The sequence below is a fragment of the Amblyomma maculatum genome, chromosome 3 (assembly GCF_055883805.1).
Source record: "Amblyomma maculatum isolate TAMU_Amacu chromosome 3, ASM5588380v1, whole genome shotgun sequence".
NCBI lineage: Eukaryota > Metazoa > Arthropoda > Arachnida > Ixodida > Ixodidae > Amblyomma > Amblyomma maculatum.
The window spans coordinates 56,521,528-56,593,616 of record NC_139346.1 but is presented as its reverse complement, the minus strand read 5'-3'; the positions used below and the strand labels follow the sequence as shown (position 1 = coordinate 56,593,616).

At 47.9% G+C, this 72,089-nt stretch overlaps 1 protein-coding gene across 1 annotated transcript; it reads left to right on the top strand.

Annotated features, from left to right (window-relative positions):
- The first annotated feature begins 23,564 nt into the window (after positions 1–23,564).
- LOC146194803 (beta-alanine transporter-like) lies at positions 23,565–48,954 on the top strand. The gene is made up of 5 exons (XM_084596642.1): positions 23,565–23,924; positions 31,039–31,368; positions 32,371–32,571; positions 35,132–35,521; positions 48,757–48,954. Exons 1-5 carry the CDS (start codon positions 23,565–23,567, stop codon positions 48,952–48,954), a joined length of 1,479 nt encoding a protein of 492 aa, XP_084452768.1.
- Positions 48,955–72,089: the final 23,135 nt, after the last annotated feature.

Sequence of the window (72,089 nt, the reverse complement as noted above, 5' to 3'; positions counted from 1 at the left end):
ATAGTTTTCATTATAAGTTTTCACCATTGTTAGTTTTCGGCATAGTGAGGTTCCTGATGTGCAAACCGCGATAATTTGTTGGTGCTAGTGGCACACACCACGCAGCGACAGCACAGCCTAACTGGTGAGGATCGAACAGGCTGGCAGGAAGTAATAAGAGCTCATTAGAAGTGGAATTATATGCAACCCGCACGCAAGAGCAATTTTTTTCAATTTTTCACAAACGTTGTCTCGTCAGTAAGGTTCCGAAAAGGCAAAACTATAGCGCGGCTGCGTGCTGAGCACAGACATAGTTAACGTGAACTCAAACTAAATCCCGTAATAACGAGTTGATTTTAACTCTACGACAATGCCAAGAAACCTCCTCCAACTCAACTGTGCGACGAAAATGTTTTTGGCAATATTCTCCAGCCCCCGAATGCTAGTTAAATGTGGCTACCGGGCAGGCGCGGCTGCGAAGATATCGCGGCCCCACAGACCCCAAGAGGCGCCCGCACGGCGGCGCGCCAAACGGCAAAAAATGGCCGTGCCCCTTACCGGCTAAAAAATCTGGTCTATAGACCTTTCATCGCTATTTTCGAACTGACTTCTCGCTAGGGGAGGTTTAGGGTGCCTCGACAGCAGCGCCGCTGTTCAGCGTCGTCACAGCCTTTGCACAGCCCCGCGCCGCCCGTTCACTGCGACCTGGCCTTAACTGGCCATACGCCGAGAACGTTTAAAACATGAACGAAAGCGCTGCCATTTAGGCGCGTCGTTAAAAATTCCAGCCGTACACAACTGACCGCGACGGCGACTCTATGCAGCGGATGTACCAAGATGGCGCCGCCGCCCGTTGTGCCACCATCCTGAACGGAGGGGATTCAATTTTCGCACGTCGAACTCGGATGATCTACGTGACAACAAAGGTGGTGTTGAACATACCTCACGGCTATGTATTGCCATCAATGTCCCCCTTGCCCTCTCAGTAGTTTTTTTTTTTTTACTTTTTTATCCGCCTCTCTGGCGACTGTGGGCTTCATTCTCGAAATTCGCCTTTTCGACCCTATTACGACGTACCCGTGACGTTTAAATCGGGGCGGCGCGAGAACAGGTATACACAAAACAGATTATAAATTCGAAAACAAGTAAAAAACTTACAATATATAACGCCGTCGTCTGCTGCTTGGTGCCGATTACAAAAATGCCATTGATTCGACGCAGAGCAGCTGTAGGAGTGGTGCGTACTGTCCCCACGCCGCATACGTATAGCACGGCAGCCGACTGGAGAGATGGTGAGATACGTACGTACCGTCTTTGCCAAAAGTAACCATGCAGGGTGTGTGTTCCGCTTCTGAGTCGGATAGTAGATAATTCGTACCACTTCTGAAGCTGTGCGAAGTAAAGTGCGAAGTAAAGGCGAGCTCCTTTACTCACTTCTTAATAAGTTGTGATGCTCTGGGAATACATGATTGGCTTTGGAATTCACGCGAGAAGCAAAATATGCTGCCTGGTTACTTTTGGCAAAGACGGTACATACATTCGTTGCGACTGTACTGTAGTTGCGGCAGTTGCGATCACAGTGCATCATTATACACATGCTGTCGGACGTCAAGCAGCAGCTATGGACTGGGCGCATGGCGGTACTCGACGCGAAAGTGCCCACAAATAGCCGGTCGTCAGGTGTTAACGACGCCGTACTTGAGACGCGTCTATGTGGTCGCACATAAGTTTACATCGGCGAGGAACAGGAACTTGTGCAAAATAATCATAAAGATCGACAGCCGCTTTGCACATTCGCTATTAGCTAGTGCCTTTAAAGAATTTGTTGACGAATACTAAGAAACTGAAGGAAGCTTCCAGACAATTTTCGGGCTGGTGTTGCCACTAGCAAGGATACATACCTGTTCGACGAGAACGCTGGCCTTCTCAAGCTACCACTGGCGTTGGAAACTGCCTGTGGCAGCCCACCGTTTCCATCATATTAGCAATTTGGCTAAAATTTGAAATTTACGTATCGACTTCAGTGGCGTAGCGTGCAGGTATCGGCTCAGTGGAGCGGCGTACTGTGAGCCCAAGATAATCGATCGAGCTTTGAAAATACTGTGAGCCTTCCACGGATATTCTTTCATTTGTACCTACCATAATCTTCTTCTTTCTTTTGTACATACCATCGTCATCGTCCCGCGGAGCCGGCTCCAGCACGCGCCTGGGTTCACCATCAGATTAAAATGATGACACGCCGTACCTCGCCTTGCCGCCACGGCTTTGGCGTCTCCACCTGGCCTTCTTTCACAAGTGGTGGAGGTGAAATTTGATCCCCTTGCTGCCTTGTGCCCTGCCTCTCGCTGGAGCTATGTTCCGGTCGCCGTTTGGCAACAACCACCATCGTTATGTCAACCGAGAGCTGTCACGACCCGGCCGGACCCTCTACCTCGGCTACACCGCCGCCTCCCACTGTGCCCACTGTGCCCACACGACAACGCAACCCGCCGCTGTTCGCCGGTCGTCGCGACGAGGACGTGGATTACTGACTTGACACTTATGAGCGCTGCAGTGCCTACAACCGGTGGGATGACGCTTCAAAATTCCTCGACGTTTCCTTCTACCTTATTGAGGTCGCCAGAAATTGGTTTATCAACCGCGAGCCCCACACCACTAACTGGCCCACCTTCAAACAGCAGTTCCGCCAATACTTCGCCGACCCGGCAGTTCGAATTGAGATCGCGAGGAACAAGCTCACTTCACGTCTGCAAGGTCCCGATGAGTCATATGCGTCTTACATAGAGGCCATACTTGCACTTTGCTGTCGTATTAGTCCCACCATGCCTGAACCTGAATGCGTGCACCATGTCATGAACGGAATCAATTCTGTGGCTTATAACACCTTACTTGCCCAGAATCCATCAAGTGTTGATTCCATTTTACGACCTGTCAACGCCTCGAACAGCTGCAGTCCTCCCGATTGCAGCCCGGCTTCTCTACTGGCCCGCCCTCTACTGACTTCGATCTACGAGCCCTAATTCGAGCGATAATTCGCGAGGAGCTCCAAGCCTTGAGCCCTTTCTGCCGGCACGGGTGTGATCACTCTTCTTCTAATGACGCCAGCCTCCGCACAATCATTAAAGAAGAATTGGCAACTATCGCCCACCCTGTCGCACCTGACCCTCCTGCACCTCGTACAGCGCCGACTTATGTTCACTTTGCTGCATCCCCTCCTCATTTCGTCCCCCCCCCCCACGACAAGCACCGCCTTACAACCACATCAACGCCGTGACGACGGCTCAGCCTACGCCACCCTATCACGCACCTTGGCGCCCCTCTCGCCCAGTGTGCTACTACAGTGGAATCAGAGGACATATATCCCGTTTCTGTCGTCGACGCATTAGGAACGAGCGGCGTGGTTACGACGCCTTCAAAAGTGACGTACCCTCATATGAGCGACGATCTATTCCCAGTCCACCTCGTCGATCCTCTCCACCGCCGGTAGCCTCGTCTGAACTAGGTGGCGCCCATGTATCCCGACGCCGGTCCCTTTCCCTATACCGCCGTTCTGTTTCTCCACTTCGACCAGCAACAACTGTTCCTGTCCGTCACTCCGAAAACTAAGCGATGCAGTTTCCGGAGGTGGAACTGCACTCTGCGAACTTACCAAAAGTCCTCCTCATCTCCCGTACAATATGATTTCCGTTTTAACTGAAGGATTACCGGTCGAAGCTTTTATTGACACAGGGGCTGCAATTTCTGTTATTCGCGCTGATTTGTGCCACCGTTTGCGGAAAGTAACGACACCATATGATGGACCTGAACTTCGTGGAGCAAATGGCGTCCCTCTACATCCTTTAGCAAAGTGTACAGTTCGAATTGTTATAGACGGCGTTCGCCACCATGTGCAGTTTACAGTGCTTTCACCGTGTGCGCATCAGATGATTTTTGGATGGGATTTTTTGTCGACTGCTTCAGCGTTACTTTCTTGTGGCGACCGTGTCATTCATATGACAGACGGGGATTTTTCATCTGACATGTCTGAAAGACGTCATTCCCTCATTACCGCAGTTGATACTGTATTGCCTCCACAGTGGGAAAAACTTGTTACCGTTGTTTCGGAACACATCACTGACGGGGATGTACTCATCGCACCATCTCATCGTCATCTTGCACGTAGAATCGCCTTCCCATCAAGTCTTGTACGATTCCGCAGCGGCTCAGCGATAGTAGCAGCCACGAACACATCCCGTGAATCCCTCATGCTGACTAAAGGAACTTCCCTGTCATGCATAGTGGATGCTCACCCTAAGTCCATGATGGTGCTCACCGCCCCGCTACCTCAGCAACGTGATTCATCGCACGTCTCTCTTCTCATGCTGTCGAAGACCCCATACCGCACCAACGCGAAGAATTGCTGGAATTGCTTCCAGCCCATCCAGCCGTTTTTGATGTCACTTCCCCACCACTGTGACGGACTAGTGTTGCACACCACCACATCATTACTGAAGGTAACTCGATCATACGCCGACGACCTTATCGGGTTTCTGTCTCGGAACGAAAAGTAATCGAAGAAAATGTGAATGACATGCTCCGTCGCGATATTATTCGTCCATCAACAAGCCCGTGGTCCTCCCCAGTAGTATTAGTTAAAAAAAAGGACCGATCGGTACGATTTTGTGTTGATTATTGCGCACTGAACAAAATTACCCGTAAAAATGTCTACCCGATGCCGCGAATAGATGACGCCTTTGACTCTCTCCAAGGCGCCGAATATTTCTCGACCTTGGATCTCCACTCAGGTTATTGGCAAATACCAATGCATGAGGGCGACAAAGAAAATACCGCTTTCGCGACTCCCGATGGACTTTACGAGTTTAATGGTATGCCCTTCGGCCTGTGTAACGCACCAGCGACCTTTGAAAGAATTATTGATACGGTACTTCATGGCTTAAAATGGAGAACCTGTTTATGTTACTTGGACGACATTGTTATCTTTTCGGCAACTTTTAACGACCATCTCACGCGCCTGAATGAAGTCCTGACATGTCTTTCTTCAGCGGCCCTTCAGCTCAACACCAAGATGTGCCGCTTTGCACAGAAGGAAAATAAAATATTGGGACATCTGGCTAGCCATGACAGCATTCGTCCAGACCCAGATAAAATCAGCGCGGTCTTGAATTTCCCTCGTCCGCAATGGACTGCAGATTTGCGCAGTTTCCTTGGCCTGGCGTCATATTTCCGGCGTTTCATAAGGCATTTTGCAACTATTGCTGCGCCACTTCATGAACTACTTAAAGCGCGCAACTCTTTCGTGTGGACTGAACAGTGCAACACTGCTTTTACCGACCTAAAGCACGCCCTCACATCAGATCCCGTTCTTGGCCACTTCAGCGACAGCGTTCCTACCATCCTGCACACTGATGCCAGTGGTCACTGTCTTGGCGCTGTCCTTGTGCAGCGCGATGCAAATTCGCGTGAGAAAGTCATTGCCTTCGCCAGTCGGACCTTGACTCCAGCTGAGAAAAACTACACCATTACCGAGCAGGAATGTCTTGCATTCGTCTGTGCTGTTCAAAAGTTTCGCCCCTACCTCTATGGTCGGCACTTCACAGTTGTGCCCGATCACCATGCTGTTTGCTGGTTGTTTTCACTGAAAATTTTGACAGGCCGACTTGGCCGCTGGATTCTACGCCTGCAAAGATACAGTTTCGACGTCGTTTATAAATCGGGTCGCCAACACCAAGACGCCGACGCTCTTTCTCGCTGCCCAATTACGGAATCAGCCTGCTTTTTTTCTTCGCAACGCATTTCCACGTCTGACCACAGCCGACCATCTCTTCCCCAGACGCATATCACAACAGTTTCTTTTGACGATTCTGAGCAAAAACACGCACTCCGCTCGCAGCAATTAGCTGATGCCTACTGCCGGCCCATCATCGACCGCCTTATCTGCGCTTCGAACCCGCCCAATGCTAGGCTTCGCCGACACCTTCGCAATTTCAAACTCGAAGATGGCATACTACGCCGCTACGTGTATTACCCTGATGGAACTCGTTGGCTCCCAGTCGTGCCGCGTGCGCTTCGCCCACGTATACTGGCGGCTTTCCATGATGACGCTACTGCAGGTCACCTTAGTTTTGACAAAACATATGACCGCGTGAAAAGACGATTCTTTTGGCCTGACCTATCTTCTACTGTAGCTAAATACGCAGCTTCCTGCCATTTGTGCCAACGTCGCAAGCAGCCGACTTCTTCGCCCGCTGACCTCCTACAGCCTCTTCCATGTCCCGCCACGCCAGTCGACGTAGTCGGCATCGACTTATATGGTCCCCTACCTCTCTCCGATGGGGGTAACCATTGGATTATAACAGCTGTCGACCACCTTACACGCTATGCTGAGACAGCCCCTGTGCCGACTGGTTCCACCGAAGAGGTAGTTAATTTTCTTTTGCGATCAATTGTCCTGCGTCATGGCGCTCCTCAGGTACTTCTAACGGATCTTCTTTCATTTGTACATACCATAATCTTCTTCTTTTTTTTTTGTACATACCATCGTCATCGTCCCGCGGCGCCGGCTCCAGGACGAGCCTGGGTTCACCATTAGATTAAAACGCTGACACGGCGTACCTTGCCTTGCCGTCACGACTTTGGTGCCTCGACCTGGCCTTCTTCCACAATACGCGTATTGGATAGCTCAGGGATTGAACCATATCTGGCAATCTTACACTGCACACTCATTTCATTTCACCTTTAGCGTAATACTTCCACCGATTTGTGATCACTGCGGATTTGTTACGCACGTACTGCAGGTCAGAGAGCTGAGCGCCAATATTCATCATTGAATCATCACGGCGGGGACGTATCCAAGCAGCGTCACGAGAAACGCGACTGCGAATTTCGTCACAGGGTACTAAACCTAAAGCAGAATAAGGATATATAATTTTCTGGTAGCAAGAAAAAATGTAATAAAAGAAACGCAGGAAGATGCCCACTGACAGCAAAAGGTTAACTTTAACAATTATGGCATTTAAAGTGTATTGACTGGACATACCTGATTCGCAGGGTGTATGCACATTTCACGGCAGTGTATATCATTTTATTGTGGCATGTACATCAACTAATTTTCCTTAATTTCTGGGTATGTTTCATTCCTTAATGTATTTTGTAATGGTAGAAACGCTGCTCGTCTGATCGCACACACACCACGCCGAATGTCACAATTTAAACAAAATTGTCTCGCAAGGCTAGTTCCTTTGGCATTGTTTACCAGTTATGCACTTCCAATAGCATCTGGCAGTTTCATTCAATGCAACAAGCTTCCTCAGTTGAGACAAAGGTGGAGACTTCAGCTAGAGAAATATGCCTTCACATATACTATTTGAAGTTAGTAAAGTGAAGGAGCAGACATGGAGAGTGGATATGAAAGATGACGCTTTATTACAATGAACTGGGTGCAGCTTGGAAGTGATTTTGTTTTGAAGAAATTGTGATAGTAATGTAGCCTTCATGCACGCATTAACCAGTGCACATGCCACAAAATGTCCGAGCCTGCCTTTGTGTGCAGCAAGGGAGCCGAATGGGAAAGCAAGTGTGACCTTAGGGACACCACAAGTAAGAACTAACAGCCACCAAAAAAAAAAGCAGAACCACGCACAAGGACAAGATTAAACAAAAAAGAAGCAAAATTACAAGACTGATGTGGCCCGCAGCACATTATATTTAGGAGAGGTAGCAACGCATACGTTGGTGTACTGGGAATTCTGGCAAAGTTTCATTATTGCCAGTTGATAGTATTGGATGTTTTGTATTGGCTTTGCCATCCCCTGTGTGCTGCGCCAGCTATGTTTCATGTACAACGTGCAAGTATGTAACATTCACTCTCTCGGCGCCCGACTCAACGGCACCCCTAAATGCCTCTCACCTTAATACGGGCATAATTACGGGAATAAAGCTTGGAACATACCTTTTCGATATTGGGATCGCTTATCTTCAGTTAGAAACGGGAACTTTGCTTGTGTGTTGCATATCGGAACAATAAATGTGATGGCTTGTTTGGATCAGCGTATGACTTCAATTAGTGCGTTTTGTGTGCATGGGTTTTCCAACAGGCTGCAGTATTGCATCTGTCCTTTATGTTGATAAAACATGCAAACGTTTAGGAGATATGCTACTCACATAACATTCCTTGTAGCATCCAACTGCCCATCGTTGACTAACATGCGATGTACCTGTGCTTTTAATACTTTTCGTGTCTTTTTTATAAATTCCCATCACATGAAGCCTTGATGATGAGGAAAAATGCAAAGTACAATATACAAAAAACAAACAAAATTTCTTTACAGCCTACATGCATGCACACAAAAATCTCTACAACACCCATCCTAAAATGAGAGGCTACCACACTTTCTAGTAATTATAGTATTGTGGTACTTGTACAGCTCATTGTACCGTTGAGGTGTACATTTGTACACCATAAATGCTCAAACCACTAGGCCGCAACTGTGGTCAAGGGATGCTACACATTTTGCAGTGCCACCGTTAAGAAAGATTATGGAGCTCAAAATTAAATAAAGGGTGGTCGGGATCTAGAACAGAGAAAGTATTCCATGATTCTGTTATGGGCAGAGCAGTGGAATGTATAGAGTATCTAAGAAACACCTTACCTGTGAGTAAATGCCTACCACCAGCTGCAATACTCTCGTTATGTAGTCCACCAAAATCAGAAATGTTTGCCTCGGAAGACAACAAGCCTTAGAAATTATTTCAGAAATAACTCAATGTGAAAGCAATCAGCCAAAACAGCACAGCACTTGAAACCTCCATGCTCTGAAACAATTGCGGGGTCACAGTTCCGTCTTTGAGGCTGCGACACAATACCTTTTACGGCTCCTGTATGCATATCCTCGTTTGTGTTAATCGACTTTGCTGCTGCTGTAAAGGTGTGTTTATTCAGTCAACCCATATGAATCCCGCTTCTCAGGATGCACTTGCAGCAGTGCGTTAGGCTTAGCGAGTTACGCCGACAGCGACTAACTTCTTCGTCCACGGGTGAGTCAGCACGCGATGCACGCAAGTGGCTTTATCAAAGAAGATTAGCACGCTACAGTTTCGCCCGGGCAGAAAAGGAGCCATCCTGGCCTCTTATGGAACCGAAGGGACAGACAGATCGTAGTAAGGTTTGATGCGGTTCACATGAACTGTTTTGCGTCCACGGTGAAGCACGTCCGCAGAGGGCGTAACGTGCCCAACTACATAGTTTACAGAAGATGTTTGTTGAAGGATCCGGTAGGGACCGTGATACCAAGCAAGGAGCTTCTCTGAAAGGCCGGAGGTTATGGCGGGGATCCAGAGCCACACCAGGGAGTTAGAGGAATATGAAGCAGCCTCGCCGGCGTCACGGTGGCGTTCTTGTTGCCACCGCTTTTGCATTGTGAGAGAACTGGCGAGCTGACTACATTCTGCCTACCGGGCGATGTCCAGGTGTGGCACTTATTCAGAAACATCACGACGGTAAGGAAGAAGCGTGTCCATTATGTAGGTTTGCTCAAGCTAATAAAGAAGAAAGAAGGGAGAGAATCCAGTGGTTGTCTGTATCGCAGTGTTATACGCGTAGGTTACGAAGGGAAGAACGTGGTTCCAGTTGGAATGAGCATCGTTGACGTACATGGCCAGCATGTCACTCAGAGTACGGTTGAAGCGTTCTGAGGCCATTCGTCTGAGGGTACTAAGAAGTAGCAGTGCGGCGAATCTGCTACATTCTTTCAGCAGGGTCTGAGTAGCGTTGGATAAGAAAACACGTCCGCGGTCGCTGAGCAGTTCTTTGGAAGTACCGTACCGGAAGTACCACAGTAACTGCAGCCACTTTACAAGCCAAGCGTATCAACCAAGAAGAAGAAAAAGAAGGCACCGCATGCCCGAATACAAAGCAGAACATTGTGATAATCAAGTCGGGCGAACGCGGACAGATACCTTCATATGGAACATATTCATATCAACGATACAACGTACGATGTCAACACTTACGCAGCGACCCCAACAACACGATCAAGGGGGTGATCAGGAGCATTTCCCTCGCGGACGAACCCAATGAAATCGACGAGAACATAGTCAACCAAAACAACCCGTTGCTACTGGCGGCCAAAAGAATCCACAAAACAACTACAGTTGTCATCGCCTTCGTCGTGTCCCAAGGTACCCAATGTGGAGAGGTACGACGCAACCCTTGTCAGGTGCGCGTTATACAAGAAACAGATAGATGTTTGTTACCAGTGCGGAGGCCTCGGACATCGAATTGATGTATGCCCAAACCCGGGCAACAGGATATGCAGGTTCTGCGATATTCGCAATCACGATAACGAACATCAGTGTTCTCCAAAGTGTATTCTGTGTGGCGGACCACACCTCACCGCCGACAGAACGTGCAGAGCCAGCTACAAGCCCCCTACGTTGTTAGGAGGAGATGGGAATGAAGAGCTGCGGCAGAGCAATAAATCCTCGACACGAACGACTTCCCAGTCTTCAAGTGTCGATTCCGCTCCAAATCGAGATCCAGGACGAGGAGCAGATCCCATAGCAGCACACCGGGTAGTTCCAGTCCCGGATTTATGTCCAGGTCCATTTCCAAACGGCGGCCGTCCAGCACCGTCTACAAGGTGAGCTGGGCAGATGCAGCTAAAGGCGCCTTGCGAGAGATATTGCTAAAACGCCCAGAATCTAAGAAAGCAAATGAGAACGTGGAGTTACGCTGAAACGAAAACGTGGTCATGCTGGAATTATTCCAAAAGATTAACGCGTGAGATACAGCAACTCAAAAGCGAACGCATGCAATATAATGTCGAACAGGCCGTGATATACACCGCTCACGACAACCCAACAATGATGCCCACTGCCAGCCTCGTAAGAGAGTCGGCAACTTCGACACCTAAAAATCGAGCATTGCTACCCCAGGAGGCAAGTAGAATGGGCCAGGTCAGATCATAAATCAATTTTATGGTCACTAGCGTGCAGAGTACCATCGAAAACGTGCACACAACGATGCTTGGTTTTGCGAGCAGGATCACGAGTCTCGAAGGTAGAATGAGCAGCATTGTGATGACCATACACCAGCAGTACTCGCAGCAGTTTCCATAGACAGATATGCCCATGCACAGATAGGCACCTCCCCCCTCAACCAGCATGGCAGTCTCTAAACAACAATTCATCATATGGCAATGAACCTGTAGAGGACTGCTCGGTAAAAAGCCAGTCCTACAACAGCACATTATCAACGCCACATGTAAACATCAACGTTACACAAGCCGGCATCCATCCCTGGCTACAAGGAACTTTTCTTCATGGTTGAAGGCGGGGTTTATCCACTCTAGTGGGCAAGAAGGTGACGACTATCCACCATGAACTGAAAGTAGTCGAAATTAAACACCTATTCGTCGAGCTTTACAAACACGTTTAAGAAATAAAGTATATTTGTCCTCAATATGTCTAATAATCCCACTCACCAGAAGCAGCGCCTTTTTTCTCTTTTCAAGGAAACGCTGCGACTTGTCGGGAACAATGCCCTCGTGATTGCAAGCAATTTCAACGCCGCAAACAGCATCTGAGGTTAAAGCTACAGCACAGCCAATAGCAGACAGCTGTGGCAAAACTCTCTTAATGCGGACCTCACACTATCACCGATCGCACTGATCCGACGTAGACGGGAAATTCGGTTGCCCAAGATGCCACGCCCGATCTCACTTTCAATAAGAACGCCAAGGACGCCACTTGAAGACACACTGCGGTAGATTTCGGCAGCGATCATGATATTCTAAAGATCATCCTCCCGACTTCTGATAAGCTCACACCAGACAACCCGGAATTCAAGTGGGCAGACTGGGAAGAATTTTGGTTAACCAGAAAGCCGAGGCAAGACGCCGCGCTCATCTCTGATATTGATGAACGGACACGCGGACTCAAAGCCGGCATCAAAAACACCATGAAGACCATCACGACCGACATCCAGACAGAGAAGATGGAAAGCTGCCTCTCTCATCGAATCGAAGCCAAGGCGTCCATCTTCGCCAGATGGAAAGTTTAGCGGCTAAACAGAAAACTACGAAGAATGGTTGCCGATAGTTTAGAACTACTACTTGTTGGGAGAGTTGGTGCGTACTATTGTAGGAACAAGTTGCGCACAGAAAGACAAACACAGGAACAATAAAGACAAGGTAGGCAGAACCTTTAGCCTACCTTCTGCTTATTTTTCCTGTGTGTCGGGAATATCGAGGTGACAGTAAAATCCTCTCCAAACAGCAGTGGGACGAGATATGCAACTCAGTCGACGTACAGTTACACAACGGAAAAACGTGGAAACTGCTGAAGCATCTATTTGATATCACAACCATAAAGTCGCACCAAAGGTACAGCCTCGCCAGACTGCTGTACACCGAGGTTGAAAAACTGCGCGAAGAAAGGGTGCCGAATATACTGTGCCAGGGTTATCTCTCTGTGGACCCCTTTCAAACAAGCCTCTTAGGCGGGTAGGCCCAATGTTTCACTAGATAAAGTTTTCAGCGGCGGAAAAATTCGTGTGGCCCTGCACAACCTTCACAATAGGTCGGCTCCCGGTCCGGATGGAGTCGCAAATAAGACTCTGGGAAACTTGGACGACGACTCCGTGGACACACGCGCGGAATATATTGTTACGGGGATGTACGTAACGTGACTGGCGCTGCGATGGGCGGAACTCGGCGCAAAGACTTCAGGAGCAGTGCAGCATGCACTCTGTCAGCATCGTCGTCTTTCAGAACACTTCGTTATCCAGACGTTCCTCGGTCGTCATCGTTGTCTGTGTGCACACCACTTTTTTTTTTATTTAGTCGATATTTATTGCCTCAGGGCGTCAGTAGGTTATGAGATGAAGGATGAATAAATGATTAAATGAATGGAAAAAGGTTGGCTGATTTTATGAAGTCCAGAAGTGAGCGATGATGAGGTCTCTGCGTCCAAGTGACGTGAGCACACCACTTCAGTCACGCGTTTCCCAATAGTACTATCCCCTTAGGCAAAGGACAACGTCCCGGTGCGTATTAGGTGTTGGATGTGGAGGGGGAATAATACGGCTTGAGGCAGGCCAATGTACGATTTCGGAAGTAGATGTTGTGGACAGTAACTTTGGGCGTAGCGGTCTAATTTCATAGGTAACCTCGGTCACTGGGCGTAGTACACGATAAGGACCTGTGTAGGGCTGCAGAAGTTTTTCACACAACACCACACGACGGCACAGAAGCCAGGGCAACACCAGAAATCCGGGAGGATAGTGAGCATCACAATGGTGAGCGTCGTAGTGGCGTTTTTGAGCTTCTTGAGAGATGGAGAGCTTGCGACGAGCAATCTGGCGAGCAGCATTGGCTCGAGCGACGGTATCGCCGGCATAAGTTGTGACGGGGCCAGCTGCGGGAAGCAAAGTGTCGAAGGGCAGTAAGGGGTCTCTTCCAATTAGAAGATAGAATGGAGAGAACCCAGCAGTGTCATGGCGCGAAGAGTTATATGCAAAGGTGACAAATGGCAGACTAATGTCCCAGTCACAGTGAATGTCGGATACCTACATGGCGAGGATGTCGGTGAATGTGCGGAAAAGACGTTCCGAAAGGCCGTTTGTCTGAGGGTGATACGCCGTGGTGAGCTTGTGCCGAACGGAGCAAGAACGAAGTATTTCGACAACCACTCGGGAAAGGAGACAGCGTCCGCGGCCGGTATGTAGCTGACGGGGAGCACCATGGTGAAGTATGACGTCGTACAAAAGGAAGTCGGCAAGGTCAGTGACGCAGCTAGTTGGAATGGCGCGAGTGATCACGTACCGCGTGGCATAACATGTGGCCACAGCGATCCATTTGTTTCCTGACGACAGCGCTTCTTCCGGCGTTGACACAGGTCGCAAGCGGCTACAAAGCGTTGAACGGAGCTCTGGAGTCCGGGCCAGAAGAAACGCCGGCGCACGCGGTCGTATATGTGTGAGAGGCCAAGATGGCCAGCTGTAGGTGCATTAGCATTTGTTCGAAAACGGCAGAGCGTAGGTGTTGGCATGTGACCAGCAAGTGCTCTGTGCCATCAGGTCGCATGTTGCGGTGTTACAGCGTGTTGCCTTGAAGGAAGCACAGGGCGAGGGAAGAGTCACGGCTGTCTGTGCGGAGACGGTTGATGAGAGAACAAAGGACTGGGCCCAAGCGTTGTTCGTCGGTGATGTGGGAAAAGTCATATATAGAGAAGGCACAGGGGTCCGACTCATGGTCTGTAGGGGAAGGGGGATTGGCGAGATGACGAGACAGACAGTCTGCATCCTGGTCGGGCTGGCTGTATTTGTGTACAACGGAAAAGGTATACTCCTGCCAGCGCAGTGTCCAGCGGCCGAGGCGGCCAGCAGGATCTTTGAGGGAAGAGAGCCAACATAAGGCGTGGTGGTCGGTAATAACAGCGAAGGGTCGGCTAAACAAGTAGGGTCGAAATTTCCCAATGGGCCAAACGAGAGCCAGTTCAGTTCAGGCGTTCAGTCGTGTCCGACTCTTCGTGACCCTATGGACCATGTCACGCCACGCTTTCCGGTCTCTCACTATCTTCTTAACATCACATAGCTTCATCTGCAATGCCTCAAGAATGCCATCTAACCATCGCGTTCGCTGCCTACCCCTTCTCCGGCGACCCTCAACCTTTCCCAACATCAAATCTTTCTCCAGCGACTCCTCTCTTCTCATCAGATGACCAAAGTAGCTGAGCTTTAACTTTAGAATTTGACCCTCCAATGAGCAGTCAGGGTTTATGGTCGACAATATCGACTGATTTGATCTTCTGGCAGTCCAAGGAACTCTTAAGAGTCTTCGCCAGCACCACAATTCAAACGCGTCAATTCTTCGGCGGTCAGCCTTTTTCACAGTCCAACTCTCGCATCCATACATCACAACTGGAAAGACCATAGCACGGGTTATACGGATCTTGGTTGGCAGACTAATGTCTCTGCTCTTTACTAGGCGGTCAAGGCTAACCATTGCTCTCTTTCCCAGAAGCAGGCGTCTCCTAATTTCATGGCTGCAGTCTCCTTCCGAGGTAATCTTGGCGCCTAAGAACAGAAAATCTGTCACAGCTTCCACTTCTTGTCCATTAATGCTCCAGGACTTGATAGGGCAAGACGCCATGATCTTCGTCTTTTTAATGTTCAGTTTAAGCCCAAACTTCTCACTCTCTTCTTGTACGCGCATCAGAAGTCTCTTGAGATTCACTTCACTTTCTGCCATTAAAGTGGTATCATCCGCATATCTAAGGTTGTTGATGCGTTTTCCAGCGATCTTCACTCCAGGTGAAGACTCGTCCAGACCGGCCTTCCTCATGATGCACTCTGCATATAGGTTAAATAGGCAGGGCGACAGTATGCAGCCTTGCCTCACCCCTTTCTCAATCGGAAACCAATCAGTAAGACCATGCCCAGTTCTGACTGTGGCCTCTTGCCCTTCATAAAGGTTCCTGAGGAGACAGATGAGATGATTTGGAATTCCCATCTCTTGGAGAGCTTGCCACAATCTGCTGTGATCTACGCAGTCAAACGCTTTCGCATAATCAATAAAGCAGAAGTAAATGAGTTTCTGGAACTCTCTTGCTTTTTCCATGATCGAGCGAAGGTTGGCAATTTGGTCTCTAGTTCCTCTGCCCTTGCGAAACCCAGCTTGCACGTCCGGAAGCTCCCGATCCACATACTGCTGCAGCCTACCTTGCAGGATTTTTAACATCACCTTGCTAGCATGCGAAATAAGCGCGATCGTGCGGTAGTTGGAACAATCTTTGGCACTGCCTTTCTTTGGAATGGGGATGTAAACTGACCTCCTCCAATCCTGTGGCCACTGCAGGGTTGTCCAAATCTTTTGACATAATGTATGCAGTGTGTTAACAGCGTCGTGGTTGAGGTTTTGAAGCAACTCAGCTGGAATACCATCAATTCCGCTAGCTTTGTTCTTAGCAAGGCTGGCTAAGGCCCATTCAACTTCACTCTTCAGGATGCCCGGCTCGATTTCAGTAATCACAACCGTCCTATGTTGGGTTTGCACATCCGGGTCCTTCTTGTACAGTTCTTCTGTGTATTCCTGCCACCTCTTCTTTATCTCTGAGGCTTCAGTGAGGTCCTTGCCTCGTTTGTCCTTTATCACGCCCAGCTTAGCACAGAAGCTTCCTTTGATATCTTTGATTGTCTTATACAGAGCTCTTGTGTTCCTTAACTGGCTGTTGTCCTCAACTGCTTGACACTGTATGTTCAAGAAGGCATTCTTATCTCTCCTTGCTATTTTCTGAAAATCCGCATTGAGAACCTTGTATCTTTCTCTTTCCCCCATACCTTTTGCCATCCTCCTTTCGTCAGCTATTTGCAAAGCCTCTTCAGATAACCAGTTTGCTTTTTTGCATTTCTTTTGCTTTGGAGAGCCAGCAACCCTCATTCCGTAATAGAATAGTTCTGTTCCGTTGAAGACAGGAGGCGACTGGCGTAGGCAATCACGCAGTGTTGACCGTGTTGTCGCTGTGCAAGAATGGCACCAATCCCGTGGCCACTGGCGTCGGTGGGAATTTCCGTCGGGACAGACGAGTTGAAATGGGCCAGCACAGAAGAATTGGTGAGAACAGCGATGAGGGTGGAGAATGCGTTAGCTTGCTCTGGTCACCAAGAGAAAGGAACTCATTTCTTCAACAAATTAGTGCGAGGGCGAGCAACGGCCGCGAAGTTTGAGACTAACCAGCAATAATAAGAGCACAGTTTCATAAAACTGTGGACATCCCGGTGTGAACGGGGAGATGGAAAAGCACTGCAGCGCAAGCGTTGTTGGGATCAGGTAGCATCCCGGTGGCATTCAACAAATGACCAAGTAGTTTAAGTCTGCGGCGACCAAACTGCACATATTTGAGTTCAGTTGAAGTCCAGCACGGCGGAAGAGCGCCAAGATGAAACAAAGGCGACGGAGGTGGCTTACGAACGAGGGTGAGAAGACAATCACGTCATCCAAGTAACACAGATAAGTCGTCCATTTGAAGCCGAAGAGTAAGGCTTCCATCATCCGTTCAAACATGGCAGGGGCGTTACAAAGTTCAAAAGGCATAAGCTTAAATTAGTAAACTTCATCGGGCGTGGAAAAAGCTGTTTCCCCTCGGTCTTCTTCATCAACAGAGATCTGCCAGTAGCCGCTACGAAGGTCGATGGAGGAAAATTAGCGGGCTCCATGTAAACAATACAAGGCATGGTCTATTTGCGGAAGTGGGTAAACACCCTTTTTTGTAATCTTGTTCAGATGTCGATAGCCGACGCAAAAGCGCCAACTATTGTCTCGTCTTTCTAGCGAGCGCGACAAGAGATGCCCAAGAGCTGTTCGAAGTTTCGATGGTATCGTTGGCCAACATCTTTTCGACCTCCTGCTGGATGACTTGGCGCTCAGAAAGAGACACACGAAAAGATCTCCGACGTACAGGCCTTGCATCGTCGGTGTCCATGCGGTGAGTGATATCTGATGTTTGGCCCAGAGTACATGCGGTCAAGCAAAAATTGTCGGTGAAGGACAACGAAAGGTTGTGCGGTTCTGAGCGTGTTCGGGCTGAGGTCAGGGGCAATCATCGCGGAAATAAGGTTGGTAATTGTCGTGAGGAATACAGGTGTTTAAAGAACACTTGAAGGTCGGCCATGAGTGAGTGCACAAATGGTGCAGTCTGGGAGAGGGAACAAATTAGCAAGGGATATTCCTTCGGGGAGAATTTGTGGCGACAGACTGCAGTTCAGGATTGGAATGTAGGTGCTGTTCTCAGCAACGTGTACAATGAGGTGAGGAAGAACGACGTAACGGTCGAGAAAGACCTCGGTGATAGGGCAAGAAACTTAGTCACCATCTAACACAGGCGGGAAAGGTGACAGAAGTAGGTAAACAGCAGAGTCAGTGGGCTGATGAGCGAACTCGGTGGAGCGAAGGCAGGGTGTAGATTGAGGATGTTCTGAGCAGACATGTAGGTCCAAACGTAGAACACCGCTGGAGCAGTCGATAAGGGCAGAGTGGGCCGTTGAAAAACCAAAACGGAGAATCACATTGTGAGGGCACTGGTTGAGGACGGTGAACAAAACAGGGATATGATGATCGGTAAGGGTGACTCGGGCAATGCGCGGGGCAGTGACGGCAGCAGTACTGCCATCGAAAACATGAACGATGGGCCAAGCGGCAGATTGTGTTGAACCGGCGACCTCCACCAAGATGTTTCGGGGATGTATTTAATGTAACTGGCACTGCGATGGGCGGAACTCGGCGCAAAGTCTTCAGGAGCCGAGCAGCATCCACGCTGTCAGCGTCGTCGCCTTTCAGTACACTTCTTCATCCACCTTCATCCACACGTTCGTCAGTCGTCGTTGTCTGTGAGCCCACCAACAATATCAACGAGCGAAGGAGGGAGGCTCCGTACCCAAGCAGTGGAAGACCGCGAAGACGGTACTCATCCCTAAACCCGGCTAGGCTACCAGCTTCGAGAATCTGAGGCCAATCTTGCTTACTTCATGAGTAGGCGAAGTAATGAAACATGCATTCCTCAATCGAGTAAACACCCATCTCGAACACTCGAACTGACAGGTTCCTACCCACACACCGTTACCGTGTTTTAGCCTCATCTCTCGACGCAGGACGCTATGCTCCAGCTGAAATATCAGATCCTGGGCGATAATACCCGTTCTACCAAAGCCATCCTCGAACTCGACCCCGAAAGCGCATTGGACAGGCTCGCCCATTTGGCGATCTTGGCTCAGTCTCACACAAGAACCTCGGCGAAAGATCCTATAATTACGTAAAAGGCTTTTTCACTGGCGGAAGGTGCTCCTCGTAGCAGGATACATCATGTTTGAGGAGAAAACGCTTACTCTTTATTATTAGGTAACACTGTTTCGCAGGTGCTGTGGCTGAGGAGGCTCACAGCAGGCGTTTAATATCACACAGTTCCGGCAAACCACCAAAATGGAGGCACTTTTCGGTCACTTGAAGCCGTTCGTCACGCCACCGATCGCGCACAAAAGGAGTCAGAGCCGCTCCTGCTAGAATCCGGCGCACAGACACCTACTCCTTCCCACTGAGATTACGGGTAAGAGGCTACGAAAACGGAGGAATAAGGACACGTATTCGCTGGCACAAAGATTCTTTCTCGGAAACATGGGACAGGAACAGATCTGGAGGAACAGAAGAAGGCGGCTGGATGTCTCATGTGTCCAGGTATGTCGTTGTCATCATCATCAGCCTGACTATATATACCTACTGCAGGGCGAAGGCCTCTCCCATATTGCTCCAATAACCTGTGCTAGCTGCATTTAATTTACCCCTGCGAATCTGCACACCAAACCTTCTGCTGCCTCCTGCTATGATTTCCTTCCCTTGGAGTCAAGTTTCTTACCCTAAGCGACCATCGCTTATCCTCTCTTCGCACTACATGTCCTGCCCATGTCGAGTTTTCTTTTTGATTTCCACTAGAATTTCAATAATTTGAGTTATTTTTCTGGCCCACTCTGCACGCTTCATATCTCTTAACATTACCGCTACCATTTTTCGTTCCATAGCCCTCTGCGTTGTCCTCCACTTAAGTAGAACCCTCTTCGTTACCCTCCATGTTTCAGCCCCATAGGTGAGTACAGGTAAGTGCTGTTCTATACTTTCCTCTTGAGCGATACCGGTAAGCTGCTTGTCATAATCTGGGATTGCTTGCCAACCGTGCTCCATCCCAATCTTATTCTTCTTGTTATTTCCTTTTATGGTCTGGATCTGAGGTTACTACCTGTTTTAAGCAGATATATTCGCCTACTACTTCCAGTGCTTCGCTACCTATTGTAAACTGCTGTTCCTTCCCGAGGCTGTTGAACATTAGCTTAGCCTTCCGCATATTTATTTTCAAGACTACCTTTCTACTTTTCCTGTTTTGGTCACCAATCATTCTTTGCAGTTCATCCCCTGAGTTACTTAACAATCAATGTCATCAGCGAAACGCAGATTACTGAGGTATTCTAAATCTATTCGTATCCTTAACTGATCCCCTTCCAAGCCTCTGAATACTTCCTCTAAGCAAGCTATGAATAGTACTGAGGAGATCGTGTCTCCTTGCCTAACACCTTTTTTGTAGAAATTTTATCACTCTCTTTGAGCGGAACTATGGTTGCTGTGCAGCCACTATATGTATCTTCCAGTACTTTCCCGTAAGCCTCCTCTACACCCTGATTTCGCAATGCCTGCACGACAGCCGAGGTTTCTACTGAGTAAAATACTTTTTCGTAGTCAATGAATACCATGAATAAAGGCTACTTTTATTCCGAGGACTTTTCTGTCACCTGGTTGATGGTATGGATATGATCAATACTAGAGTACCCTTTCCGAAAACCTTCTTGGTCTTTTGCTTGATTGCAGTCTAAGGTTGTCCTGATTCTATTAGCGATTACCTTAGTAAATACCTTATACGTAACAGACAGTAAACTGATAGGTATTTAGCGTTCAAGGTCCTTAGCGTCCCCTTTCTTATGAATTAAGATAATGTTTGCTTTCTTACACGGTTCCGGTACCGTCGATGACACCAGGCATTGCGTATACAGGGTGGCCAGTTTTCTCAGCATAATATCCCCCCGTCCTTCAACAAATCTACAATTACCTGATCCTCTCCAGCTGCGTTACCCCCTTTTCATAGTTTCTAACGCTTTCTTTACCTTGTCCTTCGTCACTGGCGGAACGTCTGACGCTGCACCTGTCGTTGTATCCACATGAAAAATGTGTTTATAGTCAGCAAGGCCGTAAATCCAATTAATACGCACAGCAAAGAAGTATTTTGGTAGAGCTGGTGAATGGATTGTATAATTTGGAATACGCCCCGAACAGCCTAAAGCTGCTTAAGGGCAGCTTGGGAGTCAGTGTAAATAAGAACAATATCAAATGCAGGTACGAGTGGAAGGGAAACAATTGCATTGTTTATATCCTGAAGCTCCAAGTCAAGCAGGGTGCATGTATCTATGATAATTTTTGTAACAATATTTATTGCCTAAGGGCATCAGTGGGCATGGGAGGAAGAATGAAGAAAAACTGAAATTATTCCCAAAAGGTAGCCTGATTTCATGAAGTCTGTGAGTGAGCGATGATGTGGTCCCAGCATCCAGGCGATATATGAGGCAGAATTGCTTGGTGAAAGGCTGGCTGTCGTAAGGTGCCGGATTCATGTCCATTTAAATGCTGGGCAGTACTACAGAAAGAGGTTGTTGTTGTGCCATCCGATAATTTCATATGCCCACGAGAGGGATTGGCGAAACATGAAACCAGTAGAAACGTTATGCTGTTAGATATGAGATTAAAAAAAACTAATACCTGTAAATATGCAATACGCCCGAAAATTGCCTGCTGATCAGAAAACAAAAAAGAATAATTTCAGCTCAATAAAAACCTGAAGAGAAGAAACAGCGGAATCGGCACACCGAGCAGGGAATCCTACACCAGAGGCATTAACAAATCATGTGCCGCTGAGCGAAATGTCCAGCTGCTGAAGCCCAGCTGTGTAGCGCCAAGCGGAAGTAAACTTGGTACAGTCAAGCATATAGATAAATTTTGCAAAGAATTTCAAGGAAGAGTTTTTGGATGGAGGCAGAACGGCGGCAGGTCAGGAAAAAAGGCTTGAATATATCAGGTTTATTGCAGTATAAGCACATGGCTGAAGGAGAACAGACCGATCTATGAAGATAAAAGTTTAGGGCAGGAATTTTAATCCTAAAATTTGTCAGACGCACCTCGCACTGACGGGAAAGGCATTCTATTTATACTTCAAATGGCTGAAGTCGTCAAAAGATAAAAAGGCCAAATTTGAGGATTTCATTAAAAATAATGTTTCAATCGCGCCACCACCAATAAAAAAAGTGTGGAATTATAGACAAGATATGGCCATTCAAAGACGCGGACACAAGTCCGCGTATTCGTTCATTACAATTACGCAGTGGCCGGGAACCCACACAAGTCTAATTTCACACAAGTCATCACACGTAGTGACGGACTCCCAACCAGCCTGCAGGGACTACCTGGCCGGAAAACCTCACAGAAGAGCGTGTGCAATATTACGTTCCATCTCCGAGACGCACACAATTACATGGACACCTGGACACGAAGGCCTAGAAGGAAATGAGGTAGCGAATGATCTAGCCCGAGCTCTCGCAAACCGGGCGGATCCCCATCCCTAACCCACCCCTCTCCTAGGACCCTACGGCGACAGGCTGGAACACCTACGGTTAGAAAGAATTTTCTCACCCCCACACAAACAACTTCCTTCCTCGGACGCTATAGACTGGAGAAAAATACAAACAAACACATTCCCTAATCTTCACATTTTAAATAAGATAAGCCCAACAAAATACACGTTAGTGTCATTGGTGCGGTGCAAGCCCCACACTCTGTCACATCTCTTGGGAATGCCAGGACAAACCTGACTTAGCGTTACTAGTGCCATGCCCGACACACGAGCAGTGGGAGGCGGCCCTGACCAGCGACAACCTGGACCAGCAAGCCTGAATTATCCAGCTAGTCCGCAAGTCAGCTGCTGCCAGCGGAGCCCTGGACTAGGGGCACCGACCACCCAGCTCCTGCGAATTCTTGCTGATATTATGCTAAAAAAAGTTTTCTCTCTCTCTCTAATTTCACGAATATGAGACAGCGCGAGGTCCTAAAACTGGCGACGCAAAGAAGATGCAGTCGAAGAAGTAAGGCAGTACAAACTGAAAGAGCATCCGTCACTACAATAGCGTTGCAGTAGTCTAAATATACTCACCGGATGGCTAAAACATCAGCTAAATGTTTCACAATAAATATGGGAGTGTAATCAGTATGGCGGAGTGAAAACGTTCAATCAAGTTGAGAAGAAAAAAATCCGAACCCCCGCTTTTTCCTCGCGCTTTGGAGCATCAGTGGCAATTACAACACATGAATGAAAATGTTGCAAGTTGTCATTCAAAATTAAAATCAAGGTAGACACTGGCAAAGAGTTGGCATGATTGAGATAAATTTCATCATGGACCAAATTAATCTGAGATAGACCAGAACTAGCTTGTGAAAAAGAGCCCACATCTACTGACAACGGCGTTAATAACGATTGCACATATACAACTTGCGGCGTTTTATAGCGAAACCAATGAATGCGAACAAATAAGTTAGGGGAAGTAAAGAAATTTGATTGTGAACACGATCGGAAAGAAACATAAGAATCATATAATTTATAGAGTGGACTGTACCATAAGTTGCTGGAAACGGGAATCCAAAGGAAGTACCCGAGCCTCACAGTACAAGACATTTAATGCCAATGATTTCCTTGTGATTTCTTCGACTTCATCTCTACGCAAAAAAAAAAAAAAAAAAAAACACTTTCTTCCGCACAACTCTATTCGATCACTGCCTTCTTTAAATTAGTAAGTTCAAGTAAAGAACTAAAATTTTAGAGCGATCCTCAGGTCACACTGTTCGACGCGCAGTCTTTTTTTTTTTTTCACTATTCTGCGCTCTGCACATCAAGCCTCCTGCTCTGAGCGCGTGGTGGCAGAAAGAAGAAGCCCCGAGGCAGCCGCCTACACGATGAACTGGGACAGCGGTCATTACGTGGTGATACCAGAAGGATTATCCGAATCCGGTCCCCACCTGAGCAACGCCCACCCGCCCGATGAAACCAGGGCGGTCGTGGACAGGGTCGTCTACGACATCCTGGGCCACGGAGCATTCCAGCGCCGCATTATGGGCTGCAGCCTGCTCGCCATGATGGTGCTGCTGTGCCACTCGCTCGCCTACCGCGCCATCGCCAGTCCCGTCGACCACTGGTGCGCCCGGCCTCCAAAGCTGCGGCGGGCCATCACTGTCAAGACGTGGAAGAGCGTGGCTATACCCGTCGAACCAGACGGCAGCTTCAGCCGCTGCGCCGTTTACGACCCGCCATTGCCGGTGAGGCAGAGCAGTTTACTCTGAGATAGCACATCTAATATTTAGGCTTAGCGTGCTCGATGCAAACCAATGTCTGCCTCGAAAACTCTAGGAGGTGCTCAGGACATCTCAGGAGGTGTTCCTAAGGCGAAAAAATTTAGGGCTAGTTCTACTGTAGTATTATTTGACATACGCCTTTGCCATAGAAAAAGCAGGAAAGCTGTACAAGGAGAATTAAGAGGAGTTTCTCACTTGCCCGGCGTGGCACAATTCTTTAGCGCGTTCGGCTGGAGCATGGACGGTTAGGAGTTCGAATCCCAGCGCAGGCTAAATTAGGTAAGAGATTACTGGGTTTGTATCTGAATTGGTCAAATGACGTTTTTCTCGATTGGCTTCTAGATTAGGTTGTAGGTTAGTGGTTTGGAATATGGACTGTATGGTTATCGACTCGATTCTGGTCTGGCTTATGTGGAATGTGTTATTGTCTTAGAACCTGTCTTGTCGGATGCATGCCACTAATGAGCTACTAAATGTTTTTGCCTTAACATATGTCTGTGGCAATCTCACGGAATTCAAAATGAATCCGGTACGGTGGTTTTCACGCGATAGAGCAAGGGCTACGTGGCGTAGGACAGCCGGCGTCGTCGCTGTCGGCGCATTCGACCCTGAGCGAATAATCCTGATTTGCCGGAACAATCATGACGTTAGAGACACGTGACATAGTGCAGGAATGCCAGACACATCAAAACGCTCATGTGACGTCGCGCATGGAAGGTTACTAAACATTGCATGTGTATCTAATTACCGCAGGCCTCACGTAGAGTCCGTCTTTTATAGCGCATGATAGCTTCTCGGGGTGGCGCAGTGATTGCGACGCTCGACTACTGTTCCCAAGGATACGAGATCGAATTTCGGCTTCGGTGATCGCTTTTCGATTCAGGCGAAAAGCAAGGCGTCCGTGTGCTGTGCGATGTCAGAGTACGTTAAAAAAAACCAGGTGGTCAAATTTCCGGAGTCCTCTACAACGGCGCCTCTCATAGCCTGAGTTTCTTTGGGACGTTAAACCCCACAAAACAAACAAACAATCTTGCTTGTCTGCCATTACATCTAACTCCACGGAGAAGACTCAAGTCATTTAACTATATCAAATCATTGATTTCGCTGAAAGAAAATTGAGAACCGCAATTCAACCTTGAGCCAATCCCTTTGAGAGCTGGAGGCGCTACCTACTAGGCCACGCAAGGAAGTTGAGAACAAGCAGGAGTATAACGTATGTATTGTATAACCTATTATGTGGCATTTATGAGGTTGTAACTGACCAAGTTGGAGGGGAATTTTTCCGTTTTATATCATTCGCTTTGAAGCGGCATTCGGTGGCGCCGGCATATGGCCGCAGCAGGAATCGAGACTACATCTTATGTACTTAGAACATTACACGCATAATGCGGGCCTCAAAGGTATCTGTGTTTTTCAACTTGTGCTGAAAAAGACTAAAACAAATTTCAAGGTTGCGCCTAAGAGCCCTGATTGCGGATGGCACTTTACAAGAGCTGTTTCCACTGACTGCATCATCCATTTCATCCCTACCATCATCCTCATCACTCTTGCTACTATTACCATTATCGAATAAATACACCGTTAATGTCATCGCTACTATCATCCTCACGCTAGACAACGAGAATTAAGATCGGTTTCTCGTGCCGTGCGGGGTATCGAAGTTTGAGTGCTCAACCGGAGTTCGAGGGATAGTGGCTGGATTTCCGGCGGAAGAGTATTTGTTTTGCGAAAATTATCGCAGTTCATGAGGCAGAAGGCTTATTCATGAACACGTCTTAATTCACTCGAACCTCTACTCCAAGCTGCCCTCGAGGTCTGGTTTTCGTTTCAGCAAGCAACCTCCAGTCGATTCGCTCCTCCAGAAAGCGAAGAAAAGAAGTGTTTCGAGAATCTCGAGTCTCCAACGACACTACCTTGGGCGCTCCTCGACCACAACTCCACTTGTAAACATGGCAGACGTCGCATCGCTCGCTCGCTGTGTGGACTTCCTTATACTAAACTTTCACGAAAGTGGATACAACGAGAATGCACCGAACATTTCTCTAAAGCATCGGCTAAGAGTGACAGCGATCCGAGACTTCTGGCGCGTTATCGTTTTACGAGTGCGGCCAGGACTAGCCTTCTGCCGTCCCTGCCGCTAACGCCGAACATGGATAACCGTGTCACCACCGACTTCTGTGCTGCGTTGAGCGTCGCATCATCGCATTGCGCTTGTGTCGCACGGGCACATTCCAAGTCGACGTTTCGGAGCCTGCCCAGTGCAGAGTTGAAGCGCGCATTTTTCTAATGGTGAGCTCGCCCGGGGCCGGACCCGAGTGGCAGCAGCGGCACGCTCCTTCCGTCGCTCGCCCTGTGCGGCGGCGAACTTGTGGGGGAACGGCGTGTTGCATGCAGTATGCTGGGGGAAACTGGAGGCACGGTGGAGCTCTGCGCACGTCTGTGCTGCGCCCCACATATCAGTCGCTAGCCCGTCGACTTGAGGGTACGTACTATCGTCTTCGGACGCACGGCACTGTCGAGGGAGCGCGTTGGTTTGCTCGTCCTGCGAAGAGATATTCGAAGTGGGCGAAGGACATGGCTTTTGAAGAACGTTTTCAATTACGGTTTCCAAATTGTTTTTAAACCACAGGTAGCATTTGCTTCGACAGAGTTGAATTCGGTGTGCATGCGCTGCAACACGCTACGAAGCAACACGCATGTTTTCACCGCTCGCCCCCGAGCCCTCTGAAGGCCAGAGCCATAGTTATAGGAGTTTTGGATGCTTTTAGTTCTTTTTTCTGCAATGTATTCTGATAACTGTCAAAACCAGACAATAAAAATAAGGCACAGTGGCAAAGGGTGCACATAGATCTCTCACCAAACAAGTATTCATATCAATTCTCGAGGCCTACGTCATGTTCAACGTAACTCTACGTCACCAGCAGTAGCTGCTGCCAGATTCAAAAACGTTTTCGGCCATTTTTCACAGCCACCTTATTCATCCAGCCCGCAAAACGAGTTCCACTATGCTGTAAACGTCGATGTTGCGTGCGAAAGGTGTTTAAAAGACTCTGCATAAAAAACGGGCAAAAATTTCACTTTAACCTCGTCCCCATACGGCATTTCCGCTGTTTCGAGTGGACTACGTACTCTCGAGGAGACCTTGTCGTAGGAAATTCCTGGGGGCGTTCATGAATCCGAGTCACCCTTAAGTGGAAGAGTTGCTGTTTTTTCTTCGTGGAGGGGAAGCGTCGAGTCGAAGCTGGTTTGTGAATACGGAAGTAAAAATAGGAAACAGACAGTTCGCCAGGGGATTCGCCTGTGCCAGCAAAGGTGATGAAGCAAGGTTGTCAGAAAATGTGTTGTGTTAGATTGTGTTCTGGGATTACTGCTCGAACCAGTGCTACCTCTCCTGTCCGATAACCGTGTAGGTCACCAGGTCTCAATGTGCACCGTTGCCTAGTGGGGGCGATGTAGGAAAGCGGCTTGTCAGAAACGCACAATATCAAACTTTCGCAGGAATGCAATATCTTTACATTTTGTAAGTTAATTTCAAGTTTTCACCCTAATTTTGAAACTCATTGAATGCGTTATACGTATCCGCGAGTGGGTTCTGTGGATGGTGAGGAACGTTGGGGTAGCTTGCCGCTATCCATGATTACAGCTGCAAGAACAGAGATCGGAAAAAAGTAATAAGAAAAAAGCAACGATTTACGGTTATTAGTCTGATTTCTTTATTGAAAATTTGCTCCGACAAAAATTTGAATATTCGACTGTGCCAAATTATTCTGCCTTTGCAATACTTCGAGGCCTTAAGCCTAACATTTCAATTCTTCATACGAAATATTTGTCATAGTTTGTTGATATTGTAACGTTTGAAAACAGATGAACAGCGACGGCCAAATAAGCGGCCTGCGGTCCCAAATGCTCTTCAGTCTCCTCGTCTTTCCATGAGGACGTCCCATCGATAGCAAAACCCGATGCCACTCTGGCCGTTTCCACAATACATGTTGCTTTACCTCCTCTTCAAGAGGAGAATCTGCCCGGTTTCGAAAAGGTGGAAAGAAAAGATAAACAGTGGCGGAGGAACAATGCAGAAGGTGGCAAGAGAGTGGCGCGCACACTGCACTGAACGCGAGTGATAAGGTTTTTTTTATGCTGACATGCACAACGTGAGACTCAGGAGCGCGACGCGTAGAACGGAGAGTCACTTCCGGAAGGACCTCGTAATCCACGGACCACTGCACTACACCGGTGAAGGACCCTATATAGGTTCAGAAAACTCGCAAGAGATATACAGTGTTATCTCTCTAAAGGATGTGGGTCCATACCCAGACCTCATCATCGCGATGACATTCGATGTCCTGGTAATGCAGGTTATATCACTGGGCATCCCGGATTTCTTGCTGGCGATGCGAAGTCTGACCAGCCGGTAGGCTTCTTCGGCAAGGTGGGCGAATTCTTCACAGCCGTTGACGGAGGTGTCTCCTCTATTCGGGAGGTGCATCGCATCTAACATGGTCGTTCCAGTTGTCGTAGGCGGCGACGTGGTCGTTGTGGTCGAGCCAATCTTGAACATCCACAAAGGTGCCTCCATGGGAGGACCTTGAAATGCGTAGCGAATTGATTACTAGCGACGAGCGTGTAGCCTGTGATGGGACACAAATTTGAGTGGCTGTTGTGACGCATTCGTTTGCGGGAAGGGGGGAGGGAGGGGTCTCAAGTCCGCATCTGATTTAGAAGGCACTGCAGGATGTGGCTTGTCCGAGGGCTGGTAGACGGCAAGCATTGTGGTATCTTGACTACGAATGGACACTTCCGTCCGGGACAAGAGGCGTAGACCTACCCTGCACCTGCACCAACTTTGACGGGTGAAATTAGAGAGGCAGAAATGGCCCGTTAGGCAGCATGCGGACATAAAAGCACTTTAGTCTCGTCGTCTTTCCATAAAGGCGCCACACAAATGGCAAAACTCCATGCCACTCAGACAGTTCCTTCCACACATGTGGCATTATTGTCAGTAATTTGCAGATGATACAAGGCACTCCTTTAGGAACAGCAGTGCCCAAATGGCGCCACGCCCGAATTATGCAGCACGGATTGCATATAGAAAGGCCCCTCTTAGCATTTCTGCTGCCCCGAATGGCAAACTGGTCTATTTAAGCAAACACATCTTTAATTCGGTTTGAGATGGTCATAAGGCGACAGAGACAATATCTTATTTTTGAAGAGAACCTGAGTCAGTTTCGGCGACCAGCATGGGAGGAGAGGCCGGTTGTAATTCATCCCTTGTTCTATGTATACGTCTATCGCTTGTAGTAATGCTGTGTGTCATCTGCGCAGCTATCTGCACGTCAGAGATCGTCTCTCAGCATGTGTTTTTCAATAAAAAGTTTAGTTGTGAAAAAGCGCTCGTGTTGTGTCCTTCTACTCTTGGTCCTCGTTTTTCGCGCTACCTTCAAAATGAATATGGTTTCATGACTACTGCAGGTTCACAATGATGTTTCCGGCAAACCATGTGCTGTAACGCAAGCAATAGAAAATTTATTACGACAGTAACAAACAGATAAATAACATCGAACTGTGTGCGTGAGTTTGGTATGTACCTGGCGTGAATGTTTATGCAGCCCCATTACAGCTCGTACTGTGGTATCTGATGGAAGAAGTTGAAAACTACTCTGCTGTGGCGTTTCCATTGACTGTACTAGTTATTACAGTTAAATAAAGGCCATGGGCAAAAGTAGCGAGAGACGAACGCATGTCTGATCGCCACCTTTTGTCATGTATTTCATTTCGCGCTCTACATATAAAATGACACCTTTGCATCTTGCCGTTGTGTCCATATTATTCATAAGTTTTTATTGCGAAAACAATACTACTAGCACTTTTCTGCCGTCAGTGGAGGTCGCTCATTCGCTCCGGCGCAGCTGCGGCGCACGCCCACGTGACAGCGTGATGTCACGACCGGAGGAGAGCAGGGGCCCCAACTCGTCTCTTTGGCCGTAGTCGTTCCTTCGCTCGGCGCGGCGGCTACCACGTGACAGCGTGACGTCACGACCAGAGGAGAGCAGGGGCCCCAACTCGTCTCTTCGGCCGTAATCGTTCCTTCGCCCGGCGCGGCGGCTACCACGTGACTGCCTCCTCGGCTCGCCGCGTGAGGGCGCTCGCTAGGAGAGGATAAACGAGGCGCCGACGGCGCGCTCCGCTTATTCATGTCTGAGGGGATGTACAAGGCGTCGCTGGAGCGACGTGCTGTGCGCAAACGCCGGCTCCGTGCCGAGGAGACAGATGTAGAAAGCAAAGAGCAGTGTGCTAAGCAACGCGCCTATGCCGCAGAATGGAGAGCCCGGCGGCGTTCTACAAGTTCAGTGAGCAAGAGTAGTTTTATCGACTCTCTGAATGCCGAAGAATCGTCTGTGAGTATTGCAGAGCGATGTAATTACCACAAAACAAAGCGCCGTGCAGAAAAGCCACCGGACCCGAGTGTAATTACCAGTGTTCAGACCAAGAGTCACTACTTTACGGACCACCAAAGCATGTTCATTGGAATAAACAAACAGTAGAAACCACGTTGTGTCCAGAGTAAATCATTTAGTTGCACAAGAGGCGAAGCCGTGCCAAACCACAATCAGAGCCAAGCGCCGCCAGGGAGGTATTGCTTTCGCAATCACTTAGGCTCAACCAGCGCTAAGCCACAACTAATTTTTCGACGTGTTTATTAATTCCTTTGCCTTCCCCACTCAGTAAAAGGTCATGGTTTAACCATTATAGTTACTCGATGCTAACGTTTGTAGAATACCGCTCTTGCCTTCGAGTTTTACGTGATATTGTACATCACTATTAGCACATTGCTCCAACACAGTGCCGTTTTCCCGCATTTTTATTTTCGCCGTTGTCTTCTGCTCCCTGGCAATGTTCTGTAGTAGTTCTCTGTCATTTAGGTCGTAGTGCGAAATGTCGAAGCGGCAAATCGTTCCGCTTCAAACCCGCACACGAACATCAACTCTATTCGCTGAATCTGTACTAGGAGTACTTGATTTGGCCACTATAATTAGCTCCCGAAGATTACAGCTAAAGCATTTCTTGATCGTTTCCAAAGGCGCCGGGCGGAGCAGACCCACGGGCGGCGGTCAGCTGCACCCAATGGGAGTACGCGACCAAGTTCCGCAACCGCAGCATCGTGAGCGAATGGGACCTCGTGTGCCACCGAAGCCGCCTGCTGCAGCTGTCTTCCTCCGCGTACATGGCGGGTGCAATGTTTGGCGTGCCCATCGCCGGACTGCTGTCGGACTACTTCGGCCGGAAGCCGATCATCACCGGATGCGTAACGGCGCTCATCTTCGCCTGCGTCGGGTGCATCGCGGCGAACAGCTTCACCATCTTCGTGCTCGCTAGGATGGCCGTGTCCGCAATGAGCAGTGCGGCACAGGTACTCCACGGCACTGCGTGCCCGCGGTGCTTAACAGCGCAATACGTTTCTTAATGCCTTCTCTCCTGTTCTCTTCCTTTCCGTTATTTCTCTCTTTCCCTCTAAGGGAACTGTCTCGTCAGCACTGTGCTCAAAAGGCATGCATTGCGAAGATCCTAGCAGGAAAGGTCAGAGTGCACATTACGATCTGCCTTTTTCACAATTAGGCGCTCTCTGGCAAGTGGTTGAAAATTCGTTGGCTACTGGTTGCAAACGTCCTTTGGCATGGAGAATAGAAAATGAATTTTCCCTTGCAGCTTGGGAGACGCAGCCGCACGTGAAATGTCCACTTGTGTACTTGACAGCTAGTTTCATCTGTCGCATACGACTGTCACGAACATGAACTGCGCATGACCTCTGAGATCAGCTCCGGGCTGCGCCATTCACGTTGTCAAAAAGCTACGCATGCGCTGCTGGAGAGGGTGGTTCGTTTTCAACCAGGCGAAGTTGCTCATGGGCCGAGCAGCTTACGAAAAAGGCGGAATATTGCTGAACTGCACTGCTCCCACAAGATAGTGGACACAGTAAGCTCTTTATTTTTAATGACTTCTCTATAATGATACCTTTCGAGGCATTTGTGCCTGCCTAAGCCTTCCCTGAGGGAAAGTAAAAAATTAAAGGGAGGCGAGCGTAGCAGGGTTTCTGTGCAAAGGTCGTGTTTCTTACCCATATTCTCCTTCTACCATGGTTAGATTCTGTAGATGACTGCTATGTGTGAGGATGGACATCAGCGCGGGAACAGGCACAATGCACCCAAGCAGCGAAAATGTTAGCATGCGCGAAGAACAGAGAGGAGGCGTAGGGCGGGTAGTCTCGATGCCGATTAGCTTTATTCCTTTGTGTGCCGGTTCTCTCCCTTGTGTGCGATTGACTAGTGCCTACTACGGTCGGCTATGCTCTGTTTCAGACTAACTGCGGCTTATCCGCGGCATATTTTGGGCTCACTACAAATGTCGTTCTCAGGTGCTCAGCTTCATCCTGCTGTACGAGGTAACGAGTCCGGAGATGCGCGCCGCCTGCGCCCTGCTGGCCACTGCGACGGGCGTGATGCTGGTACCGATAGCGTTGGAAATCGTGGCCGCAGCCGAGCTGAGCTGGCAGGCCTCCCAGATGCTCCTATTGGTGCCCACTGTGTCGCTCGTCTACACACACTACCTACTCGAGGTACGGCTGCGCTCTGCCTACAATGTCCAGGGACGCTAGCATAAAAGCGGATGCTCAGGATTGTTGGCGGTTCACAACGAGCCCGTACTACCGCCCTTTTCTTAGACTCGACCAAGTGACAACGCCTGCCTATGACCCTTGAAAGCACAGGATTACTCGGTGCGATTATTTTTACTTGCAATTGACTTGCTGGTTGCTTATTGCAACGAGATGCTTCGCGAACATTTGAGTAGTAAAGGATTGTGCTTTCTACGCGCTGCTTAACCTCACCTTTAAAACAGTTCCTGACCTCCTCGGCTTAGACATGCTAGACTTCAAGTGCGTCAAAAATTGGCCCTCTGCAACAAACATTCATACTTATTACAGTAATTTCAGATATTTTAGGCATGGGACACCTGTCAGCGGCAGCGCAAACAGAATGCTTTGTCTAGACTCCCTGGGCTGACTTAGCACGCACGCTCCAGAACAGAGTGCGATGGAATACCCCCGGTGAGGCCAGTTGGCAACACACCTTTGCAATCACCAACTTGATATCAATGCACAATTGTTCATTCATCCACGCGTGCGTCGTCCAACCCGACACTCCCACCATCACAACCTGGAACCAATCTTTGCCCGTACTAACAGATTCAAGAACTATTTTTTTCCGCGCACTGTCTCCCAGTGGAATGCACTTCCAAAAGATGTTTTCTCCGCTAATAATGTAACAGTTTTTGAAGAAGGTGTACGAAAAGCCCTGCTTTGATTTTTTGCTTTCCTATTTGCTGATTCAATTTTTTTTCCCATCATATGTTTGCACTGTACCCTGTTCGTTTTATATTTTTGCTTGCAGATAGTGGCGCTGAAATGCATTTTCTTTTGTCCTGTATTGCCCTCCTGCTTTGTCTATATTAACTGCAGTATGTTCTAAAAAAATAAATACCTTTGGGACCCTCCTCTAGTATTCTGTGTAACGCTTCTCGCCAGTCTCTAGTATCGCTGCAGATGGTAATATACCGTTGCTTTGAATATATTCGCTAAAAAGTAATAAACGACAAAACGCGCGATTGCCTCGTAATCCCTCTATTATTTGTATAATTTTCTTTCCTCATTGTAGACAGTCTCGTTCAGGAAAAAGCAGCTTGCAGCTGAAGTCGGTCATTTTGTATATTAAGCACGCATGCTCCAGGTAGCACCGTCTGCAAGTTCAATTCAGGAGCTGATGACTTAAGATACTGGTCTTCGAGAAGTGAGTAGGGCCTGTTTGGTGTCTATTTCCTTCCTACTTTTTTACACGCCCGCTTGATATCTCTGAAACGATGAGCCCCCCCCCCCCCCCCAAAAAAAAAAAAAAGGTCAAGTTACATTCACGTGCCGTTGTCTCGACAGCGCCACTCTAATAAATCAGTGGCGATAACCTTTAGACTACATAATGAGGTTGGTCTCATTCGGGTTTAACAAAACAAATGTACTGTTCATAATGCACTGAGTGTCGCCAACTTCTGCAAGCGTGACAAAAGCCACAGCTTGCATCTTTCCTTTTTGAACGCGTACCGCACTGACCAGGTTGGCGGCATATGCGTGTCGTGTACTTGTGCTGGGGTTCTATTCTTCAACGGTGCCAAAGGCTTTCCCTTTTCTTTAGTTGTCCGCGCATGTGCATAGCTCTATTTGGGTGATACGCCAAATCTATTCGAAGGCCGTGTTCTAAAGGTTCGTCGTGCGTACGTACAGTATAGTCCGTCCACACTTACAGTGAGCACGCCGGTGTACGAGCAGACTCTTCGCAGAGCGTGCAACACATCCCCGCATAAATGCCGAATGACAGAGGCGAACAGGGGCCTGGTGACGTTGTTTCTTGGTGACACCCCTTCGCATCAATCCCCGACTCTGTCAAACGCTCTGGCGCTCCAAGCAACCAGGCGCTCATGAATGCACGCTTTGTGAGCCGTATGTTTATGCATGTTAGTGGGGGTGCCTAGCGATAAGAACATCAATGCTTAGGGCGCAAACAACCTCGTAAGGCTAATACTTTATAGCACAAAAAAGACAACCAGACAGAGACGGGTTGACGACACACAACACAAGCGCTCAGTAACTACTTTAATGCCTGAAGGTGACACTTTGTATTGATAGTGAGCGCTTGTGCTGTGTGTCGTCACCCTGTCTCTGTGTGATTGTCTATTTTACGCAATAACTGATTAATGTAAATACGCACCAGCTCACCCAGAAGGACGTTTTAATCAAGGTTGTAACGATAACCAAGCGAACGTCAAATGAAAGAAATGAACTAGGGTGCAACACGAGATGCAAAGAACAAGAGATTGAACACTATTTATTGTAGCAAAGGTACCACCACCGAAGGAAAGCGCAGCAAGAGATGGATTGTTATTAGAAGGAGGGATTGAAGAAGGGGATATCAGGAGGTGGTGCAGGACAGTAATATTGTTGTGGAACAACGCACGTAACTAGTCCCTTCATAATTGTGATAGTGATGATAGCGGTAGTAGAAACAAGGTTTGGGCACCTTATTCTTACTTCGCTGAATACGTGCGACAGCCCCCGTTACTTCACTTCGCAGGAGTCTCCGTGCTGGCTTCTCGCTACGTGGCAGCTCAAACGCGCTGAAGAGGTGCTCCTCCTTGCTGCTCGGCGTAACGGCCTCGTGGTCGAGAAGGCGGCGCGCTTCTTCAAAAAGCTGAAGGCCGAGATGAGGCGGCACGCGCACGCCTACCTCGTCGCAGTTAGCGTCGCGGCGACTGACGCGGCGCAGCAGTCGGCCGTGGCTGCCAAGAAGAGCAATGTTGGCGGCTGCACGCGCGATTTCCTGTCTGGCTGGCGGGCTCTATCCGTGTTTCTAGCATGGTTCACCGTCATGTTCTGCTACTACGGCCTCATGTTGGCGGACGAGCAGCGAGAGGGTGCCCAAGTGCGACTGCACGGAGAAGATGTGGCCTACCTGATCATGCTGGTGCCCATCACCTGTTTCACATATTTAGGCACGTGCCAAGACTGCTCGCTTGCTTTTCCTGTTAGTAGCTACTGGAGTCTTCGCATACTATTATCCCAAAGAACAGCCGTTCACTTATGTGCGTGTTTTATCAGGCCAAGTGCAGGGGTACACAGGCCTACGGCAAATGCTTTCGTAGAGTGCTTGCGCTACGCAGGAGACGGCATGAATGCTTAAGCCAGCGCGCCCTCTGGCTCAGAGGATGTTTTGGAAATGGGTCCATAACATATCGTTTCTTTCGAGTTGGTGAACCATAATGGACAATAATATAAGTGCGCAACAAACACGAGACAAAGAGGAGAAGTGGACAACAACGGCGCAGATCTGCGCCGTCGTTGTCCCCTTCTCCTCTTTGTCTCGTCTTTGTTGCGCGCTTATATTATAGTCCTTTCTTTCTCTGGCTTCATTTTCTTTTCGATTACGGGAGCGAAATGTATTTTTTGCTGCACGTGCTGTTCACTCACTGACAGAGGTGGGCAACCTCATGAGGTTTCGACCTCATGAGGTCGACCTCAACCTCAAAATGACCTCAACCTCACGGAGTGAGGTGAGGTTGAGGTGAGGTCGGTGACAGCTCGAAATTTTTTTAGTGAGGTCACGAAATTGGACCTCAACCTCACGCGTGAGTTTGAGGTTGAGTGAGGTCATCATTGTGCGAGGTCGAAATTGTGAGGTCCAGGCTTTTTGCTGTTGCCACGGCTGTCTTCGAAGAGCGCCCCTTTTGACGCGGAGCTCGAGCGTACTGCCGCGGTGTGTCCGCCGGCTCTCGGTGTTTGGTTACCCCCCGTTCGGACGACCGGATGCCGCAGCCCCTGCCCAGCTTTCGGCATTCCACCATAATGTCCGCAGCCCGAGGACGCTTCCCTCGGGTCTTCTTGGAAGGAGATATTTTTTTTTTGTTTACTTCACGAACTCCTCATGCCCCCCGCCCGCCACCCCCGTTTCCTCTGACTTGCTTTTGCCGATGCTTGCCGCCGGCTCAAACACCCAGGAGCGCGCAAAGCACATAACTCACGTTGACCCGCGGTGCTTTTGTCGGATGCCGCAAAGAAACAAGCAAACTAAAAAGTGAAGCAAACTGTCTTTGCGCAGACGGCGCGGAGCAGAACTGTTTGTCGTGTGCATGCCCGTTTCCAGGCGCTAACGTCGCGGCTGCTGCCTTACATTCGATAAAGGACCCCGCTTTACATTACACGGAAACTTACCAGAAAATGGTGCAGCGAAATTGTTAGAGGACGCGATACTGACAGATAAAAAAAAAGGAAAACGTGAACAAACCAGGACGACCGGCACAATACCATCTGAGCATTTTATCGAAGTCCTCCCTTTCGAATTGTACGTCATCGTTCTATATTCCGGTCCTCTAAATTTATATTCTGGTATTCTCCAAAACAACCTCCCTTTGGTCTTGTGCTGCTTGTTCCTTCTAACAGATTCACAGGTGGCCACGAACAACTGCAATGGGACGAAGGTGCTAGCGTTCCGTATATAACCAATATAGCGGTAAAACATGCAAAAGGGTGAAACGGACGGCACAGCTTATAAGACGCAGTGGTATACAGGAAAGAAGCCTGGGGCCGAATTACGGTTCTCGCTCTAAAGTTATAGAGCGTGACGTCAAAATGACGACGCCGTGACGTCTCGGCGAGACGCCAACGCGTGACGAAAATCGGAATCAACCAATGATCGCCAGGGTGCCGCCCCGGGCCGCTTATTTTCACGGCAACAGGTTTATTCGCACGTCAAGGAGCCGTTTGCTAACTTTTTTATAGATATAGCGTGTGGATAAATTAACTAAAGTTTTATATTTTCAAGAAGCCACATTTAAAGTTCAATGTCATAAAAAAAATCAAGAAGCAGCTGCAGTTTTGCAATTAAACGCTCTTGTGGGTAGCTTCTTTTGCCGCGAGGGCGCGCTGGCAGAGGTAAACAAACCGTAAAAATGGCGATTTTCAGTAAAACAGCTGATTCCACGGCTATAGTGCCGGCTTTTGCGCATCGTCTGATGTCAAGGTACTGTGTGATTGTCCTAAATGCGCGGAGAAATCATATCGAAAGCAGTGTAATCTGGGCTTTGTTTATTTTTCTTTAGGAAACAGAAACAAAAGAAAGATCGATCGCGGAGCACAGGCAAAATAAACTTTTATGTCCACACGAACGTCTCACACACAAATGCTTCAGTTAGAACGAGCACGGGGAAAAGCAACGCGGTTGAGCGTACACTACCAACCTCGCTCGTTTTCATTCGTTTTGCACTGTATGTCGCCTTCGCCTCCGCCTTTTGCATTGGGCGCACTGCGGAGCCCAACCACCCTTCAGCGCCAACTTTGCAGTACTAGTTGAGTTCAGCCATTTGACGCACGCACTTGCTCACCATCAGTTATGAGAGGCCGACTACCTGTGGAGACGAAATCCTCCGGAGGAAAAAAAGAAAAAAAAAAGATCGAAGCACGCATGACAGCCGCACCGTCAAGAGCGGTCGACTGCGAGCTTCATCACAGTTCATCGGCGCATTCATCGCACCACCATTCCGCTTTCGCATTTTCAAGTCGAAATAGGCGTCGGAACAACTCGCCGAACAAGTAGAACGCATTCTCACACACCGCCCTTCGTCGTTGCTCGCGCCGGCGTTGCCGCCTCAGCGCCGGAGCCACCACTCACACCACTCCGCCGCGGACGCCGCCGCCATTTTACTCGCTCTAAAACGTTTTAGACCGTCTCATCGCGCTCTACAAAAATAGTCTAAAACTACGGGCATAATTAGGTGCGCGACGTCATCTGTTTTTTCGCCTCCGCGACGCAATCGCAGCATCCCGTGACGCAACTTTTCAAGATGGCGACGGCGACCAATAGGAGCGGGCGTTTTAGAGCGCTCTCAATTATAGAGCGGTCCGTAATACGGCCCCTGCACATGTTAACTATTTGCCGAGATAGAAGAGACAATATATATGACAAAAATATATGGGGCTTGCATACAGTGAAGCCCATTGAAAAAAAAATGATTTCGCTCCGCTAAGGCCCCTTGTTTTTCTCTCAAATTCTAGTGAAATCAAGCAATGCAGGAGAAAGGAGGAGAGTAAGGGATTCTTAACTTCATAATATCAGGTTTCTATTGAAATCTCTTATTCGGGCGCAGAAAAAAAAAGAGAGAAAAGCGTTCTCTTACATGTTTTTATGAGCTAGAAAGTATTGAGATTGTTTTCGGCTCAACATTTTGGTGTCTAGACGGACGAATTGGTGTAGCGAACTGAGCGTGTCTCTTTAGTGCTCCCGTCTGCTCCAGACGGACAAATCAATCGGATGAAAATTTTTGTGGCCAGATGTCGGAATAATTTTTTCAGACATTTGTCTTTTTCTTTAAAAATCAATTTAGATATACGTGAATGAAGCCGATTACATGCTAGCACTGAGGAATGCAGTACTAAGTCGATGTCTAAAACCTTCTATACGCTCTGGGAAGCGCAGTTCTCTTCTGTTTTTAGTGTGCGACATTTGTTATTACTTTCGTCAACATGGTTATATTTTCTTGTATGTCAATTAAGTTCGTACACTGTCGAAAAGAGAACAGGCTTCTTCCCTCACATTAGGCTCTTTCTTTGGCATCTTTTCAGAGGCCCATAGCACAACCCTCCTTTCCATTTACCGGCGCGGTCATTTAGTTTTTCTCTTTTTGCAAGTATTGAAAAGCGATATGCAGTCTCTGGAAGCGGAGCTGACACACATACCCCACTGCCTTTGGTGTGTGTTGGTGACAGTTCGGCATTCACTGCATGAGCAAAACCAGATGCCATGGAGACGGACGGCGAAGGGAGGAGCGCGTGCACAACAGGGGGCGCGGTCCCTCCGGGCTGCTTGCTCGCCTCCTTTCTGTTGTTCTTGTCTTTATGTTACGTTTATGTGCTGTAACTATACGACACTAACGGGGAAACGGTTTCTCTCGACTCACGTACGGTGCATGCGGCGAGCAGCTTCGGAGACACCACCGTGCAATTTATTAGTTTAGTCTTCAAAGGAAAACAGGTGAATACTAGAAAGAATTGCTCGTCTCAGAATTGTTGGCGAAATGGCATCCAGTATTCAGTTCAGACGTACAAGTATTTATATCATGTTTTTTTTTTTATTTTTAGGCGGGTGGGAGTTGGACATTTTGCTCCGGCGAAGTTTGACGGGTGAGCCGATGTTCGCGACAGCAAAGTGGTTCACGTTTAACACTTTTTTCCTAGCAGTTCCGACCCTTGTAATTTTTTAATGTAAGCGTGGTGTTCGAAGAAGCAATTCCGCCAATTCTTGCAATACGCCACGGGATCACAGAATTATAAACAAACGTCCAGGAGTGGTCGGTTGGGACCTCATAAGATAAACCTCATTCCTCTTGGAAATTTTCTGAAGGTTTATTCGGCGTTGGCCGAGTTTTATGATTAATTGGTGTTTGCTGTATTTTCCTCTTTTGTTTGTTTTGTTGGCGATTTAGTCTTCACAAGTCGTTTCATGAGTGGCTATTATGGAAAATTTGTGCCCCGTTAATATGACATCCGTTAGTATGGAGGACCCGAATTATTATTAGTTTTCTGGGGCGAAGATTTTTCAATGTATTTATGCCTCGTTAATATAGAAACTCGCTCTCTGAACAATGGACAGGGGACGAATGCACACAGCCTATTCGGCCCATGTATTTTTGTCTCGCTAATATGGACATCGTTTGAAAAAACCAGGGGCGTCCGAACGCAAGTTAAAGAAGGGTGCGCAGGCCGGGAACCTATGCGACAGCCGATACGGTCGGGTGCCTGAACGAGTCCTGTGGAGTTGGAAAGAACCAAAGCGGGCGTGTCGTCGTTTTAGGAGGGGAGGGGAGGGGGGGGGGGGGGGCGCAAGAGCGGAAAGCAAGGGAGGAGGAGGAGAAGAAAAGGAGGGTGGATGGCAAGGATCGTACACAGCAAACCGAAGGTCAGTATAACTAAGAAAGACCCCAAAAGGAGGGAACCGGGAGATTTCTGGGTGCAGCGGCAGCGCCGCAACTAAAGGCCGCAGTCGGGAAAATAGCAACATGTGGTCGCAATAAATTCTGCTGAACGTGAACAGAAGAGAAGCCGGTAAAAGCGTAAGAAAGAAATAATAAGAAGAAAGACAAGCGCCAAAATTGGGGGTGGGAAGTGAAGTTTTTCTATCCCAGAACACAAAGTGTGTTCCATGAAGCCGTTAACGCTTTTCGGTCAGGGTTAAGACACACTCACGAAGTAGAGCGACAAAAGAAAGGCGACGAGCACGCAACCAGGACCGGGCGTCCCGTCCTGGAGGCCCTCCCTTCTCATGCTGCTGGTTTTCGTCACTGTTGCGCTGCCGAACTACCACATTTTGCAACACAGCGATCCGCATGTCGGCTTCGCCTTGAGATAACGATGCGGCCTTGACAAGGTCTGAGCTCTTCGTAGTCGGTTAGCCGTCGTTCTAAAATGTACTTCAGCTTGCAGTGTTTGTTTTATAGGAACACATACAAACGGCACTGGAAAGGGCTGTTTGATAGCCCTCTGTATAGTAGCCTGCCAACTTGACTCCCTCGCTTCCTTACAGAAACAGTACAAGGCAAGAAAGAGAATCAGAAGAACGGAAAGTCAGGGAGGTTAACTAGGGAAAAAGAGTGCTAAGAAGCAGAAGCCTGTAACCCTCAACTTTAGTCTGACTTTTGGCATGGCGGGAGTTAAACACAAAGGAATGGAGCTGAACTTTGTCGCGAAGCGGGAAATCTGTGAATACAAGCGGCAAAAGCCATCTCAGTCAATCCAAGCCATGAAAGACTGGACCCAAGTTCAACTAGGCCTCAGCCTCGCCAGGTCGACGGTATACCATCTATATATATACTACAGGACTCCGATAAATGACTCAACGTCGGCATCGCAGCGAAAGCCACAGTCCGACAGCGCCAAGCACAGTTCGAAGAAATGGAGTCAGCCTTGTTAATGTGGTTCGGGAATGTGTACGCGAATGGTGCTGTCGTGAGCGACGAAATGCTTCAAAAGAAGGCTCGCTGCCTCGGCAACATTACGAGTGCTTCTTCTCCTCCGTCTTGATAGGTTTTACCTGTGATGACTTACGGAATTTTTGCTCCGTAAAACAGGGGGATGTTTACTGAGAAATATTATTCTACGCTCTGTCTAGGCGTTACTGACTTCAGCTACTCAAGAGGATGGCTGACAAGGTTTAAGAACAGACATGACGTTTCGGGTCGACGAATCTGTGGAGAAGAGGGTAGCATCGACATCTCGGCTGTGTTTATATACCCAAATTAATTAAAACAGCAGCCATCAATTATAAATTTTTTCTCAATTATATACTTTTCGTTTTTATTCATGACTCGTTATTATGGATGACTCGCTTTATGGACAGCTTTAGTCGGAAGCCAAAGCTTCCGTACTAACGAGGCACGAATGTATTCCTATTGTTTCCTAATTTAATGTATTCTGTCGCAAAACAATGTACAGTGTATTAAAAAAAAGCTCGGCAATCATCACTTTTTTTTTTTCGGATAAAGAAAAAGAGCAAGGATGGAAGGTTGGGCGATTTGGGGTCGGTTTTCTTGCCTCATAGCGCTAAACAGACAGGGACATAGCCAGACATACTGGACGGGCGATAAAAAAATGCGCCCGTCCCGTGTGTCTCACTGTGTCCCTGTCGTTGTTGTTGTTCTCCTCTAATGTCTGTTTAGCGCTATGCGGCAAGAAAAGAAAAAGAGCATATCGTCATTGTTGTCGTCGTCACTAGGGTCAACAGCATTTGGCTTTTCAGTTTATAGTAAGAACTCGCTTGTTTTATTTCTAACACGAATCTTATTCACGTGGGTCAGATGGGATAAACTCTTTGTATTGCATTATGGGCCTATGCGTAGTAACGTTGTACCCATATAGGCCTTAGATTGAAACCGACCACAAAAGGGTAGGCGAGGAGGAGGAGAGGATTGCCACTTTAGTGCAGAGTTGGACATGTAGTCTACGGAGTTCTGCTTTTATCCGGGATATTAATTGCTGTATAAAATTAAGAGTGAAATACAGCCTTCATACGACAAAATTCTGGCTAGCCTATATACCCTAGGATTACCGAGAAATGTATATTAGCTTTAAGTTGCGATTTAATTTAATGATTCTTTTTCTTTTCTTTTTTTTTTTTGAGGTCGAGCGCCCGACCTCAACCTCACATTTTGAGTTTGAGGTGAGGTTGAGTGAGGTCACCAATGGTCACCTGAAAAGTGAGGTGAGGTCGCCTGGGGGACCTCAACCTCAATTGATGAGGTTGAGGTTGAGTGAGGTCGCCAAATATTTTTTGAGTTCGAGGTGAGGTCGAGGTTTTTGAGGTCAATTGCCCACCTCTGCTCACTGAAAATACCAATCAGACGTGATTTTGCTTTCATTGTGACGAATCTAGCAACTAGATTAAAATTAGATTTCTCGCTGTGTATATGTGGTGTAGAACACAAATCTAGCTGGTCTCTCAGAGGTCTCATGAAAAACATAATAGGAAGACTATAAAACGAGCGCGAATCGTTATTTGATGAATTGTCATCGCAATGCAAAATATTTTAAGCTACTTTTATTAACATTGAAAATATGGGTGACCGAAAATATTTCTCCTCCTCTCCGTCTCAATTCGGCCTATGCCGGCGAGCAAGAAGAAATGAAGTAAACAACTGACGACTGCACACTATCACGCCCCGTCCTGCCCATCGTTTATAGATCTATAAACGTTGGTTCCACCTGCATATGTAGTTGCCTTACTATGTAGTAGTTGAACAGGCAGCCAGGGCTCAACACGAGCGCCACCAGGGAGATGCAAACCGCGAGCACCAACTAAACCGCGCTTTTCACTCTCCACACTCTTTGTATGGCTAACCTGACGGTACATAGCGTCCTAAGTGGCAAACACACCACGGACATAGAAGGACTGAAAGCCCCGGAGCCGCTACAGTTCTCCGGAAACGTTGCCGAGTCCTGGAGACATTCCAAGCAACGCCTGGAAATCTTCATGACGGCGACAGAACCGACGGTGGCCAGAAACGACTTACAGAATACAGCATTGCTCTTGCACGTGGCTGGTGAACAGGCCATCGACGCATATAACACGTTCGGACTGGAAGGCCAGCCTACCTTCTGAATGATGCTGAACAAGTTCCATGGCTACTGTTTGCCAAAGAAAACCTATACCGACGAGCGTTTCGTCTTTCGTATGCGAGAGCAGGCTGAGGGTGAGTCGTTCTAGAAATTTTAACGGGATCTGCTGCTGAAAGCCCAAGCATGCAAATTTGGCAGTCTGGCTGATTCCGTTATTTGAGATCAAATCATATATGGTACCGCAGATAAGAAACTCCGACAAAGGCTGCTGCACGAACAGGACTTAACCCTATAGAAAGCGGTCGGCATGTGTAGGGCTGATGAGTTATCGATAAAGTAGAGTAAGCTGTGGAACGAACAACAGCCGGCGATTCACTACGTGAACCAAGGCTCCAGGAAACAGGGGACGCAGCCACAAGCGGTGACCAGTCAACACTGCAACAAGTGTGCCTTTATGCCGCGAGTACATAAAAGGGTCCATTTTGCAATGTGCAGCACACGATCAGCCATCCGCAAAGTTCACGAGGAGTGAACAACTTGAGGACAAATTTGAAACTCTGGAGGAAGCCAGCCACAGCACGGGAGCCAAAGCTGAGTATCTCGCGCAAGCGAGGGTGGGAGGTATCGACGCCGAGTTAAACACTGATACTGGGGCACGGGCGAACGTTTTACCGTTGTCATGTTGGAAACGAGTTGGGCAAAAAGCGCCACTCAGGAAGAGCTCGACAATTTTGCGCAGCTAAAATGGAGGGGTAATTGCGCATGATGGTAAACCGCAGCTGTCACTGGCCTGCAATGGAATGGAGCAGGTTGCCAAATTCTTCATCGTCAAGAAATACCGTACTCCCATCCTGGGTGTTCATGCCTGCGTGTTGTTCGGCTTTGTCATCGCGCTTACTCGGTAATCTGCAACAACGTGTCGCAGTGTCCGCAGGAATTCCATGGTATGTATACGTCCAACAAACGTATCATATTGTCCTCAAAGATGAAGCCAATCCTACAATACAAGACCTCTTCGGGTCCCACAGGCCCTACCATGACCGCTAGAACATGCGCTGAAGCTCTTGTCCGAGGCCAACATAATCAAGAAGGTGCAAGAGCCAATTGACTGGGTGAATCTCTTGGTGGTTTCTTTAAAGGAGGATGGTCAACTTAAGATTTGTCTAGACCACGGGCTATAAATAAGTGGGTGAAACGAAAACATGATTATATGCCTAAACGTGAGGATACCGAGGCTGTGCTAGCTGGTGCTCAATGGGTCTCAACTCTTTATTCCAATGCAGATTTGCATTAGATACCATTGGTCTTGGAAACTGTAAATATAAACGTTTTCCGCCCCTTTCGAAAAGTACCAGTACCTGCGGCTGCTATTCACTATTGCCTCAGTGCTATAGGTATTTCCGAAAACTGTGTCAGCTCCTAGAGCGATTGCCTGAGATTAGAGGCTATGCTGACGATGTTCTTGTGTGGGGCAGAACACGAGAAGTGCATAACAAAAGGTTGTAGGCCGTGCTGGAAAGAGCGAAAGAGCAGGGGCTCACTTTCAACTTCAGCAAATGTAAAGTAGGTCAAAAGCAAACAGAGTTACTTCGCGATGTGATCAGCAGCTAAAGTATTTCTCGATATTCATTACTGGTTCACAGCATTGATGACATTCCACCACCGGCTACTAAGACTGATGTGCAGAGCAGATTAGGGTTTATAAACTATTTGGTAAAAGAGTTGCTTTACCTGTCTGCTGCTACTATTCTAGTGTGGGATGCCATAAGGGATGACACAATCTTCTAGTGGACTAATGCACATCAGGCTGAGTGAGAGGCGCTAAAAGCTCGCTTGCGCTCAAATCCTGTGCTTGCAATGTTTTACCCAGCAAGACCTGTGACAGAGTCAAGTGATCCCAATACGGGCTAGTGGCAGCATTTTTACACCAGCATCCGGAAGGGTGGTGATCAATTGCTCATGCTTCCAGAGTACTCTATGGGGCTGAAACGCTACACGCACAAATTAAAAAAAAAAGCTTTAGCGGTCACATTTGGTATTAAAAATTTCACCATTTTCTTTACGGTCGACATGTTCAAGCAGAAACTGACCATAAGCCTCTCATTGCGATTGCACAAAAAATTGTGAGGGATTTGCCACCCCTTTACAGTATTGTTTTCCTCAAACTGATGAGGTCTGACTTTCATCTACAGTTTTCCCCTGCAAAGCAGTTAGGGGTGCTGAATTTACACTCTAGAGCCATATCCATGAGCAAGGACGGCAGTGACGAGCTAGTGGACGGGAAGGTACATGCAGTCTAGGTGCAGTCTAGAGTCAGTGATGCCACCAAATCACAGCTGGTTCGTGAAACATGCTGAGGACCCTGCGCTTGCAGAAGAGATATGTTGCCTCCAAGAAGTCCTCCCATTGCCTGGGCCATACAAGCCATTTTATGGTGGTTTCCGACAGCCACAACAGCTACAGTAGGAGCCATTAAAGGCTTTCGCCTTAAAAAATCCGGGGCTTGGTGCAGTTGGTAAAACGCTCGGTTGGGGATCCAAAGGATGGAGATTCGATTCCTGGTGGAGACAAGGTTTATTTATTCATTTTTAACTATCTCCCTCGAAAGTTTCACACCTTCTGCCGACAGCCTCTGGCGATAGCTCCTGCTGACAACGATGAGACATTAAAGGCTTTCGCCTTAAATGTCACCGACTCCGGGGCGCTTAAGAACACTTACCAGCTGTTAATGCTAAGGCAGGGATGTATCATAGTGTTTTTGTTTGCCTTTTAGTTAATTTTGAAGCGAAAACTACATTAACCGCGATGCAGAAATTGCGCCGTGGTACTAATTTCTATCGCAGTTGCACCGTTATTTCCACCTTCACTCACACCTTCCGAAGTAAGCCTCGAATGCTCTCACGCGAAATCATGACTGCTGGTGTTCAGGGCTAATCCGCGCGGAAGAAATGCAACCCCCCCCCCAATTCCCCTGAATATATGTGTGAGGGGGCTACCTGTCAAGGAGGTCCAAACCATACTCAAGACCTTCCATTGCCTGGGCCATACAAGCCATTTTATGGTAAGCTGATGGAGGTAGCCAATGTACTGTTCAAAAAAACGCAGTCATTCCCCGTATTATATGAGAAAGGATGCTGGATAGAATCCGTAGTGGTCACCTCGGCATTAACAAATGCAAGACAAGGGCTGAAAGAACTGGTATTCTGGCCAGGCCTCTCTGCTGACATTGCAACGTTGATGCGTGGTTGTCATATTTTCCAGCAATTTGCCTACCAGCAGTCAAAGAACATTTTATCATGCAAGAAGAGCCACACCTACCCTGAGCCAGGGTAGGCATTGATCTATTTGAGTACGGTGGCAATTCCTACCTTATCGCATACGATGCATTCTTTAAGTTTCCTGAAGTGGAGTGACTTCAAGATAACACTGCACAAACTGTCATAGCAGCTTTAAGTAGCGTGTTTCCCGGGCAAGGCTTGAAGTCAGCAGTGACAACGGCCCACAGGAAGTTCGACAATTTTTCGAGAAGTACAAATTTCAATCTATAAACACAAGCCCCCATTATCCCTGCTCCAATGGCCTAGCAGTGAAAGGAGTGCAAATTGTGAAACGTTTTCTTAAGAAGACATCGGACTCTAACGAAGATTTTTGGCTTAGCTTGCTGAGTTACAGCATCATCTTTGAAAGGCTCCCTATGCCCAAGCAAGCTGTCCATGGGCCGCCGCCTTAGAGCCAGCCTCCCAAACCTTGCACCGTATATCCCTGCCCGGCCGGTCAAGCGCTAGCACAACAGCAGCAAAGGAAGGCATCTGCGACCATTGCAAACTGGTGCCATGGTGCGGCTGGGGGAGCATGGACGATTGGACAGAATGGGCTGGGTGCAGGAAGACGTGGCTCCACGTTCATCGCTGGTCATAACCGAAGACAGACATGAGTTAAGACGCAACAGGGCACACCTCCCGATCAGAGGTACCTTTGTGGAGAGAGAGATGACTCTTAGGATGCCGGCCTTGGTGCGCCTGGACCAGAACCAGGGTAGGATGCCGAAGTTCCTCACCATGTTGAGCATGTGTCCAACCCGCCTGATATCAGAATTATCTGGCGACGACTCCAGGGAGGCAGCAAAGTGGTAGTGAATGTGTAGCAGGCGGTCAACGAGAACTGTTCGTCCATGGGCACACCTGACTTATGATTAACATTTTCAGCTGTTACCTGAGTAGTTATTTTTGTCTTATTTGCGTTCAGACTAGCCTCAAAGGAAGGGTGATGTATCGGTACTTAGCTTACTTTGTAGTAGTTGAGCCGGCAACCAGCGCGCAACACGAGCGCCACCAGGGAGATGTATACGGCGAGCTCCAGATAAACCGCGATTTTCACCGTCTATGCTCGTTATGTGTGGCTGACCTTAAGATAAATCGCCAGCGTAACTTGGAACTTCCAATAAGCACGTGCCCAGCAGTCCCATGTGACGTCCAATGGGAGGTTTGCGTGCAATGCGCGCGGGGTTATGTCGCCACAGTCGGTCGCGAGCGGTCACCAGGAACACTTTATAAAATTATTTGTAAAGTATGATGTCCACTCAAAGCTTTCCAATTTGACTCGCATAATCGTAATGACAACCTCTGTGGATTTATTGCATTAGAATATTACCGCAAATATCATTTCAGGAGGTGTTAGAGTTTGCAGCTTCGTGTACTGTCACATGTATCGAAAGCAAAAGACAAGTCATCGTATGCCTAGATCAGGCGGCGGCCGCAAACTCTGGGCTCCTGAAGTTTCCGGCAATCTCCTGTGGCTTACCTCCTTGTCAAGGCCAGATTATCCAGTGTTCAAAGGGTTCAAATGAACCGGGCCCTTTGTTATCAAGGTCTCCCGAGAGATGCAAAAAATGGCAGGTTTCAAGGTTTGGTTCGATAAATAGTGAAGCTATCTTCCCGGTTCCCCATGATTAAAGTAAAGTTAGAGCGTATATATTACAATGCCGAATGCTTCAAAAGCTGTTCGTTTTGATGAATGGTGGTGACAAACTTTATTAAGGCGAACCTTAATTGTAACATCCTAATTATAGAATGGCTCTTGGATGCGTGTTGTGGCCGGCAGGTGATGTTTCCCGGCTACTTCCAAAGCCCCGTCTACCAGCTGCCGTTGGGTAGCCGGGTCAGAACTGGACACCGCAGCCTCCCATCGCTCGAGGTCTGTGAGGTGCCATTCGACTGGTGGAAGATGCTCAGAGCACGAATAAATAGTGTGAGCAAATTTCCGCTTTGGGAGCACCGCAGAGGGGGCATTCTGGCATGAGAGGCGAAACCACGGGCAAAACTAAGCGTCCGTGTGCTGTGCGATGTCAGCGCACGTTAAAGATCCCTAGGTGGTCGAAATTACTCCGTAGCCCTCTACTCCAGTTCCCCTTTGTCTCTTTACACTTTAACTCCCACCTTCCTCTCTTCCCTTGCGGTGCGGTTCAAGTGTCCACAGAAACAAGTATGATAGATACTCTGCCTTTCCCTCCCTGTGAACCAACCAATTATTATTCCATCGTACGGTTAATCCCAAAGCCAGCCTCATATTTCGCCAGTCAAGGTGTAAAACTTATTACTCGCCCATATAAAAAAAGATCCAAAATGATTTTAGCTATCGAATTAGCCAAGAAAATATTCACTAGATGAAGTTATTATTCACATATTCGCGTTCTGATTTGCAAAGAACGTTATGTGTACGGTAATTTCCTGGAATAGTTCAGTCTAGAGGTTATTCTATCCGTGTGCTCTGAAGGAATGTGCGTGCTTAGACGACATTCATAAACATTTTGCTGATTATTCGAGATAACATTGCATGTGTTGTCTGTAGGAAATAAATGCGTCAAGTTTCAAACATAAAAACATGGGGCAATGTAGGATAAGGGAGGTAAGGGGGGGGGGGGGTTAACAGGGGCCTTTCTAATGCCTTTTTTCCGGGCCCTGATCACTGTTAATCCGCCCATGCTTCGTGTGGCCCATGATGTCTCACCTGTTTACTGCCGTAATGGCCATACACGTGACGCTACACACTTATGACACTGGTACAGAGTCACAACAGAAGGTGGGGAAATGACAACAGGAGCTGAAATTATCCACAAGTGGTTCCGTTGCTCAACCGGCACAGCGTTTTCCCTTCGAGTTTGCAGCATTGAGCCATCAGCTTGCACTACAACGGCCGAAATTCCCTCAACGCTCGATATTGCCACGAACAAAGCAGCGAAAGCAGTTCCCCATCAAACTACAGTGACGCTCACGCGCTGTAGTGACTGGCTCTGAAATGAGATGCCCAGGACCTGAAAGAGCCCCGCCGGGGTAGTACAGTGGTAAGACGCCCGACTACTGTGCCGGAGTACCCGGGTTCGAACCCGCCCTCGGCGGCTGCATTTCGATGGAGGCGAAACGAAGAGGCGTCCGTGTGCTGTGCGATGTCAGCGCACGTTAAAGATCCCCAGGTGGTCGAAATTACTCCGTAGCCCTCCACTACGGCTCCTCTTTCTCTCTTTCCACTTTAACTCCCACCTACCTCCCTTCTCTTACAGCATGGTTCATGTGTCCACAGACACAAGTGTGACAGATACTGCGCCTTTCCCTTCCCGTGAACCAATTATTATTATTAATATTATTCAGGACCTAAAAGCAACAATTTCTTCGCACGGCGAGGAAAAATTTCTACTTATTTGTGGAATTTTGTGTATATGTTAAGACCTCAAGAAGAAAACAACAATAACATATATAGCATAACACTATGTCATTCCCCTACTAGGCGTCCTCGAACACATCAAAACGTGAGTGCGCATCCGCACGAAGCAAGAGGTTAATAATGTGATAGTTCCAATTAAGTCGCCTTAGAGAAGGTGATAGCTGTGGTTTATGATAAAGTGCTGGTGTGTCCATAACAAGAAATGGAAGGAAGTTACGGCTGTATTGCTTGTCATTTCTTCTCTGTAAATTCTATGGCTTCAGTGTGAGAACCAACTACGATAAACATTTGAAATAAATACATTTAGCTGCCTTCCTCTGAATTGAGTCAGAATTGTCACTATTGGTTTCAACATACAATTCGATACCAATACTGCACACTCCCTCTACTCTGGACCAGGAGCCATGTTCCATTAATCAAGTTTCTGCGAAAGCAGTGTAGCTTTCCTTTCAAGCTGTCTGCGCTCATGTGGAGTCTAATGAGTAATTACGCCCTTATTACTGCATACTGGAACATGTTGCTTATAAGCAATAGGTAATCTTGCTTGACTAATGCTGATAGACATTTATTTTTAGGATTGCGCTTGAAAAAGCAGTGTCGATGAAAGACTCCTAATATATGCGGACAAAACATTTCAACGTGCATTATCGCCGTTTAACTCGCCGACGTTTCCAAAGCATAATGCTTTTGGCAAGGAATATACTAACAAATATCATTTGGATTGCTACACTCTATCAATCTCTCTCCAATTTAGTAAGTCTCTGCTTCTCCAAGATCGCTTGTAATTATCAGCACAGATTACCAGCCATTGAGACTTGCGCATTTCAAGCTCGCGGAGCAATCATCTACATTCGATACAACTGCTATCTCGATTCTACATTTTTATGTAAATTCAATTTTGGAGAAACAAGGAGCCGCACACAAACAAAGGTCAATCGGTTATGTTCAAACACACAAGGCAGTAAGACAACACGGAAATTAAAATATAGCCGAGGGTGACGTGTCATTATGCTGTCATATTTTGATCTTTGTGTGTGTTCTGTAGCACCTAGCTTATTTGGATGTATCATGCTGCACCATTTAGCTCGGCCACCTAGCACAACATTCGTTTCTTCAGAGGATACATACAAATTTAAGTACAAAAGAATGATGCCTGGGCATCAACACGTCATCACACATCAGGTTCCTGTGCCACCAGTAGTGACAGTGCTGCGCAGAAGTGGAGAGACCACGCGATCCATTGCGATTGCTCATCTGATATATAAAAACGCAAGCCTGGCAAATGTGCTCGTGCAAGCGGACAAGCGTATCATGGGTGTTATCTTATGCAAATTGTGAGAACAGCTGCTGCGCCGTCAGGTGACCTTGGCATGCAGTTTTGTCAAATCGCGTGGTCCATCCACTTCTGCGTACCACTCTACAAGAAAGTACAGTATTGCACAGCTATCCTCAGCTGCGGTAAAACGGTAGCGGACGCTGTTCCCCACGTACAATTGCCAACATTTAGCCTCTGATACCCCTGCCACACGCCAAATTTGTTGTCATTTCTAACGAACAACATTCATTCGAAATGACATTTGTTTGCTGCCAAAGAGCAAATATTGTGGCATTCGATAAAAAAACTCATTCGAATGCGATCGACGAGGACATGTCTTATCTCGACACGAAGAGACTCGGTGAGAATATACACAAATAAAGTACAGAAGTTACGCAGGCGTTATAATACTACTGTGCGCCTATAACATTATAGCTAGTTATTAAATCATGTGATGCATGCCAAATTGCATCGCGAAAAAAAAACTGCAACGTCGCTACCAGCCAACCAGCCACCACACTCAACGCGGGTGGCACCAGCCGTGTCTGCAGCAGTCTATTTGTGCAGACACGTCGGATCTCTATCGCCACCGTCAGAAAAACATGTTAAAATCTGATGATCTTAATTATTACGCGCTCAACTAAAAAAAATCTAAAAAAAGAACAATCTTTAGTGAGAATCGTTAAAAAGTAACCCGAGCGATGTTGAGCTCACAACCCTTTAGCAGCCGCTGCGCCGGTGTCGGGCCGCGCATCAGATCTCGTGCTCTAGCTCCGCTGCTAAGGTATCTCCGAAATTACGCCTTTCGTTTTGCTGTGATACAATTCATGCCACAATATAAATTATAAAAAGGCAGTTCCACGAATAGCGGATTGATTATTTCCAAACGTGCCGTCCGCTGCTGCTTCGATACGAAACCGTTTAGGCCTAGCGATGACTAGGGCGTAGCGCGCAGCTAGTGCGGCCGCTCCACTGTCGCTGGCAGCACCGTTGCGGTAAGCTCGCGGCATCCGATGTGGCAGGCGTTGCGAGTTTTTCGTGTACTTTCTTAATGAGGCTTGGGTCCGGCATTTTTCGACGGACAGTTACGCCGAGCAAACGATCTTGCGAAGATATGTCGGGCGATGCTGGAAAGTTTGATAAAAGAGCCATTGGTCAATACACTAGACAACGCCTATTTTACGTGTTACTCTTGGGTCTTGGATTAGTGTGCAAAAAACCGCTCGTGTGTCGACGCACGTAAACAATGGCCTTTCGTAAACAAACGCCACCAACACAGCCGCCAACTTGTAACAGGTTGGTTACAAGGTATGCAAGACGTGAATATGAATTTAGAGGCTGCTTTCGTCCACAGCGCAGCCATTTTCGCAACATATTGAAGGCGCACCAACATTTGTGTATCCATCGCACCCTCACCTAAGCTGCAGCAGTAGCGCGCACAAACCCTTATCATCATTTCCGACTATACCCACTGTAAAGTGGAGGCATCTTCCATAATCCTGCAATTAACCCAATCCTAGCTGCATCAACTTAACCCATGAAAGCTTAACCTCATCCTACCACTTACATTCTTGCCGCTCCCTGCTACGCTTTCCTTCCCTTAGAATCCACTTTATATACTGCATATGGCGTCTCTTTCGCGTGTCCGATATGCTTGTTTTGGGATTGGGTTCACAAACCTTCCCATTACTGTTTTTGAACCCATTTCACTCTTAAGAGTTCATGTAGACAATGCTCACGGAGCCTGAGAGCATCTCGGAAAGCTTTCTCTGGCAGTTGCCAACTCTATCAAATATAATTGAGTTACGCGAATAACTTTAAAACATTGACCAGCAGTACGTGCCTACACGAGCTATAGAGACAATGTTGGGAAGAGACACTTGAAGTTACCATGAGAAAAATGGTACGGTACATTTAGCGGTTATCACATGCTCTGTGATTGGTGGAATGTAGCAAAGATCATCAGCACATACTGCCTCGTAAGACTATCAGAAAGAAAAGTTTAGACATTGTAATGAACGTACGCTAAAAAATGGAAAACACGGCCGTTTATGTTGTCTTGTAAAACAAGAAACCGCATAATCTGAGGCGCCAGCCAGACTCTGCCTTTAACCAAATTGATTTTGCTGAGCGCAGTGTTCTAACGACCGAGGGAGAAGGTTAATGAAGAGAAATAACTGCACTCCCCTATCCACATAATTTTTTATTGTAGCACTGCAGAGTTGCACAAAAGTATGTCCGGAAACAATTAGTGTGTCTTTTTTTTTTTCATTTGCCTCTACATGCAAATTCTTGAAAGAATTATCGTGAAAGCGGAGCTAAGCAGGCACGCCTTCCAAGAGTCTGAAGTTTGAAGCAGTAACAGAAGGTGCATTAGAGACGAATACATTAAAATGAAGCCAACACAGCGTGCTTTTTAAAAAGGGATAGAAAGACAAAGGCTCAAAAATTTCCTTTCGATGCCTGCTCGGAAAAAGGAAATGATGTAACCCAAAATCAAAGTTCGTTGCTTATTTGCAGTACTTTAATAGCACACTTACACTTGCGCGCCTGTTCTTCACGTCTCATTCAAAACCCACAAGCATTGCACCGAATGACTAAGTCTGAAATTTTTGGAGGCAAACGTCTGAATGGTTCGGATGCAGCACCTTAAAAAAATGGAAGTGAGTTACTTTTCCCATCATGTGTCTTTCAGAGGTGCCTAAAGTCGTTCATCCTTTAATTCGTCTCCAGCTGTACTGCTTTACCATCCTCATAACTTCTTCTGCCCGTATAATATTTCTGTTTTCCACTACAACATCGCGCTTAAATTTTGAATCTGAAACGATAAACACTCCATTAAAGTATGCCGTTGCGTGTCCTCTCCGAGCAGGCATGCAGTCATACGGGCAGCGACGCACATTCATCCTGCTACTGGCCCTGCTCTTCGAGACCACGGCAATACTGATGGTGGTGCCTCGAGAGAGCAGCTGGAGGCCCGCCTTCGTGTTCAAGGTGGCAGCACGCGCAGTCTCGGCGGCAGCAACTAGCGCGAACTATGTGTACACGGCCGAGGCGTTCCCCACTGCAATGCGCAGTACGGGCCTTACGGTGGCGTACGCATCAGGGCGCCTCGGTGCCATCTTCTCCACGGCGATCATGTCATTTCAGGTACGAATGTTTGCATACACCATGCAGGTTCAAAGGGCGCATCCTGAACAAACCACTTCAGCCTCAGTGGTGCATAAAGCGACACTTCAAAGGGACGCTGAAGCACCATTGTCATATATTGAAGCGAGAGCTTCGCTATCCAACATCGCACCGAGTTCAGCCTAGGCTTAGGCTTAACCTTCAATGAGCCAAAGGCCAAAGTGTGGTTATAAGCAAAGAAGGTACACGACCTTTTATTACACAGAAGCATGCTCTATAATATGCTTATATAATATTGATACGGACGAAGGAGGAAGAAGAGGGCAGTGGCGCGGGCAGGAGCGCGAGCGCTAGGCCCGCACGCAGATTCATTAAACGTCATCTCACGATTGGTTGGTTGGTTTGTGGGGTTTAACGTCCCAAAGCAACTCAGGCTATGAGAGACGCCGTAGTGGAGGACTCCGGAAATTTCGACCACCTGGGGTTCTTTAACGTGCACTGACATCGCACAGCACACGGGCGCCTTGCTTTTCGCCTCCATCGAAAAGCTGCCGCCGAGGCCGGGATTCGATCCCGCGTCCTTGGGAACAGTAGTCGAGCGCCGTAACCACTGCGCCACCCCGGCGGGGTCATCTCACGACCATCGAGCATCTTCATTGCTTTGCATGTCTTGAACCTAACTTTGCGCCGCTGAGGACAGCTATATATGTTTAGGACGAAAATACTGGTTTCCTTCTTCCTGCCCGTGATGATTTCAACGAAAACCGCCTCAATGTCGCGAGAACCAATTTCATGTTCGATCACCGCTACGTTCCTTTTGACGAATGTAGTCAAAAGGAATTGTAGGAGACTTCAATGCCTGCCACCAAGAGTGGGGATATAATAGGCAAGATCCGAAGGGCAGGCAGTTATGGGAAGATTTTCACGAATTAAACCTCACCCTGCAGACAGACTCTGGCTGCCCGACCAGGGTGGGAAACAGTGTGAGCAAAGACACAACCCCAGACTTAACATTCACCGAAAGCATACAGGAACTTAGGTGGAAGAACACAGAGCTCAACTTTGGAAGCGATCATTGCGTCCTCGAAATAACGCTTAAACGGGGAGTCAAAGTAAGACGAGAAAATATCATCAGCGCAATCGAATGGGAGAAATTCAGACAAATTAGGGAATCGCAAACATGGACGATAATATTCAAAATATTGACGATTGGGGCAGAAACCCTCATGCACCCCGTTAAATCCGCTACCATTACCCTAGAGGGGGACGATGCACCGAAAACAGTCAACAGGAAACTCCTACACACGTGGGAAACAAAAAAAGGTATGGAAAGACGCCTCCGGTGTCAGAGATGGAACCGAAACCTAAGGCGAAAAACAGCCAGGTACAATAAGGAAATTGAGGATTATGCAATTAAACTCTGCGAGCGAAACTGGTGTAACACGTTCGATGAAATGGAGGGCAACATGAGCCTTTCAAATACGTGGAGCCTGCTACGATATCTTCTTGATCCCGACAGTTCAAAAACACAGTCAAAAACAACAATAGCAAAGACAAGACACGCGTTCGAGAGGACTGACGCGGAACTAATAACTAAACTTGTACACGCATATGTCGGCGATACAAAATCCCTCCCTCTTGGGCAATGCGCGGGCCCACCGAACGAGGCCCTCGACGCGCGCATCTCAGAAGCGGAAATTAGAGCCGAAATCCTGAGCTTAAAGAAGCGATCAGCTCCCGGCCCCGATGGAATACCAAATAAAATGGTAAGAAACCTAGACGTCGCTTCCATAACGGCACTCATTAACTACATGCAAGAAGTATGGAGTAACGGTCGTCTTCCCCAGCAGTGGAAAGCTGCAAACGTTGTGCTAATTCCAAAACCTGGCAAGCCCCCGAAATTGGAAAACCTCAGACCTATTTCTCTAACCTCATGCATTGGAAAGCTTATGGAACGCGTAATCCAAATAAGGCTAACTAATTTCATGGAGAAAAACGACCTGTGGCCGCACGAGATGGTCGGGTTCCGGCCGGGCCTGTGCACACAGGACGTAATGCTCCGATTACAACATGACATAATTGACTCGAAATCCAGAGACGCGAAGGTAGTTCTAGCACTAGATCTAACAAAAGCATTTGACAACGTAAAACACCAGGCAATTCTCGCGGGACTGCAGGAATTAGGAGTCGGCGAAAGGACATATAATTACGTTCGACATAGCCGCAGCGAAAAAACACAATCACAGAAGGAAGACACGTACACAAGGACCAACGCTGCTAGCGTTGGTCCTTGTGTACGTGTCTTCCTTCTGTGATTGTGTTTTTTCGCTGCGGCTATGTCGAATGTAAGCTACCAACTCGCCCAAAAGCTTGTTCTACTGAAGCATATAATTACGTAATGGATTTCCTGACAAACAGGACGTTGAAACTAAAGTTTCAGGACCTAGAATCTCCCACTGTCTACCTGGGAAGTAAAGGAACGCCGCAAGGCTCGGTGCTCTCCCCCTTCCTTTTTAACGTGGTGATGAGAGGGCTTCCTGCCGCTCTTAAAGTCATAAAAGACCTGAAGTTCAGCATTTACGCGGACGACGTTAATCTCTGGATGAACAATGGCAGCGATGGCAGCATAGAGGAACGCCTACAGGCGGCGGCGGACACCATTGTGTCCTACGCTGCCGAAAGGGGCTTGCGTGCTCTCCGCAAAAATCCGAACTTTTTATATATAATCAAAAATCAATGAGGTGCAAGGGCGTTTTTAACGTAGAAATTAAGGTCGACGGCAAAACCGTACCAAAATTCCAGCAAATCAGAATCCTCGGACTTTTTTATTCAAGAGGACGGGTATAACGACGGAACGATAAAAAAACTCGCTACCTACGTGATGCAAGTAACAGGGATATTTAGGAGGATTGCATTCAAAGGCAGAGGCCTCAAAGAGAGAAGCCTCTTGAGACTGATGCAGGCGTACATGATAAGTCGAATATGCTATGCAACACCATTCCTCAACATCAGGACCAATGAAAAAGATAAGATAGACGCACTCACTAGGCGTTGCGTCAAGAGGGCGCTGGGTCTACCCATCTCCTCTTCTACGGAACGCCTGATAGAAATGGGAGTGCATAATAGCTGGACGGAACTTGCTGAAGCGGTGAGAATCGCCCAACGTGAGAGATTAAGTAGGTCGAGCACGAGTCGAACCATCTTAGAATGGGTGGGTCGAAAAATAGGGGCACAGCCGACAAGATTGTCCTGCCGCCACAATGTCGCGAGAATATCATTGTCCGTCCTCTCGCCCGCAACATGCACCCACAATACCACAAGGAGAGACGGGGAAGTGCAAAAGAATTCAGAGTAAAAGAAAATGCCTACGTAGACGCTGCAAGCGGCCGATCAGGGGCGGCAGTCGCCGCGGTAGTCGATGGTAGCGGCGCACCAGTCGTCTCCGCCATCATCCGAAGCAAAAACATAGACACGGCTGAAGAGGTCGCAATAGCGCTCGCTTACGTCGGAACGAAGGCTAGATTGATCTTTAGCGACAGTAAAACTGCTCTCTGGAATATCGAAAAAGGCAGGGTCTCGCAAGAAGCCGCCCTAATTCTAAAAGCTGCAGCTAAAATCGATCGCAAAATCACCCTAATTTGGGTCCCAGCACACACGTCCGTCCCCGAAAACGAGGCGGCCCATGATTTAGCCCGAGATCTCTACTTCCGGGCAAACGCGGAGCCGCCCGACTGCCAGGCAATGGACGAACGTTTGCGAACCTATAAAGAAATAATCGAAAATTATAGATTAGGAAGACGTCTGATGCCGCCACCGGATCTTACCTTAAATAATAAAGAGGCTATAGCCTGGCGGTGATTACAAGCCGGAAATTTCCCGAACCCTGTCTGGTTGTTTCACACCCAGATAGATGGGAGAAAAAATGATAAATGTAAAGCCTGCGAAGCGAGGGGGACCCTCGACCATGTACTTTTGGAATGCCCTAAGTCTCCGGGCGCTAGGGACAACATTAAAAGTAGAGAAGCCTAGGTAACCCTGCTGCGAAACAACGTCCCCGCTGACCAGCACAAAGCCGTCCGCCTAGCGGCTGAGGCGCGAATAACCAATCTATATTCGCCAGTCCTTACTCGCGTAGGTTCCAGCCCCCGTTCCTCAGGCCTGCGTGCCAGGAACGGGGAGTAGGGGGCCTCCTAAATCGGTGGAAATTAAAGTTTTAATCAATAAATCAATCAAGCATCTTCTCTCTGTCCTTTGTTCTCATGTTGTCATCGCTTGACGCCACGTAACATTTGGTTGAAGGTGCGGCGTACGTCATCCCTATCCTTGCCTTGGAGCATCGACGCCATCTGTAAGCCGGGACCGTCGACCGAGAGCCCAGGGACATCGCCGAGCAGCTTCGCCGCAGCCCTTCCAGCCCAGACCCGATAAACTACCACCGCCCAGCCCCCAGCCCGGACCTCAAGACAAGGAGAACAGACAGATCAATCAGAACCGAGACGAAGGACCCGAAAGACCCGAATAACCCGAAGGAACCAATGGACACGACACGCAACCGCCGCCCAAGCCGCCCGACGTGACCTCGAACCATCGGTCCCATGGACTCTGGTGACGGATGGTTGAACAGCTCCAGGGGAGGCGGATACCTCACACATCAGACATCGTGGTGGCAAGCAAGTCATTCACTCCTGTCTTTCCTTGAACATCCTCACCGTCACGTCACCATCAACTTCAAGCGAACCGATCGGGACAATCACTCGGTGGCCCCGGGAATTGCTACGAAGATAGGCAGTGGCGCGAGAGGAGCTGCACAAGAATGCTCAATTGGGCGAGTTGGTGAGGGATACACACACAAGCGCTCGTGTGTGTATCCCTTATTTTGTCCTTGTCTTATTTGCGCCACGTTTCCTAAAGCGCGAGAGGAGCCCTCGCGCTAGGCCAATCATTAAATCATCTTTCACCCTATCGCCATGTTGTGCTGTCCTCTTCGCTTGTCACCACGTAACAATATATTCATACAGACTAGATGGATGAAGAAGACGAGTTGAGTATAAGGGGACGAAGAAGTGTGTGTGTAACGCGTCCCTGGAGCCTCGTCGTAGCCGCCGCTTTGCTGGACTTCCGCCACTACTCGCTACCATGCCGCCGCCAAATTAGTCTATCTCTGTGCTTTTTACCACTTCAAGTCAAGTGGCGTCCGGCCCTTTTCCACAATGCAGGGATCCCCGACCTTTCTCTGGCGCGGCAAAAGAAGACGTCGACGACTGGCTCCGACACTACCAGCGGGTGAGCCGTTACAACCGTTGGGACTCCGCTGCTCATCTTGACAACGTAGAGTTTTTCCTGGCCGACACTGCTCTTATCTGGTTTGAAAATCACGAGGACACGCTGACAACATGGGAGCGGTTTGTCGCTGAACTTAAACAGTGTTTCGGCGACTCGTCAGCGCGCAAGAAACGGGCCGAGCAAACCCTCGCCCACCGTGCCGAACTACCCGGCGAGACGTGTACTACTTACACCGAAGATGTCCTCAAATTGTGCAAAACCATCGACTCTCGTATGTCGGATGAGGACAAAGTAGGACATCTTTTGAAGGCTATTGCGCAGGATGTTTACATCTTTCTGTCCGAAGAGCACACCCTGCCTCTTCCAACGAAAGGTCGCGCCAACATTTCGCCAACCCTGTGTCTTCCAGGCATCCTGATCAGCGTAATGACCATCGCTCACGAATACCTAGGCGACCGCTCAGGCTTGCAGATTAGCGAGACCCTGGCTATTATCGCCATCTTGAAATTGAGGCCTTGCAGGACCAAACCCTTCTCCACCCTGCTGCTGTCTGTTACCTGTGCGGCATCCCAGGCCATATCTCAAGACAATGCCGCCGTCGTCCACCATCGCGGTATGACCGACCCACGTACACAGACACGACGAATGATTACCCAGTTCACTCCCCTAGGTACTTGCCACCTCCTCCACACAGTCAGTTTCATCCCGGTGGCGGGCTTCCAACCGGAGTCTGACTCCACCACCCGCGTTTCGTGCCCGGCGTTCGCTGTCCCCGCGGCGTCACTCCCAGTCACCATCGCCGGAAAACTAGGCGCCGCGGCCGAGCTACTCGCTGAAATACTTCCTCCTGTGACTATGCTCAAAAATAAGATTCGTGTGTCTGTTGGCGGTATTTCCACAATGGCGGTAATGGACACTGGGGACAACTATTTCGATTATAAGCTTATCGTTTGAAAACCAGCTAGGACCCAAAGCAATGTTTTCATGGGATGGAAATGCCAATTTTTGTGGTGTTAGCGGTGATTTGTTGTACCCTATTGGAGTGTGTAGCGCCAAGGTGTGTCTTGGAGGAACCTTGTTTTTGGCGGAAATCGTATAACTGCCCCGTTCTACACATGACGTAATTCTAAGTATTAATCTTCTGCGCATGTGTAGCGCAACCGTAGACAGTCGCACAGGCGAGATCAGTGTTCAAGGCTGCCTTCCGCCTGAGTTATTAGAGGGCCCTCTTATTTGTGATGACGCGCTTTGCGTGTGCGACGATGCTGTTGTGCCCCCGATGTCTGTGCAGTGTGTTCCAGTTTCGTGTTCTCGCCGGGCAACCGAAGCTTTTGATGCGATTGTGACACCTAATTGTTCGAACTGCGTGAACACATCTCTCCTGATCCCTCATTGCTTGGTGTCGGTAATCCAGGGCTGCACGCAATTGTAGATCAATAATTGCTCCACGCAGCCAGTTCTTTTAGCAGCTGGCACAAAGCTTGCATCTTGTAGAGAAGACGTGTCAATGTCGGTGGCCTTGGTTACGGATGTACCAGAGAGGCATGTCAAAACAGTGAATGCTCAACTACGTGGTATGATCAGTAATTCCCTCAATGCTACAGAGCGTGATGCTTTAGAAGATCTTTTATCGAAGTATTCAGCCGTTTTTTACTTCTTGAAAACCACGAGTCCCCGCTGTTTTCCTGAGTCACGCACCAATCATCACATTGACACCGGACATGCGCACCCAATTTGCCAAAAACCGTACCGTGTGGCGCCTTCCGAGCGCAAAGCAATCAATGAGCAAGTTCGTGAAATTTAGAAGCAGGGTGTCATTCAAGAGTCGTGCAGTCCTTGGGCTGTTCGAATTTAACTTTATGCCCTTCGATTTATGCAATGCACCTGCGACATTTGAAAGATTCGTGGATTCTATACTACGCGGACTGAAATTGGAGGTCGGTATTTGCTACCTGGACGACGTCGTCATCTTTGGCCGGACATTCAAAGAGCACAACGACCGCCTAAGGCTCGTGCTGAACTGCTTGCGCCAAACTGGCCTCGTGCTGAATTCAAAGAAGTGCCGTTTTGGTAAGCGACAGGCGTTGGTGTTTGGTCACCTCGTCGATGGTGATGGCGCCCGGCCTGATCCTCAGAAGACCGTAGCTGTTGCCGGGTTTCAACAACCGCATACTGTGAAAGAGCTCCGGAGTTTTTTGGGGCATTGCTCCTATTTCCGACGCTTCATTCCTCGTTTTGCAGACGTCGCATACGCGCTCACGTGCCTACTACATAAATACGCTCCATTCGAGTGAGCATTTGAGTGTGACTCGTCTTTCCGGCAACGGAAGTTCCTCTTAACATCGCATCCTATTTTACGGCAATTCAACCCTTCTGCTCTAACGGAAGTGCATACAGACACAAGCGGCATAGGCGTCGGTGCTGTGCTCGTTCACCGCTATGGCGACCGCGAACATGCCATTGCTTATGCCAGTCGGACTCTAAGACTGAGCGCAACTACACCATCACCGAGCAGGAGTGTCTTGCGATTGTTTTTGCCATGCCGCGGTTTCGCTGCTACCTGTACGGACGGCCTTTCGTAGTGGTAACAGATCACAATTCCTTATGTAGGTTACTCAATTTCCGTGATCCGTCTGGTCGCCTGACCCGCTGGGCTCTTCGATTACAAGAATACGACTGTACTATTTCATACAAGAGTGGCCGACGGCATGCAGATGCGGGCTGCCTCTCACTGTTGCCACTTGCCACAACAGAATGTGATGCGGTAAACTTCGAGCATTGCATCGCTGCTTTATCTACGAGCTTTCCCGATATTCACACCTTCCGAACAGAGCAACATAGCGACCAGAACCTGAAGCCGTTCTTGAATGCTGCGCCGGACCCAACCTCGAAAAGCCAGTTTTGTGTCCGTGATGGCCTGCTATACAACAAGGTTTACTCAGACACTGGCCGTCGGTTCCTGCTGGTAGTACCTGAAAGCCTCCGTCTATCTATTTTGCGCGCCATGCATAACGATCCAGCTTCCGGACACCTGGGATCGGCGAGAACTTTGCACCACACTCAGCAGCGATCCTACTGGCCCCGTATGCGCCACACGATTGACCAGTATGTGGCCAGCTGTCCTGAATGTCAAAGTCCCAAAAGTGTAGCTCCCGGAATGCTTCACCCTGTAGTGCTACCCAAGGCTCCTTTTGAGAAAGTCAGAGTTGACCTTTTGGGTCCTTTCCCAAAGTCGCAAAGAGGCAATCGTTGGATTGTTGCATGCGTGGATCATCCTACTCGCTACTGTGAGACGGCCGCTCTTACCGCCGCTACAGCCTACCAAGTGTCGATTTTTATGCTGCATTCAGTCATCTTGTGACATGGTCCACCGAGAGTTGAGATAAGTGAGAGAGGCCGTCAGTTTATTGCCGATGTAATAGAAGAAAGTCTTCATTTATGCTTATCTGATTTCAGGCATTCGACCCCTTACCACCCTTATACAAATGGTTTAACAGAACGCACCAACAGAACTCTAACCAATATGCTTGCAATGTACGTCGCTTCAGACAATAAAAACTGGAACTGTGTTCTCCCATTCATTACATACGCATTCAACACTGCCGGGCATGAGACCACAGGATGCGGTCTCATGCTGTTCTTCCTCCTGCGCACCCGCTCCAAACGGCACACCCTCGATACTATCCTCCCATTTTTCTCTGACGACGACCCATGCTTAGCGGAAACTCTGCCTGGCTGAAGAAGCGCGGCGTATAGCCCGATTGCGGACTTTGGCGTCACAAGACAGATCAAAAGCTCGCTATGATGACCACCATCGCCAGATCACCTATCACCCCGGTGACCTAGTCTGGCTTTGGAAACCTATGAAGAAGTGCGGCTTGCACCAAAAAATGCTGACCCGCAACACTGTCCCTGTATGTGATTTTACAGCGACTCGGCAAACTGAACTACCGCATTGCTCGCCCTACGGCCAGTGAACGACGTTCGGCGAACATCGAGATTACGCATGTCGCCCGCCTGAAGAAGTGTCATAGTCGTGACAACACCTTACTCGCTCGGAGGGCTTCGTTTGTGAAATGGGGGGGGGGGGGGGGGTAAATGTTACAGACTAGATGGAAAAAGACGAGTTGAGTGTAGGGGGGCGAAGAAATGTGTTGGCGTTCGGGTGCCATCTGGCTCTGATGCACTTGTTTTGTTTGAATAACGTTGGTTTGGTTTGGTATGGGGGGTTTAACGTCCCAAAGCGACTCAGGCTATGAGAGACGCCATAGTGGAGGACTCCGAAAATTTCGACCACCTTTAATGTGCACTGACATCGCACAGCTCACTGCCGAAAAGCGGCCGCCGAGGCCGGAATTTGATCCGGCATCCTTGGGCACAGTAGTCGAGCGCCGTAACCATTGCGCCACCCCGGCGGGGTATGGAAGAGTTATAAAGGAAAAATGCAGACGGTTTAACTTGACTACGGAATATAGTGCAGCAGCACGGCGTTTTGACAGGATTGTGTGGGCTGTATCTCAACTATTAAACGTTTTTGCTGTGTTAATCAGGTGACCATGCTTCCAGGTCCCACATTGCATGTGCTTCACAGGTACAATCTTCTTATTAATGTAATGCTTTTATTAGCGATTGCGTTGGACACGTCTTCTTAATGTAATGCTTTTATTAGCGATGGCGTTGGACACGTAGCACACTTTGCACCAACCCCTGAGCGTTGGTGCTGCACACGGCACATCGCGCGACCCCTGTCGAGCACTACCAGCTTTCCATAGAAAACATCAATTTTAACCGGCATTCTGTAATTGGTTAACAAGAAAGGCGCTGTATTTGTAACACTTCTTTTTCTGTGGACACCTGAAGTTGTTGCAACTGTAGGAAGAAGGAAGAGATAATGCATGGGCCTGCTACTGGCTCTGTAGCTGAGCCACCTCCGCTGCCTCGTGCGGACAGAAAAGAAAATAGAGAAGAAAAAGAAGACCAAAAGGGAGAGAAAGACGCGCGTCCCTTGAAAAGGTCAAAGGTTAAATCGGCTTCAGACATGTTTTGCCTGAATACAAGTAGTGGTCAGCGCAGGTTAAAGATCCCCAGGTGGTCGAAATTACTCCGTAGCCCTCCACTACGGCTCCTTAGTTCCAGCCCCCGTTCCTCAGGCCTGCGTGCCAGGAGCAGGGAGTAGGGGGTCTCCTAAATCGGTGGAAAGTGAAGTTTTAATCAATCAATCAATCACGCATATGCGCTGACTCCGCCGGGCGTTCGATCCGGGCGTCCGTGCGGCGCCTTTCATCTGCGCTTCCTTGAACGCCGCACCACAGAGCATATAGAAATAGACGCAGTACAGCAGGCATCAGCGGCATTTCTAATTGGTTGACAGGAAAGAGAAGGTGCAGTATCTGTCACAATTCTCCGTGGACACCTTAATCAAGCTGTAAAGAAAACGACGAAGATGGCAGTGAAAACAGAAAGAAAGAGGTGCCGTAGGGAAATGCTTCGGACCACTTCGCCAGAGATGCTCTCGCCTCATAGCACTTTAGTAGACCAAAGTGCCCCTAGGATTTCTTTAATCACTTTTTTCTTTCTTCTTTTCCACCCTAATTATACGGCTGTTATATTCATTAATTTTGTTAGTAAAAGTCTTCAACTGATTTTCTATGATGGTTGTGCATTTATCAACTATTTGAAAGTTTGCAACTTAGACGCAGTTGCCTTTAAAACCGCGGCTGCCAGCACTATTTGTATACACCCGAATTTCGGCATATTAATACCGCCGTTTTTTTTAGTAAATGGGTCCTATGAGAAGTTTCGCAACTAGTAATATTGAAGACCTGCGGTATCCGAGCGCAAGTTCAGGCATTGATGTTGAGTTGGCAAACACAAAGTTGTGAAATGTTGCCTTGTTTGAAATACTTTTTGTAACGGTCATATTAATAAAACGTTCCAAACGATTTCATGCAATCAATAGATATTTTTGCTATGAAGCTATGTCAGGCTGTCAAGTTATGTCAAGCTTTGTGATGCTGGGTCCATCCACCTGCTAGATGGATTTGTGTAGTCTCTCAAATTAGAGATTTGCTCGCAAGTAGCAATCCGTTTTTTTATTCTGTGAGCCTGCAACCTCTCACAGCATCTGCCCTGGTAAACAGCTGCCCCATGCTTAGAGATGAGCTTTTACTGCTTTTAACCTGACCCACGGTGCTCTCAGAGCAGGATTTGACTTGGGCGCTATTGTAACCGTGCCAGCTGGCTCACTCTGGATATTATTGGCATGAAACGGCCTTATTTTTTCATAGCAGGTGCAGAAGAACACCTTCCGGGCTTGCCGGAAGGGCGAAGCGCTAGCCGGATTTGCCGGACGAGCGTCTTTTCTCCCTCTTCCTTTTTTTTTCTTCTCTGTTTTCGCTTCTGTCTGCACGAGGCAGTAGAGGTGCCTCAGCTACAGAACCACTAGCAGGCCTGTGTATTTTCATTCTTTCCTACAGTCGCAACAAAACCAAAAAAAAACACGCTCTGCAAGATTTCAGGTACTGCACAAAACGTGAGAATAATATATTAGTAACCGAGCATTCCGCTACCATTTCTTTTGTCTTTATTAATGCATTGGGCATTAAATTCCTGATAGCATTATTATTAGAATGAATCGATTTGTCCGTAATTTGCATTTCGCGCGTTCTAATCGTGTTTCTCTGTATTTCATTTTTGGAAATGGTTTTCCCGTGTTCGCTATCCATCTCAAAAGTACAAGCGTCATCAACGCGAACCTTATGAGCAAACCGCACCTTCTTGCCACTGTGGTTTCTTCTGGAGCACTGCTTTAGACAGCACTGCGCTTCCGCACCGTGTCGGCACCATAATCATCTTGCAAGAAAATTCCGGTCCTTTTTAACTTACGAGTGCTTTTAAAGACGGTTCGTATCTCGGAATATTTTTGCTGGAAATTGATGACTAGCATTCCTCTAGATGCGTTCCGCAGTCTGTCATATCGCATTACAAATGTTTAATTGAATATTAATTTCCTTTTAAAGACTTTTCGAGCAGCCTAGCGCCGTAGCGTGCATTGTTATGGCTTACAAGACCAAGCTCTAACTGAGGATAGCGACATTACCCTAGAGGGAAGGAACAATAATTTCAGAGATATCATTACTGAGTGCGCGGTAGAAGTAGGCGGTAGGATAGTTAGAGAGGATACCGGCAAGCTGTCTAAGGAGACGAAAGATTTGATTAAGAAACGGCAGAATATGAAAGCTTCCAATCCAACAGACCAGATCGAATTGGCCGAGATATCAAAGCTAATCAATAAGCGCAAGGTGGCCGATATAAGGAAGTATAAAATGGAGAAAATTGAGCATGCTGTAAAGAACGGGGGAAGCCTTAAAGCGGTAAAGAAGAAATTGGGCATAGGCAAAAACCAGATGTATGCGATAAAGGACAAGGCGGGCAACGTCATCACTAATATGGAAAAGATAGTCAAAGTAGCCGAACAGTTCTATACAGATCTCTACAGTAGCCAAATTAGTCAAGACCGTAATGAGATTGGCGGTAGGGAAAAACAGTCAGACGTTCCACCAGTGACGAAGGACGAGGTCAAGAAAGCACTAGAAACTATGAAAAGGGGGAAATCAGCTGGAGAGGATCAGATAACTACAGATTTGCTGAAGGACGGGGGGGATATAGTGCTAGAAAAACTGGCCACCCTGTATACGCAGTGCCTGGTGTCATCGACGGTACCGGAACCATGGAAGAATGCAAACATTATCCTCATTCACAAGAAAGGGGACTCTAAGGACCTTAAAAATTACAGACCAATCAGCTTACTGTCTGTTACGTATAAGGTATTTACTAAGGTAATCGCTAATAGAATCAGGACAACCTTAGACTGCAATCAAGCAAAGGATCAAGCAGGGTTTCGGAAACGGTACTCTACTATCGATCATATCCATACCATCAATCAGGTGATAGAAAAATGCTCGGAATATAACCAGCCCTTATACATAGCATTCATTGATTACGAAAAAGCATTTGACTCAGTTGAAACCTCGGCGGTGATGCAGGCATTGCGAAATCAAGGGGTAGACGAGCCGTACGTGAAAGTGCTGGAAGATATATATAGTGGCTGCACAGCAACCATAGTTCTGCATAAAGAGAGTAACAAAATTCCCATAAAGAAAGGTGTTAGGCAAGGAGACACAATCTCCCCAGTACTATTCACAGCTTGTTTAGAGGAAGTATTCAGAGACTTGGAATGGGAGCAGTTAGGGATAAGGGTAGATGGAGAATACCTCAGTAATCTGCGATTTGCTGATGACATTGCCTTGCTAAGTAACTCGGGGGATGAACTGCAAATAATGATTGATGACCTAGACAGGAAAAGTAGAAAGGTAGGCTTGAAAATCAACATGCAGAAGACTAAGGTAATGTTCAACAGCCTCGGGAAGGAACAGCAGTTTACATTAGGTAGCGAAATACTGGAAGTAGTAGGCGAATATGTCTACTTAGGACAGGTAGTAACCGCAGATCCGGACCACGAAAAGGAAATAACAAGAAGAATACGATTGGGATGGAGCGCATTTGGCAAGCACTCGCAGATTATGACTAGCAGCTTACCGGTATCGCTCAAGAGGAAAGTATACAACAGTTGCATCTTGCCTGTACTCACCTATGGGGCTGAAACGTGGAGGCTAACCAAGAGAGTTCTACTTAAGTTGAGGACAACCCAGAGGGCTATGGAACGAAAAATGGTAGGGGTAACATTAAGAGATAGGAAGCGTGCAGAGTGGGTGAGAGAAATAACTCAAGTTACCGACATTCTAGTAGAAATTAAGAAGAAGAAATGGACATGGGCAGGACACGTAGTGCGAAGAGAGGATAACCGATGGTCGCTGAGGGTAACAAACTGGATTCCAAGGGAAGGAAAGCGTAGCAGGGGGCGGCAGAAAGTTAGGTGGGCGGATGAGATTAAGAAGTTCGCAGGGGTCAAGTGGATGCAGGTAGCACAGAACCGGGTTAAGTGGAGAAATATGGGAGAGGCCTTCGCCCTGCAGTGGGTATAATCAGGCTGATGATGATGATGATGATGATGACAAGACCATTTCAGGATATTCCAAAAACAACCAGATGTGAACGGCAGCTGCAGTTTCTTTTTTTAATATTAACAAGTGTCTCGTGGTGTCACCCGTTAATAATTAAGGGGGTATTATTAACGATGCGCCCTTAACGGTGCGCACACTCCCAGACACCCTTTGAGTGAGTGGGGGTAGCTGTTCCGGTCGCAAAGGAGATGCCCTCGACCTGCGTGGCAAGCTCAGCCGGAATTCAGCTACCTTGTAGTGACAGAAGGGGGTGGTCGTTTGGTGCCCAGCGGTCGCCGGTTCAAACCAGAGTAAGGATCGGAGTCAGAAGTAACAAACAAAACAGAATTTATGCACAGCAAGAGACGATACAAAGGAATACACAAGATCACTTGAAATACAACAGACGAGAGGTTCACAGAATACAAACGCTAAGCATGCAATTACACAGGTATCCAATAACATAGAGGCTTTACAATAGATCAAACACGAGAGAGTTACATAAACAAACACCAAATTGTTCACCGGGCACTGTTGCAGTCCGACGCCTCAAGAGTCACGATGTGGCCGCCATACGAGACGAGCGCCGCTACCTTGAAAGTCCGTGGGCTTGCCAGCAGCGGGTGATCCCCGGGAGTCCAGCCGAAGCGCAGGCGATCACGTAACAAAACGCTGACGAACTGAATGACTGACTGACTGGCTCATCAAGCGGCGCGGTCTCTTTAAATAGGGCGCGCCGCGTCTGTTTGTTAGCACGCGTCAAAGCTAGCGCACACACACACACATAGCTTCGCTGGTTATAGCTCCCTCTCTTTCTCCCGTCGAGCCGCGCGTCGCCATTGGCCAGGTCCCATAGAACATACTGGAGATTTCTGGCTGATTCCAGTCCGATGAACCACCGTCCTCCCCGGGCAATGGGAAAGAGGGTGACGCAACGCGTACAAAGCTACGCGCTCTCCCGCGCGGGGAAGGGGCTTTTCTCTCCATGCTCTCGACGCGACGCCGCGCGCGCCTAGCGCTGTACCGGCTTGATGAAAATGGGCGCCGATTTCGTGACACGTGGTGACCCTATTGGCCTCGAGATCGAGCAGAGTCGCCACCTGGCGGCTCAGCGGCGAAACCTAGTCAGTGTGGATGCGTTTTCGCGTCGCGTGCCAGCCCGCAGTGATTTACGCAGTGATTTACGGATTTACGGCATGCGGAGTGTACAGGAGTGTTTTTGTTTGTTTCGCATTTCCTGTGAGCTATTGCTTACCTATATGCCTCTTGCAAAATAAATATGAACAGTCTATAACCCCACGCTTCATTAAAAATATATATATACTTGTCCGTATCGAGCATGCCATGCTTGGATAAGGACATCATCCATCGCGGTCTTCGGCGCTTGAGATCCTTTGACATGCAATGTCTCAAACGAAGTGGTACTGTCGTTACCGCCGTGTCAAAGCAAAGCAGGTCGTTGCCGTCAATAAAAGTTAATGCAAACGCTCAGAAATCGCATATTCCGGTTTCTGTTTACAATACCGCAGCTACTAAAACATATGCCACCGCCGACTGCTTCATATAGCAGAATGCAGTTTGAACAGACCACTCTATATGCCTGCTATACCGTCTGTATGCACGATAGAGTTGTGTGAGTGCATTGTTTTTTTTTTTTTCTTTTAAACCTCTTTCGCGGTGTCTGAATGGTAAGGGCGCTCGACTGCTGATTTCGAGAACGGGGGATACAATCACAACCGTTTCGAAAGGCGCTCCTCTGATGTGGGATTTGACTGCACAATAAATAATCCCACGCGGTAAATGTGGTGTTAATAATGAAAAAAAAAAAAACGACACCAAAACCAGCCTCTGCAATCATCCCTCATAGCCGATGCCGCTTTCATGCGTTAAAACCGGACCAATATGCTTTCCTTTTCTTTTTTTTTTTCCGAGAAAACTCGTCGTTTCTGGCAAGGGGAATAAAACAGCTTCATGTGGGCTTAAATATCAGTGTTTAGTTCGGGAATAAATACATTTTAATAGTCGCATGATAAGATGACCTCCATTTCTTTCGGAATAGTTTTATATCCGGCATCTGTTTTGGAAGCAACCCTAATATTTTACTTCTCATAAGGTTTAGTCACTGCTAAATAATTAGTGATAAAGAAATTTTCAGCCTGTAAAATTGCTTCCCAGAACGTGACAGTGCCAATGCGCAGTTTATAACGATGTCTTCGCAGTGAGTAATTCGTAGCTTGCACTTTAAGGTTACTGAAAATTAATCGCTGAATATCGCAAATTCTGTCAAGTGTGTAAAAGTTCTCTCACACGGTGAAATTTATTCGCATTGCAAAACAAAATACACTACTAATTTACCGTTATATATTAACATCACACGCATCAGAAATCCCTTATACTTTCCTCGGTTTCAGGAAATCATTTACAGTTAGTGGAGCATGCAGTAATACACTATCACATTCTATGACAGTGGCCGCAAAAAGCATCTCGGCAAATTCAATCCACTCAGCACTGTACACGTGAACAATCAGCTTTCCTGTGCGGCGAGGTTTCCTGTATAGTGTCGGCGTGATCTCATTTTTGGGGAATACTTGTGCGTGGTTGTCTGGGGCCAGAGTTGATGTGCACTCAGTCTAAAGCAACTCGCCATGCAGTGCGCTGCCAATGCTACATTTAACCTGCTTAATCCTCGAGTCAAGTACGATATAATGAGCCAGGCTTTCTCGATTCAATCTAAAGTACCGCAGGTCAGAGCACGAACCTTGTATCTGCGTGGGCTTGACCCTAAATTCGCCGGTCTCACTCGCATGAGACACGCGCAAACTGTTTAAAAGTCGATAAGAAAAACAAAGCTGTCATTAGGCAGGCCCAAGCATTTAGCATGTGAGCGCGGTACAGCGCAAGAAACGTGCAAAGTAAATCTAGAAGAC

Bases quoted from the DNA above. Each gene is read 5' to 3' on its own strand.
- LOC146194803 (XM_084596642.1), top strand. From the start codon at position 23,565: ATGAACTGGGACAGCGGTCATTACGTGGTGATACCAGAAGGATTATCC. The intron at 23,925-31,038 runs GTGAGGCAGAGC...TCGTTTCCAAAG, and splicing joins TTTACGACCCGCCATTGCCG to GCGCCGGGCGGAGCAGACCC. The intron at 31,369-32,370 runs GTACTCCACGGC...TGTCGTTCTCAG, and splicing joins CAATGAGCAGTGCGGCACAG to GTGCTCAGCTTCATCCTGCT.